Below are 72,089 nucleotides of genomic sequence, written 5' to 3' on the forward strand. Positions count from 1 at the left end.
TCAGCAAATTGATTAATGCTTAGGTTGAAAGGTTTGTCCCCAGCAGCATTGAAAGACTCAATGAACTGCACATTGTTTTTGAATATTTGGAAACGTTTTTCCTTCTCAGCAGCATCCGTGTAAAGCTTACCATACTGTGCCATCCACTTCTCATGTCTCTCGGAAGTGCAGACCTCAGACAACCTGCGAGACATGACGTGGAATGTCCACACAGTGAGAATAAGGAACAAAATTAAATAGTGGTTTTGGCTAAATGATCTCATCTTGTAATCAGAGCTATTTGGTTTAGAGAAGCTTTTTTGATGTGTTTGGTTTAGTTTGCAGCAAAGGAAGTGGCAAATACAAGTAATTTATAGTGGTGCATGAGGGGCTCTCTTCAACAGTTGTTTCTCGTAGTGCATCAAATAGTACTAGTTAGCTGTTAGCACAACTTGAGGCCTTATCTTTCACTTTCTACTCGTTCTCGACCGCACTGAACCACGTGTGCTATGCTAATTTGTTGACTCGCTTATTCAACATATTACTTTCAAAGATAGATCCTTTTCCAGTCCAATTGATTAGAATTAGACCACCACACGCGCATTTCCCTGTACACACAATGTGTCGCAAATCGCAATAATTTTAGGTATAAAAAAAATGTGAGTTCTATCTAATTTTATTATTTATTTTCTTTCTTTTCCATTTTCTTTCAACTCAAACGAACTCATCAGTATAACAAATATCTTACCATAATTCATATGTTAAGAAAACGAGGGTTAATGACAATCTTTGCTTACGCCAGCCTCAATGATGCCAGTTATGTATGGAAATGGGGCGGTAGTAATCATGTTTTATGCCTCTATTGTTTGTGAAATTATTAGGTAGTATGGAATAATTATGATTTATATTATATTATATATATATATATATATATATATATATATATATATATATATATTATAGGCATGGCAACGGGCCCAAACTCGTGGGACCTGTCCTGATTTTGACGGGGAAAATCCGAGTTGATCGAGGTCGAAGTCGGAGTCGAGGTCCAAAGTCGGATTCGGGCTTCGGGGTGAGATTAATAATACCCGCTTCGAACCCACCCTGCTAATACTTAATTTACAAAACGCATTTAAACATGAAATTATTATATTGAATTTTATGTTGTCATGTACAATTTAAAAATATGTTATGGTTGTTATTTAAAATTATATTTTTTATTTTATGAAAAATTATATTTTTTAATAAAATTTTATAAACATGTCGGAGAGGAATGGGGCGGGAAAAACTCGACCCTTCGTGGACGGGGATGGGAAGTACCCCATTGAGTTTCAGGAGCGGGGACGGGGACGGGGAGGGAAATGGGAAGTCGGGGGTGGGGTAAGCAAAACCCACCCCCGATCCGCCCCGTTGAAATGAGGAGGTAATTGATAGAAATTGATTGAAACCATAAATATATATCATAGTCTGTTTTTGCGTGTTAGGGGTAGAATGATATTATCTAGTCAGTTTTTGCATATTTTTTTATAATAATGCAAATTATTTAATATAACTCTTTAGGGATTAGGAGCGATATTAGGTGATTTAGGCTTTTCCACTTGATGGATCATGATTAAAGTGAGTTAGTATATGGGGTAATAATCATATTCATGTTAAAAAGAGAAAAATCTATTACGATTACATTAAGAGTATTTCTGGCAAGTGAAGCTCCCAACACGTTCCATAACTCATCACCAACACCATTCTGGATCTTACCATTTTATTTAGTACTTGGACAAATTAGTACGCTTGCCAAGAAGTCCATACTAAGATAAAATTAAGATGATATTAGGTACAAAATAAATATAATTATATTATAATATGCCTAGTAAACATTATTTTATCTAAAACAAATATTCATCTGTTTTCTTATGTATATAGATAGGTAGATGTATGAAAAATATTTTTTTTAAAAAAATCAAATTGTGACAAAGTTTTCTCTTGTTTGTTATAACTTTGCAGTGCATTCTTTAGAGATGAGTATGTTGGAATTTTCTATTCCAATAACTAATGTGGATTAATATTATAAGATAATTATATTAGTTATTTATTATTAGTGGATTTTATTTTATACGATTAAATTAAGTGAGCATGTTACACAACTAACTCAGAGGATATGGAGTTAAATGAGCATATGTTAGTGTTGATCCATTAGGGGATAATAAAAACCCTATTAGATTAATACGCTATAAAAAGATTATGATCTCCAATATACCGAGTCGACACATATAAAATGTATCAAGTGAGAGTGTTTCTCATTTTAATAATGTATAAACTTTAAATCTAAAAGTCCAAGATTAATAAAGTTATATATATAATGGTTATATAATTACTTAAAAAAGTCATATAATTTTTTTTATAATCTTGATATATCATTTAAATAAGATGTAATAATTTTAATATTTATAGTTGTCCTTTCTAATAATATATAAAAGTGTTTTTATTTTATACACTTAATATATATATATATATATATATATATATATATATATATATATATATATATATAATGATAAATTTTTTTACTAAGAATTTTCATGACATACACCTATAAATTTGGACCATATATACAATTATACACAAGGGTCAAGACTAGAGATTATATGACCACGAGAGGAGGTTATGTGCATTTATTTAATTTTAATCTTGATCATCTATGAATAATCTAAAAGTTTATTTTCATTGTTTTGTTTTTCTAAAATAACTTGCGTTTTAGCTTATACACGAACATGTGCATACACAAACATGAAGAGAGAGATAATGTTGGTGTTGTTCAGATTTGTTCATCCCACACATATAACATTACTCTCACACAAAAAATTAAGAAATTCATTTTTACAAGTAAGAAATTTTAAATATTGAACATGATGTTAGGAGTTTACAACACTCATAATTTATTTAATTAGCTGAGTTAAATTTTTAGTTTTGGCTTTATAATTAGAGATGACTTTCTTTACTTATTACACACGTGCACACACATATATACTATATATATTATTGGGAAAAAATTTATAAACATATTATGTTTTATGAGAAATTTAAATTACTTTATTTGGGACAAGTAATATGAAGAAGAGACACAAAAAGATGAATTATTATTATTATATAAAATGAAAATCATATTATTGAATACTACGTACTAATTAATAAAGATAGCAGATCATCTCTTCCTTTAAAGCACCTAAAAAAATCTTTCCTTGGGAATATATTCTAATATTTGATGCAATTAAAGTGGCCAATGGGCTTAAAGAACACAGCATATATATGTGGATAAGAAACTGGCCATACCTGACAGTATGTGGCCACAATGTTATACTCTGATGTTAAAGGGGTGTTCGATCTACACATGAAAAGATAGCTTTTTCTGCTATTTTCACGTTTGAAATAATTCCGGAAGACTACAGAGATCGAGTGTAATATACCAGTCAATTAATGGTTGTTACGCAAGTGCGTTGTTATTCCAGAACGGATTGATTGTCGTTTCTGGGAGAAACACAAGTGCGTTATTCCAAAATGGAATCTTGCAATTTTTAACTAATGGATAGAGAACAAAAAACCGTGCGTGGTCAAACATGGAAAAGCTGGCTTTTTGAATTAATACATTGAGGTCTTCTGGGTGGTCCTTAATTCTGTATGTGTTCATGGCAGCTTCTAAGATGATCCAGAGAAAAACACAGAGAGAACCAGAAAGAGACATAGAGAAGGAGAAAATATGGTAAAGAGGAAAAGTGAAAGGAAGAGGCCAAGAGGGCAACTGCATGTAGTGTATAACATTCAGCCTAATTAGCGTCGGTTTCAATGTTAAGCGTAAACATTTCTATGTTGTGTATGCCTCATATTTCATGGAAATTAAAGACAATATTGTATATTGGGTCACCTGTTTGTTGGATTAATATACTAATATTGTAATTATCAAACGAGAATAGTTTAAATATTTGATGTTATGTTATCCTATTTGTTCTATTAATAATAATATAATTTATGTTTAGTATATAAATATCAACCTATGTAATTACTGCTCATACTCGTGCCTGCCCCATTGCGTCACTATATATGCTCCAACCTATCATCCTTATTAAAGTCAGTTCATCTACATGTTTGTTTGATGTTAAAAAAATATATATTTCAATTTTATTCTAAATTTTAAATAAGAAATAATAATTTAAACATTTCATGAAAAAGAAAATTTGACAGCATTATTAAATAATTATGATTATAATTCAATAATTATAGAATAAATAAAAATTTCTCACCAAGGCTAAATTTCAAATTGAGGATTTATATATATCAAACTAACATTAGCATAGTAATTTTAGAATATATATATACACTTATTAATATATTTACAAGTTATTTCAAAACATGAATAAAAATCAATGTGACCCATGTAATCCCACTGGTAATTAATTATTAAAAGAGAGACAATAATATTAAACCAGCACAAGGAGTGCCAAAGCTTACAATAACCAAATATACTCCATTATTATTGAATAACATAAAGAGAGCAGAATTATGTCTTACAATTTTAAAGCCCTTAAAATATTTTTTCCTAGGTCGTGTATCTGATATTAACAATGTTGGATATATGAAAACTAATTAAAATGGCGAATGGGCTTAAAGGACACAACATATATGCGGAGAAGAAGCTCGACATATCATACAGTTATATATGTGTGGCAACAATGTTCTACTCTTGATGGTAATGGAGTATTCTACATGGACGAAAATATAGCTTTTTCTACAAATTTCATGTTTCAAATGATTCCATGGGGACCACAGATTCATCCATTTCATTGTAATACCAGTCAACCAATAATTGTTATGCTAACTAGCTTTTATGGGTGAAACGCAATTGCTTTATAATTATTTCACACGGAATCTTGTATTTTTTGACTAATGGATATAAGTGCCTTTGAATACAAGGAAAATTAAGGAAAAGAACAAAATGCGCATGGTCAAACATGGAAAAGCTGTCTTTTTGAATACACTAAATCATATAGTGCCCTACCTTGTTTTTTTCATGATTTTATTATTGTTTTAATCAACTAGATCGATGTTATTTGTCATCTCCTGCTTCTATAAACGTCTTATGTCATTCTATATTTTTCTCAATTTCTGTCTGAAAATATAGAAATTGTAGGAATTGTGTCTAATCACTCTAACAAGAATATATATACATTTTATATCCTGTGTATGTATAGCATTGAATACAATAGAAATGTATCTGAGGCTAAATATCTAATTAACCACTTTTTTTTCTTAACTTTGTATTAGTAGGAAGTATCTATCATAAAAAATAGTGATCGATTATTAATTTTTGGTCCATGAGCGTGAATGCTGATAAAATAAATATTTTTTTGATATGATTTATTTTGTACTCAATGTGAGAATTTAAAATTTGGATAATTTCGTTAAGATGTATAAATTGTTAACACTTATGTCAATTTGTTGGTACACTATATGTAACCACTAACAAAAATAAATGCAGTTTTAGTCTCTAATGTTAACCAAACAATATGACATTTCTCCAACATAGATATCATCTAATTGCAGTATAAAAAAAATAGAGAATAAAACATTTGTAAGTAATTCATGTACATATATATATGATTCTTTTCTAAACCCAAAAGAGCTGAGGCAGTGATATAAAATTTGGTTGAGTTTCCATGAATAGAGATTATTTATTTAACGGGATTACTTATATGTAAAATTTCTGATCCAGGATTAGATGATATTGATGATCTATGACCCAGGAAAAAAAATAATTCTTTCCGAGCCACTTCTATCATTAAAGTGCATTTTAATTTCAGTTTTTTCTTTTCTTTTCTTTGCACTCGTGGGAAAATGTAAGAATTTTCAAAGAGAATGGAAGAGAAAGATAATGGAGATTAAGTTAATAAAAAAAATTACTTAAGAACTTTTTGTATATATTAAATTTCAATTATTTACCTGTTGAATTAATAGTATATATTATGTCAACTACCATACACACAAAATTTTAAATAACACAGACATTTGCAATTAAATAATGTCATAATTGACATTTACTTACATTTTAGAAAAATACTATATATCAATTTAATTTATTTACTAAAATATTAGATAGGTTAATTTAAATTTTAATTTATAAAAAATGCTGATTTGATTTATTCAATAAGAAATTTTTAATTTAGTAGTGAGATTAATATTATTAAGTGAAATAAATCTGCGGAGAGTTATTATATGATTAATTTGATCTCCCATCTTATTAAATTAAAAATTATAATTAAATAGTTCTTATAATTCTAAATAATATAAATTAATCCTTTAATATTTACATTGTTCAATCTTCCTATTAAATATATTTCTAACATATGTGTGTGTTTAAGACTTATAACATAGTTTTTCTAATATTAGAAAAGGGACTCAAATATATTTTTAATCTTTTATGTTATCTTCATTTGGTCCTCTATATTTTAAAGCATTGAATTTAATTTTTATGTTTTTAAAATGAGTCAAAATAGTTATTTTAAAACAATTATCATTTTAATTTTGAAACATGATTTTAAACTCTTTTTTAACTAATTTGATGTGAGAAACATGTCTCGCTAGATTCACTAATTTACATGAAAATTATAAAATATACCTGATGTTTGAATAAAAAAAAATCCATAAACATAAAAGTGAATCTAATGAGCTATTAAAAATTTGAAAATATTAATATTAATTTCTTTTATAGTTGCTTGTGATGTACACTTGTTTTTCATGTAATTTTTATCATGGTTACAGCTGAATTCTATAATTTTTATGTAAGTAAATTTAATGACACATATTTCTTGTATCAAATTAATAAAATAAGAGTTTAAAATCGCATCTCAAAATTAAAAATGATCATTGTTTCAAAATGACCATTTTATTTCATTTTAAAAATTAAAGTGAACCTTTTAAAATATAAAAGCACCAAAAAGATCAAAACCTAAACTAGTAAAAGTATATTTTAGCTTTAAAAAGTGGTTTGTATTTTAGTTTCTTTGGATTGATCCATAAGATTGTTTTTCAGGTAACCCTTATCAACAATATAACCTTTATTTTTCTTAAATTACAACAAAGAAAATCCTTTAAAATTAACATTGTTAAATCTCTCTGTTATATATATTGCTAACAATATATTTTATGTGATAATCTTTAATTCTCCCCCTTTAATTTCTCTAATTTTTTTTTTTACTTTCTTTTAAAAAATATATAGCATTTGCCTCCAATTTTCCAGACTCTAAAATTAAACCTTTTTTTAGCTGCACATCGTGTATCTGTAATGTCACACTCGCAGACACTTTAATTAGTGCATCAAGACAAATAGCATAATCATACCTCACGTGCGCCACGATTGGTAAGTCAACTAGTTAGTATACTATTGTTGTTTCTTATGGCTGATTCGTTTCCCATCTTCTAATTAATATATTAATGCTCCCGCCTTTTTGGACCATCTAGAATGTACGGCAGCCAGACATCTTAGCTAATGTTGTCTTTCAAAAACAAAATTGGGGCTTACTGCATATGGGCAATTATCGCTGACATCAGCCCTAATGACACCTATTGCATGTAGCTATAGGTTAAAATGTGAAGTTTATTTACTCATTACAACATACCAATTTATCTAATTAATTGTCAAACGATCGCTTTATGTTAATCATCAGTATAGAAATGGTGGGAAAAAAATAAAAATTACCAATCAATTTACAATATATATATATATATATATATATATATATATATATATATATATATATATATATTAAAGCTCTTATTTTAAGCTAAAGGAATGTTGAGTCACATATAACCTTAACATATTATGTGTCAAATCCCATGCTAATTCACAATTGTGTGAGATCATGTAGGATTAGAAGATTCTCAATCCTATATGTATGCAATGTCTTGGGTGTTACGAATCTATATATAATTACAGAGTGATATTAGGTCATCCCAGTAACTTTATGATCCTTCCTGGAGTCAAAAGTAGCAATAACAATAATTATCTTAATTGTTGATACGAAAGTTGTTAAACTCATAAGTTAATTAATAAAATCTTGAGCTTATAATTCTTGATAGAAAAATTGAGTTAATTTATTATTTTGGATAAACTCACATAAATTCTTGAGTCAAGAAGCAATGAGTTTAAATCAAATGTTTGTCCTCTATTGACTCCAAAATGTTTTTTTTAGTAGCTTGACCCTGGCAGTGTTATTAATTATTTTACTATGGGTCAAATGATTTGAAGAAAAATCAACTTCTTTTCTAAATTAGATAATTATGTCTTATAATTAAATAATAACAGGAAGTCTTTTTATGAACTTATATTTATGTTGAATTATTATTGTATTAAAATCATATAATGTTATGCATATCTGTCATTAATAGGACAAGGCTCTTGCTTGTTCCCCTTGGATCTATCTCACCCTGCATACCCTGCATATAAGAAGCACTAGAGTCGGTCCAGCAGTGAAAAGTTGATATAAATGCATAAAAACTTAGGTTTGGTTTTTATTGGTTTCAGTGTATATAAAAAAATAGTCGTGCATACATATGTGATACACGTGTCGAATAATGTAGATTAATAATTTTTATCAAGTAACTTCCCAATCATCCCATGTATAGCAGAATGAAAAATATTTACAGAGAGGAGAAAAAAATGAAACTTAAGTTAAAGAAAAATGAAAGAAAAGAATTGTAATTTATGTCTCGATTGAAGAGGCAAGTGCTTAGTTTACAATCCAACCACTAATTTTCATTTTATTTTTTATATTCTAATTGAATTTAGCGTTATTAAAAATGTAATATGAATCCATTTAATTACAATGCCTATCCTGACATACAGCTAGCTATAACGTTCATAATGATGGAGTTTGGCATAGACAACAATTAAGTGGTTATTTTTCAGCAAATGCCAATGTTTTAAATCATTCAACGTGAAACTGGGAGTACAGGATATGTAGGGCAATCATCGAATAGTTAAAGTAGCTTTTCTATGGGAATCAACAGTGCACTATTTGGAAACGGAATTTTATAATTTTTGACTAATGGGTGCTACGTACGTCTTTGAATGTTGAAAGGTTCGTGTAATTGATGGAAATTTTATACACATGCAGAGAAAATGGCATAATTAGTCTCCATCTTGTCGAATCCCACAACTCATACAATCACCTTTTCATTTTCTTTTCACACGAACTCCTAGGTGATAAATATATTATCAGTAATGAGTCAATAATGAGTATAACAATAGTCTCTAACAACACTCTTTTTGAACGCTTCCTTTACTACGGGTTGATATTTATTAAAATTATATTTAATTTAACTTCTAATTTGAGAAAAAAAAAAAACTCATTAAGTGAGAAGTAACACCCCGCCAAAAATTTTATTTCTTAATAAATTCTAATCAATAGAAAATATAAGGTATTACATCTCCTTTTAATAAATATTCCGTCTCGTAAGGAATTACACTCTTGTTTTTGCTTTAAAAAAAACTCCACATTGTTTTTGTATATTGGTAATAAACTTTTTCGTAATGTTATTTTTTAAAATCTATTATATTAAATTATTATAGCATGCCATAGATCGATTGGTAGTAAAAGACCTGTATGCACACTCCTACTTGCTAACTTTTACGAGTAAATATTTTTATTCGACTTAAATTTATAAAATAGACAATTTCCTTTATTAATATAGATTTGCGCTAAATACACGTGGAATTGGCATCTTGAACAATGTTTTTTTTTTTTTTTTACTGAATCTTCAACAATGTAATACGCTTGATGCTAATTGAATTTCAAGGGACAACTTTTCTTCAAATTTCATGTTTCAAATAATTCCATAGGGGACTACTGAGTATTGATTGATCGCATATCATTCAACTAAAATGTTTACCAGATATTTTTCTGGGCTCGATAATGCAACTGCATTATTTGTGTCTGCGGAATATTGTTATTTTGACTAATAGATATGCCTTTGAAAAAAGCAGACCGATCCACAAAATAAAGAACAAAATCCAAGCCATTTCGAGGACGTGTAAACAATTCTCAACTAATAATTTAAGTGTAAAACAGTCTTAACTAATCATCTAATAACAAATTATTATGTGAATTACTTTAAGATAATTATTTTAAAATTTAACAATAAACTTAGTATTTATTATGAATTATGATTAAATGATTATGTTTATAAATATTTTTTTCTAAAATTAATATTAATATATATTTAATGTTCATTTTGAATTTTAAAAAACAAATATTTATGCCTAGACCTATATATTAATGAATCAAAATGATATAAAAAAGCAATTGGGACGACAAACTAGATATTATATTTAAGGTTCCGTTTGGTTGAGTAGAAAGAATGGGAAGGGAAGAGAAGATTTTGAATTTTGAAATAAATAACAGAAAAAATGAAAAAAAAATATTATTTTTTGTTTATGAAAGTAAATTTTCTCTTTTTTATATTTTTATTTTCACTTCAACCAAATAAAATAATTGATTGTTATCCTTAAACTCTGCATGCTTTAGAGAGAAAAACTGAAGTAATTAAACGTTTAGGGCATGCATAACAGCTGTATTAAGTGATTATTTTAATTATAATTAAGGTTAAATAAATTTATAATCCCTATAATTTTCCTAAATGTGTAATTAAGTTTTTGAAGATTTATTTTTTTAAAAAAAATCCTTATAATTTTAAAATTTATAATTAAATATTTAAAAGAATAAAAGTTAATCCAGTTAATTTTTTGTTAACTATCATTTTTCATCTGTTGTCTAGACAACTAATAATAAAATATTTATGTTATCTCACGGTTGTTGTGTCATAAATTATTTGATTATGAAACATATTTAAATAAAGTAACAAATTGATTTTTTATTATCAAGGTTTACCAACAAACTTATTAAAATAAATTAATATATTTATAAGAATCATAATTTTTTTGTCATGGGTACTCATAAATCATAGGTAATCTTAATCCACTAATTAAAGTAAAAACAAATCTCATTTATAATGTGTAATTATAGCTGATCTAAAAATATTTTGCACACGATAATTAAATATGAAATGAATAGTAAATTATTTTAACTCAAAGAAGTTTTATATAATTTCCTTAAAAACTTATCCCTTATACGTAAAAAGTGATGATATGATATTGAAGCTTTGCTACATATAAAACCGATTTGACTGTTGAAATTCATTTTGTTCATAATGGAGCTGGACCAGTTTTAAGTGCTCCCAATATGCTCCTGACGTCCATGATGCTGAAGGAGGACTTGTGTGAAAGTGGACAGAACACACGACCCACATCATTGAATATTAATAATGTAACGTAGTATTATTTTTTTAATGCTGGTACCTCCTGAAATATATCACACTCACACTATGTTTATATTGTATATCAATAATATTGACTAATAAATAAAGAGAAAGTATATATTAAAACTAATGAGAGAGGGTGTGTACTGATATAGGCCAATAACAAGAAAATAGCCCATGGAATGTAATTTACGCACCCAATTTGCAAGACGCAATATGAACAATCCAACATAGTTATTATTAATAGGTACATGTACTATGTTAAACAAAATTAATTAAAAAATTAGTTAAAAACTAAAAGTTAGTCAAAAATTAAACAATTGTCTGATAAACACTTCAACTGAAAAATTAATTTATTAAATCGTGTTTAATGAAACTATAGGTTGAAATAACTAAAAAATATAAAATCAAATAAATACAATATTTATAATATAATTTATATAAGTTTTAATTTTATTTTAATGATAAAAATATATTGAGGTATTATAATTTTTTTTAATTAATTTTAAACTCATGATATTTTTATTTATAGACAAATTATTTTCACTATATTTATATTTTCAATTATTATATTTTTTATGTTATATATTCTACTAATAATTTTTTTAATAACTTAAAATATCTTTAATAAAATAAAATAAAAAAGTAGCCATTGTAATTTTATGTTAATTAACATAATAGTTAACATAAAACATATAATATAAAATTATTCACAAAATAGTAGAAAATTAAAGTCAAATAAAGCTAAAATTTATTATTTTCAATTTCGTAAAGTATAATATTAAAATAATAAATTAAATATTATAAAAAATACAATGGTTAAAATAAATAGTATGATTTCAGTAGGAAAAAAATAATTTATTATGAAAATGTGTAGTAAAAAAGAGTGAGAAAAATTGATATTTTATTTAAAAAGGGTGATAAAGAAATTTAATAAATATTTTAAAGATAAAAATATATAAAAATTTAGAAATTAAAATTTAGCGTTTTAAATTCATGCAGTAAAATGTTAGACAACTGTTTATTAATTGGCAGTTAATTTTTAGCTTATATTGTAGCTGATTAGTTGTTAGATTTGCCATCGCATTTCTATTGTATTCAACGCTGTATAGAATATGAATCATGAATGTATACAATTGTGTAGACTGATTAGACACCCAACTCCTACAATTTCCATAAATTCAAAGGTAAAAATTCAGAAGTAGAATATGGAATAATTTATGTAGCTTATGAAATACATGTATAGCGAAGATGATAAGTAACATTCAGCTGAATAAAAAAATTGCATAAAAAAACAGGATGATATTTTTTTATGCTTGATCAAAATAGGATGACATAGTTGAGTTTAACACTATTTATAGTACGTATATTCTTTATTTGACGTCGATATGTTGTTTTTTTATTTTGATAGACATGTATATACATCAGTAAAAAGTTACAAGATACCGTTCTGAAATAAATAATGCACTTGCATATTTTGGCCAGAAAAGCTAGCGTAACTATTACTAGTTGACTGGATGCCATTAATCTGTAGTCCAGTATTGAATTATTGAAACATGAAAAATTAACAGAACAAGCTATCTTTTCATCTATAGAATGCTCCATTAATCAGGAGTATAACATTGTAGCCACATATTATTGACTGATGCGGCGAGTTTCCATCTTATCCGTATATATGATGTGTCTCCACAAGCCAACTTTAATTGCATTAAACATTAATAGATTACCTGAAGAAACAAATTAATTTTTAGGTGATTTTTTTAAAGGAAAACATAATTCTGCTCTCTTTTTTATTATTATTATTATTATTATTATTATTATTATTTAATTTGCATATCACTTCGTCTATGATAATGGTCTTTACGTTTAGGATCGATTATTCAAACTCTAATTTTTTGTCCTTTCTCTTTTCTACTTTGCTCAAAGAAAATAATTCTTACACCCTGATTAGATTATGTACACATGCGCGCCACGTTTCCATATGCACACATGCATAAATTATATATGATTAATTAATGACTAGCGCCACGTTTCCATACACACACATGCACTAGGCGTCATTCGGGCTTTCGTAAGCAAAAATTGTCATAAACCCTATTGTGTGTTTTTCTTATAAAAATAATTAATCATCGTACACCTCAACATTAATAGACACAAGATATTGGGATAAGATATGAATATAAAGATAAAAAGAAAATAGATGAAAATAAAATGGGAGAGAAAGTAAATACTGTATATGATAATATATAACTTCTTTTTTCAAGATAAGAATGGCGAGGTAAGATTCATTTTTTGTTGGTTTACATTAGTAGCACATTCTGGCTAGAGGGACATTGTGGTCGCCAACGTCTGAATCAAGTGGACTGGAAAAGCATGGAACACGTTTTCAAGTGGTGGTAATTAAGAATCTGATTAGGAAACCAAAGTTAATGTTGTGCTAATAACTATTTCATGCACTATGAAACACCATGTTAATTAAAACACCACTATAAATTAGTTGTAGTTGCCACTTCCTTTGCTGCAAACTAAACCAATTTGCTTTGTCTATGTAACAAACACTTCAACAAAGCTACTCTAAATCCAATTTACAAGATGAATTCCTTTAGCCAAAACCACTATTTAATTTTGTTCCTTGTTCTCGCTGTGTGGACATCCCACGTAATGTCTCGCAGGTTGTCTGAGGCCTGCACATCAGAGAGACATGAGAAGTGGATGGCACAGTATGGTAGGGTTTACAAGGATGCTGCTGAGAAGGAGAAACGTTTCCAAGTATTCAAAAACAATGTGCACTTCATTGAGTCTTTCAATGCTGCTGGGGACAAACCTTTCAACCTTAGCATTAACCAATTTGCGGACCTTAATGATGAAGAATTTAAGGCTTTACTAATTAATGTTCAGAAAAAGGCAAGTTGGGTGGAGACATCAACAGAAACATCGTTTAGGTATGAGAGTGTAACTAAGATTCCTGCTACCATTGACTGGAGGAAAAGAGGTGCTGTCACTCCAATCAAGGACCAAGGCAGATGCGGTATTCCTCTTCTCATTTTATTTATCGCTTATGGAATATTTTTGTTTCAAAATATTTGTCGCTTTAGAATATGAAAAAAATATTTTTTTTCTTCTGATACAATTAGACTTAAATTATTTTTTTTATTCTGATATATGACCAATTCTTGTATGGTTTTCAATAAACTTTTTAAACTTTTTTTTTCCTGCTAAAATTTAATTAGATAACACTTTGGGAAGTAATTTGGGTAGCTCTTGAGGGATTATAAACAAAACAAAACTTTATCCAAGATTAAGGATATAAAACAAAATTGTTGAAACCAAAATTGATCATTTAGAAATACAAAATATATTTAAGTCATGCTTTTCATAAATAAATTCACTAGTATGTTCTGTCAAAAAACATTCACTAGTATGTGTATAATGTAATTAATTATTTAGTTAGATAAGGTTATATTATCACAAAACTTAATATAATTATTTATTTTCTCAAGATGTGTGCATTACTTTAAATAACAAATAAAATGAGAGGGAAATGGAGGGTAAACCAAATATCTCATTATGACAAAAACATTGTGATTCTTCTTTCCATGCTCAATAATATTCCATTGTTTCATTAGAATCTAACTATGCTAAAATATCAACTCTCTTTTTTGTTTGTGAAAACAGGTAGTTGTTGGGCATTTTCAGCCGTGGCTGCGACCGAGGGTATCCACCAAATTACAACGGGTAAGTTGGTGCCTCTCTCTGAGCAAGAACTGGTTGATTGTGTTAAAGGTGAGAGCGAAGGATGCATTGGTGGTTATGTGGATGATGCCTTTGAATTTATTGCCAAGAAAGGAGGAATAGCAAGTGAAACACACTACCCCTACAAAGGAGTTAACAAGACTTGTAAGGTTAAGAAGGAAACTCATGGTGTAGCTGAGATTAAAGGGTATGAGAAAGTTCCTTCCAATAATGAAAAGGCACTTCTAAAAGCTGTGGCAAATCAACCAGTGTCAGTTTACATCGATGCTGGAACACATGCTTTCAAATATTACTCAAGTGGGATTTTTAATGCAAGAAATTGTGGAACTGATCCAAATCATGCTGTTGCGGTAGTTGGTTATGGAAAAGCTCTTGATGGTTCTAAGTATTGGCTTGTAAAGAATTCATGGGGCACCGAATGGGGTGAGAGAGGGTATATAAGGATCAAGCGAGATATACGTGCCAAGGAAGGTTTATGTGGAATAGCTAAGTATCCCTATTATCCAACTGCTTGAGTACTGCTATCAATCAATATATAATAAGATGCTTCTGTTTGATCTTAATTAAGATGCATGTGTAAACGTTTAATTTCTACTAAATATATAATAATGAAAAAAGTTATTATTTCACCTAGCTCATAATATTCTGTTTTCTTTTATTGTTGTTTATTAGTATATTTATAAATGTTATTGTTTTACAAAGTGAATATTATCCTTTAAAAAACATTTTAGGTTTAAATCTTGTATATGAAAAAAGAAATTATCGCTAACTAGTCTCTACCATATTTATTAAGGTAGACATTCTAAAAAATGTTGAAGGACATATGTCGTAGTAGTACTTATGCTAGAGGACGGGGATATAAAGAAAACGTGGTATGCTTTCCATTTTTAAAATGCACTAATTCATCAAAAAGTTGGAAGGGATACAGAGTCTAACGTCTAATGCATGGACTCCGCAAATTCGTGGTCTTTATTGACATGGAATTTAATATTATGATTTTTTATGTAATATTCATTTTTTATGGAGATGATTTTGTTCAGGATGGATATGTAAGACAATTATATATGAACAGTAATTTTTTTTTCTTTCTAATACTTAATACAACTAATGCAAGATTCGAATTTGATACTAGTCGTTATATTTAAACAATTAATCTTTGTATCATGAAAAAATAATCTATATAATAATAAATAATGTAACATGTGAAATCATTCCATTTTAACTTACAGAACGAGTCATAATTAGTAATTTTTATTTTTTTTAAAAGGTAAAAGAGTAGTTGGAAAATCAACGCTCTCCAATGAAAGTATCTCCTAACACTTTCATAATATTACAAAATTTCACTTTCTTTTTCACTTTGTATCATGGTTCCTCTTCAAGACTTGACCATTCAAATAGCAAATGTTACTCATAACAGTTAAATATGAGTTATTTTTTATGATAAAAATATATTGAAAATATCTTTAAAAATATTTATTTAGCAGTTATTTTTTATTTAAATGTTAGGAATTGATATTTTCATTATTTATGACTTAAAGATATGAAAAGAAGGGATTAAAAGAGAAAAAGATCCAAAAAAATATCAAAAATATGAATAAGGATGGTTTTTAGCATGAGGTCTAAGCCCACTCCAACAACTATAAAAAGAGAGTCAAGTCAAGGAGAAAAGACAACACCCCATACCACCCCGGAGACTCGAAACTCTCTAATGAATACATCCTAAGTCTGAGCATCTCAAATAGAAAAAATCCTTCTTTTTATATCTTTTTTCCATCCCTTCTCCTCCATCAATTTGAATACCTCTTTTCAAGTGTAAGACCCTTTGTGGCTATAAGAGACTAAACCCTTATAATTAGGGTCTGACAGACCTAAAAAGCCAAAAAAAATGTATTGTATACTTCATATTTATCAATACAAACAGGTGTTTTCTTTCCTATTATCCTTTCTTATTTTAATTTCATGTATAATTCATTCTTACACCATCTTTAATTTAAGAGTTACGTGCTCGACAGAGGATAATCCTTAATAGAAAAATAAGGAAGGTTTTGCATGCATCAATTTTAGGGATTAGTCACTCAACAAAGGATAATTTCTAATAGAACTAAAAGGAAGAGATATCTTAATAAAATCATTGCTAGACATAGAGTGATTTCATTATGTCCATGCATCAAAGCAAACATCTAGAATTAGAACTTCATGCATTTTATTCATTGAGTCGTTGCAAAGACATATGAGAGATAGATAGGTAAGATAGGTTTGTCATTGTGAGATATCAGGGGTAAGTATTTTAACAGATGTGGGTAGGAAAAATTCACCAAATTGATAGAGAAAAATCTAAAATAATACATCTTAGGCAAATATGGCAGGCTAGGTCCCAACATTATCACATTCTGAATTTATCTGAGTTGGAAGGGATACAGAGTTTAACGTCTAATGCATGGACTCCGCAAATTTGTGGTCTTTATTGACATGGAATTTAATATTATGATTTTTTATGTAATATTAATTTTTTATGGAGATGATTTTGTTGAGGATGGATATGTAAGATAATTATATATGAACAGTAATATTTTTTTTCTCTTTCTAATACTTAATACAACTAATGCAAGATTCGAATTTGATACTAGTCGTTATATTTAAACAATTAATCTTTGTATCTTGAACAAATAATCTATATATAATACTAAATAATGTAAATGTGAAATCGTTCCATTTTAACTTACAGAACCAGTCATAATTGGTAATTTTTATTTTTTTTAAAAGGTAAAAGAGTAGTTAGAAAATCAACACTCTCCAACAAAAATATCTCTCAACATTTCCACAACATTACAAAACTTCATTTTCTTCTTCACTTTGTATCATGATTCCTCTTCAAGACTTAACCATCCAAATAACAAATATTATTGATAACTGTTAAATATGAGCTATTTTTTATAGTAAAAATATATTGAAAATATCTTTAAAAATATTTATTTAACAGTTATTTTTGGTTTAAATGTTAGAAATTAATATTTTCATTATTTATAGCTTACATATATGAAAATGAGGGATTAAAAGAGAAAAGGATCCAGAAAATATCAAAAATATGAATAAGGATGATTTTTAGCATCAAGCTCAAATCCACTCTAATAACTATAAAAAAGAAATCAAGTCAAGGAGAAAAGACATCACCCCGGAGAGAAGTAAGGTTTTTGCATGCATCGGTTTTAGGGATTAGTCGTTCGACAGAGGGTAATCTCTGATAGAACTAAAAGGAAGGGATATTTAATACAATCATTACTTGACATAGAGTGAATGCATTATGCTCATGCATCAAAGCAAACATCTAAAATTAAAACTTCATGTATTTTATCTATTGAGTCTTTGCGAAGACATTTGGAAGATAAATAGGTAAGATATGGTTGTCATCGTGAGATATTGGGGGCAAGTATTTTAATAGATGTGGGTAGGAAAAATTTCACCAAATTGATAGAGAAAAATCTAAAATAATACATCTTAGGCAAATAAGGCAGCCTAGGTCCTAACATGATCACATTCTGAATTTATCTATCTTTATCTTCATCTTAATCTTTTAATTTTCTTATCTTATCTTTCTTTATCTTCTATTTTTTTATCTTTGTCATCTTTTAATTTAAATATTTTATCTTTTCTATCTTCGATTTTTATCTTTAAATCTTTTATCCTTTCTTTTATATATTTACCTTATATTCTATCTTTCTTTATCTGTTATTTTAAATTCTTTATCTCTTGTTTGTAAATTAGGTTTGTATCAATCTAAGTACAAACAAAATCTCTGTGGATTCGACACTCAGATACTTTATTACTTATGACAAATTTGGTGCACGTGCCAACGAGTTAACAATTATCTTTATTTTTTTGTCCTTACAACACCAACTGTCTCCCCTTGTACACTTTGCATTCCCACTTTGAACCAACATATTGGTACCCTTGTGATGCCATCTCCCCCATAGAAATCATATTGACAACAACAGAAGGTACAAACCTCACATTTAAGAAAGTTCAAATAGCATCATCATGGAGTTCATCCTCACACTCTCTATACCTTCAACCTTCATTTTTCCACCATTCCCTAACTTGAAATGGCTGAATTCTCCATCGATTTTTAAAGTATCAAACATCTCTCGATCTCTGCAAATGTGCTTTGAGGCAGCAGAGTCCATCACCCATTTTATTTTAGCAACCTCATCGTTTGTTGCCAAAAACACATCATCTTCAACACTTTTTACTACATTAGCTTGGGAGTTAGCGCCATCTTTGTTCATATCTCTTAATTTCTTCAAGTCCTCCTTCATTTGTTTGCACTTCACTTACACATGACCATTCTCACCATAATAGTAACATTGTATGTTACTCATATCTCATTGCGGACACGATTGCGATTTTGATCTTCCTCTTGGCCCATCATGTCTCCTTGAATGATTTCTTCCCTACTCTGACTCCACCACAACTATTGCATTGTGTTCATTATCAACATTTTCAGTTCTTATCATTATCTCATTTTCTTTAAAAGCGACAGTCACCTCATCCAAATTCAAAGTTGATCTTCCCACAAGCAACGTTTGAACCAAAGCTTTGAAGAACCTTGGTAGTGAGGCCAACAACAACAAGGACTGCTTCTCATCAGAGAGTTTATCATCTGTATTCAACAATTGACTTACTAGCCGATTGAACTTGTTGATGTGGTCATGGAGGTCTCCTCTCATCTCCATTTTGAGTTTATACAACTCCATCTGCAAACAAAGGTGATTGGTTAGCGACTTTGACGCATAGATATTCTCAAGCTTCTCTCACAAGGCCTTTGATGTTGTCTCCTTCAACACGTTGTGTTTTATCTCAAGAGCAATGGCTAACCGAATCGTGCTCACAACCCTCCTTTGGATCTTAGTCCACTCGGTTTCATAGTGTGTCACTCTACAAACTCAAGTATCCCACTCAATGGTTACAAAAATGATAACACTCGCACACAAAGACACTTTTCTCTCAACAAAGTGACTTTGTTTCACAATCTCTCTTCTCACACACTCTCTCTTCATGTGTTGTCTTTCTCCACTAATTCTCTTCTCTATTTGTAGTGAAGATTGTCACCAACTATGATAAATAAGCTCTCTTGGAAGTTCAAACAAAAAAAACTTTCAATGCATCCATTCAACTAAGGTTCATCTAGTAAAATGCAATCTTCCACTTTGCATTTAAGCCACCTAAAATTTAGTGATAAAGATTCAATTTCCAATGTGCATGCACCTTATCTTTTAACTTGAAACTCTGCAGTTGTATATATTGATAAGGAACCTTGACATGACCTAGCACATATCGGTCTTCTAAGGTGTTTAGAAGGAATCTCCTCCTCCATTTCGACAAAAAGCTAATATTTAAGAGATGCAGATTTTTAGAAAGATGAGTCCATATTTACGTCATACACCTTACTTTTAGCATAGGGTTGGACACTTTGTATGTTTGAGATCTAGAGAAAAAGGAGTCAAGGTGTGTGTGATGGCTTTGGATGCTTTGAGACTAATCTTTCATTGTTTCACCATCAAGAGCTTCTCTCCCATGGTAGCAACTAATTTCTCTTTTGTTGAGGTTTAATGTAATTTCTACCTTAGTTTTATTCAATAAAGCATTGTTATTTATCTTCTTCTATCCCTAATGCTTTCTTTTGGTTTGATCACCATTTTACATGATTCTATTCATTTAATTATAATTGAGAAATTCTTTTGAATGGTAAAATGAAGGAAACACCCAATAATTTTGATGCCTAGGGATAGGATAAAAAGTATTGGACATCAATAAATTATTTTTCTTAATGCAAATTGTTTGGTTGTGCTTACTCAAGGGACTTATGTTCTTTCACTTATAAAATTAAGGTGGGATAAAATACCGTTTTAATGATAATACAAGCTTAATAATATAGGAATATATAATCATTGCATGTTAGGAGGACCAATAAAGTTAAGCCCCTGTGATTTCTCTAACTGAAATTACTTTAATTTTCCAAGTATATCAAGTGTTTGATAGAATTCCTCACCTAATTTCTCTTACTCTTCTCATTAAATACTTAGCATTCTGTGAGTTTAGTATCTTTTTTTTTCCTATGTACACGCAATTTTGACGTCGCAAGGCACGGTTAAATTTTTTTTAATGGAAATAAACAATGAAAATAAAACACCAATATGAGTAAGCTTGTCTTTTTAGGGAAACCCATGTGCGTAAGCTAATCACCATATTAATGAAGTTGCAAAATGCCAAAAATACAATACAAGTGCGCATAAATTTTAGAAAGACGGTTGCATCTCACTAGTCATTATTAAGTCTATTAAAAAAAGTCTATGAGTCTTTAGACGTTATTCGTCTCCTAGAATGAATTAAATATAAGTACTCTACAAAATTAGAAATTTTCCTTTTATAATGATGACACTGAACATCAAACCTAAGATTTCATGCACGCATATTATTCAAACTGTTCAGCACTAGGTTGGCTCTAATGAATTCACAAGACTAGAGACTTTTAATTAGTCTTAATATGGGAATTAATGGGACATTATCTCTTGTAATTGTCTTCAAATATAATTCTTAATGGTTTAAGAGCGATATTAGGTGATTTAGGTTCTCACTTGAGAAATCATGATTAGAATATGTTCAAAAGTACAGGTAATAATCATATTCATGTTAAAAAGAGAAAAATCTATTATGATTACATCAAGAGTGGTTCTGGTGTAGAGAACCCCCAACACATTCCTAAACTCATCACAACACGATCTCACAACTTTGAGCATTTTTTTTCTTAACCTTTTAGGTTCCCTGCTTTGTAGTTAATTTATTTTAGTCATATTTGTAGTTAATCAATGAACAAAATTCAATTTGAGTCACAAATTACTTAATATATATATATATATATATATATATATATATATATATATATATAAAAGTAGAATCGAAGTCCCTATGGAATCAATACTCGGTCTTACTATTTTAATACTACTTGTACGACTTGATACGCTTGTCAAAGAGTCAACAATAACAAAACAATGGAGTAAATAGGCAATTTAGTCCCTGACATTGTACCTATTTTTCATATTAGTCCATAACTTAATGTTAAATTCAAAATAGTCTCTATCTTTGCAAAATAGTCATTCCGTTAAATTATAAAGAAACGCTGCTAGTGAGGTCAATTTTAGTGTCACGTGGACCATCTAACGTGGCACTAAAGGATGACGGGGCATGACACGTGGACGTGCCTCTTAAAAGATGTCACGTCATTCGATGATAACAAAATGAGTAAACAGACAATTTAGTCTCTGACTTTGTATCCCTGTTGCATATTAGTCCATAACTTAATGAAAAATTCAAAATAGTCCTATCTTTGCTAAATGCTATATGTATTAAAAGAATTCTCTCTCTCTCTCTCTCTCTCTCTCTCTCTCTCTTGTAAGGATAGAAAAAAATAGACTAGCATACATTAATTAGAAAAAAAAATAATTAATTAGAAAGAGAAAGATGACTAGTCCCAATCATTTTAAGGGTAATTTTGGAAAAATATTATAAATCTATAAAGAATTTAATGTTACTAACTAAATTGACTAACTTTCTTGAAGGATGTGAATTAGGTAAAAAAAAGTCTTATCATTTTAGGGAGGGAGATATATATGGTCAGAAATTAAACCCTTAACAATATTCTTAAGAACTCAACTATATATCAATTATGTTAAATCTTGTCGATTTTAACTTAATGTCTTTCATTATCAATTAATATTGTTGAAGGCTATGTATCATGTGTTGTTCAACTAAGCAGTACGGATCAATTCAGAGTCAGTATCTATGGAACCAAATCAAACCACAATTCCTTAAAGATATGTAAATCCCACCAGCATAAAACATGAAATGTCCATTATTTGCATCAATGGAAACTGACACAGGTTGGTTAGCCACAGCTTTCTGGAGTGCCTCTTCACTATAGGAAGGAACTTTCTCATACCCCTTAATTTGAGCCACTGAGGAAGCTGCTATGGTTGTGTTACAAGTCCCATCAACTCACTTGTAGTGAATCTTATATGTATAACTAAGATATGCTTATTCCATAAATTATGCATGTGTCCCAAGGAAAGATTGAACATATTCTCTCTATTGACACATGTGACTATCAATTTGTGTTCTGTAAAAGGGTAACCAAGTGATTTCCTTGAAATACACTATGAAATTGTGTTTCTGTTGTATAATAAGGAATTCGAAAATTATGCACAACGGAAAACTATAATTCTGTTGTGTGTTTTTTTTTATATAAAAAAAGTTATAAAATGAAATCATGTGTTCCATTGAGTATTTATGTTTTGTTTCCAAAATACAAAACGTAAATGTGATTCAGTTGTGTATCTTAACAAAGATCATAATATTATCGTGTTTTCATTGCGTATTTAACAAAAGGTGAGGAGAAGGACTCAGGTAAGAGGAAGAGAGGAAGGAGGAAGGGTGGAGTGTTTGAACAAATTGGTAAAATGGTTTTTTCAAGAATTTTTAAGTTTTTGTAGGAACTCCGAACAATTATGATAAGGACCAATAGTAACACGGTTGGATAATGATATAGTCTAGACTACTTGTGTCACACCTGAGCCCACTGCCAGATGCACCTTATCTAGTGTGGGAGTAACTGCATCTACCAGATTTTTTTTTATTTCTTAGTGTATATAAAAACAAATTGCCCCTATAAAAAATATAATTTTAACCCATAACTCAAACAAATATAAGGTATTCAATGCAAAAATTACATATCAAGTTCAAACCATTTAGTCTAGCTCTCATTATTGTTATAATAACACACAAAAAAATATATCACATACTATATAGAACACACTATTTCATGTAACATCCCAACAATAATTCAATAATTGATTAGATAAAAATTGTTTAAATATATCTTTTAATAAATGAAAGATACATTATTTTTTTATCATATTAAATTGTTATATTCTTTTTAAAAAAATATTATTATAATAATATATTAGATTAAGTAAAGATAATAAAAATAAAAAATAAAGAAAAATTACTTAAACAAATCACAAATGATACAATTTGTTGCCTCTACCTTGATGCCTCATGCTGTATTCTAATACTATTACTAATGTGTTCCAATATTTGAGCAATCAAACAAATATTTTAACTTGTTAATTCAATTAGATGTCACGTATTGTCTCATTAGACTATTAGTAATGTGCTGAATTTTGAGTCTATTTTTGTCCTTCATTAAAGAGTCTCACATTTCGATTACAAGTACGGGGGAAATGATAAAGAAATATTTTATTATTATCCTATAAGTACATTAGGAATGTCATCCTATAAGGACCACAAGGGTATTTAATTAAAACTGATAAAAAAAGATAAAGAGAGCAAAGAGTGTTAAGTAGGTGTTAATTATTGTGTGAGTAGTAGTAGCAACACATGTACTCTAACTCACTTTTTTACACGTTTACAAACTACAAAGAAAACATGAAACACGATTTGCATAATTGAAGTCTTTAAGCTGTTGGATAAGATGAATCCAATGCAATTCCACATATACCGTGCTTAGCAGCTATACCTCGATGCATCCTTATGTATCCTTTCTCACCCCATTGTGTGCCCCATGAATTCTTCACTATCCAATAGTCAGTTCCATTTTCTGTGCCATAACCAACTGCAGTAACACCATGGTCTAGATCAGTTCCACATTCTCCATTGTAAATTCCACTGGAGTAAAACATGAATGTCGCATTAGTTGCATGGATGGAAACTGACACAGGTTGGTTGGCCACAGCTTTCTGGAGTGCTTCCTCACTATAGGAAGGAACTATCTCATACCCCTTAATCTGAGCCACTGGGGAGGCTGCTATGGTTGTGTTACAAGTTCCATCAACTCCCTTGTAGGGGTAGTTAGTCTCACTAGTGATTCCACCATTTTTAATAATGAATTCAAACCCATGTTCCATGAAACCTCCTTTACATCCATGATCCACACTATCACAATCCACTAACTCTTGCTCTGAAAGGGACACTAGGTTTCCTGTTCTTATTTGGTGGATACCCTCAGTTGCAGCTATAGTTGAAAATGCCCAGCAACTCCCTATAATTTTTCAAACAAAACTAACTGATTAACCCATATATCTTTTCAAATTGAGGCACATGCAAAATAATTACAGTAAAGCTTAAATGTGGTTTTATTCATTGAAAATTTGGATTTTTTTATAAAAAAAATATATAACTATATGATCCTAGTAATAATTTCATATATTTGAAAAGTGAGAATTAATAGTGTGCTTAAATTTGATACATAGTGAGAAATAATTAATTTTGCTTTCTTGGTAAATCTAGTAAATAATGATTTCTATTTTTTCATGACCATGGTTTTTTAGGGTATAATTGATTTTTTTTTGTGTTATCCAAACAAAATGTAAAACGAGATGAAGTAAATAATGAAGAAGATGGAGCATAATTATATGGTGTTCTTTGTCTTACCACATTGACCTTGGTATTTGATTGGAGTAACAGCTCCTTTTGCCCTCCAGTCTATAGCTTCAGGAATATCGGTCACGTTTTCATACTTAAATCCATTTAACTTAAATGTTGTTGTGCTAAACTCGTGGGTCCTCTTCAATCCATTACGAGAATCCTTGAATTCCTCAAGTGTGAGATCAGCAAGGTGATTAACGCCAAGCTTGTAAGGTTTGTTACCAGCAGCATTGAATGATTGAATGAACTCCACATTGTCCTTGAATATCTGGAAACGTTTTTCCTTCTCTGCAGCATCCTTATACATTTTTCCATATTCTGCCATCCAATTTTCATGTCTTTCTCGTAAGGATGTTTGATGCAGCTTGCGGGGCATCACTTGGGAAATCCCAACTGCAAGGAAAAGGAATAGGGCTAACATGTGTTGCTTTTGGCCAGTGAAAGCCATTTCTTAATTATCAGCAATGATCAGTTTTGTAAGAAAAGGCTTAGTTGGTATATTGTGTTAAAGAGAGAAATGTGAATTGGTATGCATTGAAATGAATGAATCTGGAGGTTTATATAGAGATCATAGACCTTATGTTATGGAATCATTAACGTGAATAATTATGCTTGGTTGCTTAATTTCTGATTAATTCCTTGCCTTGTAAAATTTGCATTTGATTTAGACATTTGTTAATTTGCTGTTGTTTTAGAAGCCAGATATTGGTTTGTTCATTGTTATTGTAGCATTATTGCATCTCAGGTTGGATACAAGGCAGTTCTTGAAATCATCCAAGCCAGTGGGCAACTACAAAAAAAAAAAAAAGACTAATAGTAATGTTTTGCATTAATGCATTTTGACTTTTGAGATTACTTTTTTGTCCTTGCCGTACGTTCACACCTTCCCCTGGGTCAAACCGTCTTACTTTTCGATGTTAAATGCACAAGAAAAATTTATTTTAGTGCTAAGAATGCAATATATGATTATAATAAGCATACGACATTACCACCTCTATATGTCATATATATAATGTCTTTGTATATTGATGTCAACAACAATATTTGTACTATTAGACAACTAGTAATGCCTGTATATATGTTCATTGAAATACCATTATTCCAACTCAGGTTGAAATCATCCAAACCTACAACAAACAAAAAAGACTAATAAAAGTGTGTTGCATTTTGACTTTTGATCGGTCAATTTTTATCCTTTCATTGCCGTTCCCACCTTCACCTTGGTCAAAGCGTCTGACTTTTCGATGTTAAATATGCACAAGAAAAAGTTGTGTGAAGAATGAAATATATGGTTATAATTAGCATGCATGCTCCTTTGTCTTTGTATTTTGATGTTAACAACAATATTTGTATGTTCATATGTCAGAGAGAGAGAGGTGTCGTTGCCTCTGCCTTGATGCCTCATTCTGTACTATTGTACCACCTGTCTTCTATTATACTACTACTAATGCGTTGCAATGTTTGAGCAATTAAACAAATATTTTAACTTGTTAATTAAATTAGATGCCACATATTGTATCATTAGACTATTAGTAATGTGCTTTATCTTGAGTCTACTTTTGTCCTTCATTAAAGAGTCTCACTTTTGGATTACATGTACGAGGAAAATGTTAATTCTAAGTATAACAGATCATTCATCTTTACATCTTTATGTTGATTATAATCATTATTAATATTATCCTATCATTCATAATATCATATATATTTTGGAAAAATACAGTTGTTAACGTTGTTATGTTATTAGGATCTTATCTTTTAACTATATGTTTTTTTATCAAGAAAAATTGAATTCATTAACTTACTCAAAAGATCCCAGGTCAGATTTAGTTAGATCAACAAGAAGTTGTTTCATTTTAGAAATAATAATTTATAAGGATAATTCTAAAACTTTTTTTTAAAAAAAACTAAGCAACACTATATTTTTTAAAACACGTTTTTCAACTTTTTTATTAAATACTAAAACTTATAAACATCTCATTCTCTATTTAATAGAGTTTATATGATATTAATCCTAATAACTAAAAATACATTAAAAATTATCTATTTGTTTTTATTTATTGTTAGGTTGAATTTTGTCATTTTTTTATCTCTTGTAATTATAAGATGTTAATTTACGACTAAGGTGTTCAATTCAAGAGTCTTCTTAGTGTAAGAAAATATATGGGATGTATTTTGAGGACAAGTTCTAGGTTATTTTTTAGGTTACCCCAACCTGATCCAATATCATTATATTTCTAATCAATTATAAACTTTTTCATAAATAAATCTTTTAATTAATTCATTTTTTATTTTATATTCCTTTTATATTAAATCATATATGATATTTAAGACTTAAATATTTATTTTTGTCTATAAATATGTCACTTTTCTTTTTTTTTTTCTTTTAGTCCAATTTTTTTTTTCATTTTTTGTTTGTGTGAGTTCTTTTTTTTTAAATTTTGGTCTCTATAAATTTTTTTTTTCACTTTTAGTTTCTGTAAGTTTCTTTTTTTAATTCATGTAAGTTTTTTATTTTTATTTTTAGTCCATATAATGTCACTATAAACATGACACTACTACTGTTTACGATGCATCGATAGAATGGTTTTTTTTTTACAATGATAGGGCATTGATGATGGCATTTTTTGCTCACATGGTGCACAATGATGTCATTGCTAACAAGTTTTGTAACTATGAGCGATGATAGAGACTACAAATAAAAAAACATAAGTTTAAAGGAAATAAGACTTGAAAAATAAAAAAAAAATAAAAAGTTTAACTTATAATGACAAATTTCATATTTAAGCCTTCCAAATTTGACATAATATTCTAACTTAATTTTTTTTGGTGTGCACTAATTAGGTAAAAGAATCTTATAATTTTAAAAACAGTATATGGTTAGAAATTAAACCCATAACTATATTCTTAAAAACTCAATTATCTATCAATTATTTTAGATTTTGTCAATTCTAACTTAATTTCTTCCCTTATCAATCCTTGAAGGCTATGCATCATGTGTTGTTAAACTCAGCACTCAATTCAATTCATAGTTGATATCTATGAAACCAAATCAAATCACAATTATTTAATTTATTTATATTATAATATTTATTAGTTACATATAATGATATATAATATTTATATTATTTATTTAAATATTTTATTTCTTTATTCTGATAATAAATGTTGCAATGATCAAACCAACTAGTAATGTATTTATCAATACATTAAATAACCAAAATTAAATCATACTAGATTGCAAATATTCTTTAAGTAAATATAAACACTTAAAAAAGATACGAGAAGATAACATATCAAAAAGAAAATGATTGATAGGATTGAATTGATTGATAAAGTGATTGGAGAATAAGTAAAATAATAAATAAATAAATAATAGAATGTAGAATGTTAAGTGGATATTGTTATTGTGTAAGGAGTGATAACACACTTTCAAACTATAAAGCAAACATGAAACACAATTTGCATAATTGAACTATTTAAGTCGTTGGATAAGATGAATCCATGGCAATTCCACACAAACCATGCTTGGCAGTTATACCTCGCTGCATCCTTATGAATCCTTTCTCACCCCAACCTGTGCCCCATGAATTCTTCACTATCCAATAGTCAGTTTCATTAGTTGTTCCATAACCAACTGCAGTAACGCCATGGTCTAGGTCAATTCCACATTCTCCCATGTAAATCCCACCAGCATAAAACATGGAATGTCCATTATTTGCATCAATGGAAACTGACACAGGTTGGTGCCACAGCTTTCTGGAGTGCCTCCTCACTATAGGAAGGAACTGTCTCATACCCCTTAATTTGAGCCACTGTGGAAGCTGCTATGGTTGTGTTACAAGTCCCATTAACTCCCTTGTAGGGGTAGTTAGCCTCAGTGGTGATTCCACCATTTTTAATAATGAATTCAAACCCATCTTCCATATAACCCCCTTCACAAATTAACCTTGGTCTTCACCTTTTGTGTCACAAGACACTAGCTCTTGCTCTGAGAGAGAGACCAGGTTTCCTGTAGTTATTTGGTGGATGCCCTCAGTTGCTGCCACGGTTGAAAATGCCCAGCAGCTCCCTAGTTTTTCAAACAAAATGAGCATGAACATGATCCAAATCGTTTCAATATATACAATGACTATGAATTTTAATTGTATTTTTTAATTTTCTACACGTGTCTTCTATATCAGAGATAATCTTGTTCCAAAATACATTAAAAAAAACTTTATGTGAACACCTCTCAGTGAGTATTTGAATATTATTGTGAATAATTAACCTTTTTTTTAGACTCAACTTTCATTTGTAATTTGAATTACTTAAATTATCATCCTTACAAATATATTTTTTAAAATTATTCTTTCTCTAAAGAATATTTGTTTATAGCTTAAAAGTTATAAAGTTAAAGTATTTTTAGTCCCAAAACTATACGAATTAAATAATAAAATCATTTTATCTATTGTTTAAGATAATGCATACATCTTATATAAGGAAATGATTGATTATATATAGAATGAATTAAGTATAAATAATTCTCGATAAACTTTGATAAAATTACCCATAACTTTATATTTTTTTCTACTCTAACCCATTAAGTTTGAAAACATTACATTAATATCTCTTTTAAGTCTTACATTGACATCTTCTATCAAAAAGATAAATGTAATGATTAAGAAAACAAAAAATATTTGTATAATTACACAAATCTCAAGAGGTGTTGATGTAGTTTACTTTTTATTATTCTAATTTTTTATATGAATCTTATATGTATCACTAAGATATGTTTATTTCATAAATGTATTGTGGCAGTAAATACATAATAAAAAGGAGTAATTAATATATTGTAAGTTGATAAATTAATAAATAAAAATATTAAGGTGACAAATTAAATAATTTGAGATTCAGAAATATTTCAAAAGACACACATAATTAATCCGAGGAAAGCCAGTAATGATAATGTGATGGAGCACAAAAAAGTACTTATATGATCTTCTTGATCTTACCACATTGACCTTGGTCTTTGATTGGAGTAACAGCTCCTTTTTCCCTCCAGTCTATAGCTTCAGGAATATCAGTCACGTTTTCATACTTAAATGGTGTTATGCTAAACTCATGGGTCTTCTTGAGTCCAAAACGGAAATCCTTGAATTCTTCAAGTGTAAGGTCAGCAAAGAGATTAACGCCAAGCTTGTAAGGTTTGTTGCCTGCAGCATTGAAAGATTCAATGAACTCCACATTTTCCTTGAATATCTGGAAAAGTTTCCTTCTCTGCTGCATCCTTATACAATTTTCCATATTCTGCCATCCAATTTTCATGTTCTTCTCTCAAGGATGTTGTATGAAGTTTGCGGGACATTACTTGGGAAATCTCAATTAAAAGGAGAAGGAATAGGGCTAAGTTTTGCTGTATTTTGCTGGTGAAAGCCATTTCTTATCAACAAAAGGTTAGTGAGTTTTGGAAGAGAAGGCTTGGTGAGATTGTTTTATATTGAGAAGAGAAATTTAAATTGCATGCATTAATTGTATGGAATGAATCTGGTGATTTATATAGAGATCATAGACTTTATGTGATCCATGGAATTTTTAATCTGAATATTTTTACTTGGTTGCTTTCTGATTGAGTTCCCTGCCTTGGCAAATTACATTTGTTTGTTGTTAGTTGTTACTTTAGATGCCACGTAATGTACTATTAGACTACTTGTAATGCCTGTTTTGGTATAATGGGTATTGGTTAATGTGTTCATTGTAATACCATTAATGCATCTCACAATGCAGTCCTTGAAATCATCCAAACCAACTATAAAAAGAAAGACTATATAAATAATAATAAAATGTTGCATTTTGATTTTTGAGATGCAACTTTTTGTCCTTTCATATGCATTATCTTTCCCACCTTCACCTTCGTCAAAGAATCTCACTTTTCGATGTTAAATAACAAGATAAATGTTATTGCTGATCAGTATGCTATACAATTAAGATTATAATAAGCATGCCACCGGCCTAACACATGTCTTTGTATCTTGATGTCAACAACAATCTTTGTAAATTCATGTCAACAATAACCAGGAGTTATTCAATATACATAGTCAATGTTTAATTGATGAAATATTCTATACACAATAGTCAATATAATGTTAATAATTGCTCGTTTAAATTTCCAAGAATTTTAATTTATTATATAAGGAAGATTCATATTGTCTATATATGCATTTTTAGCTTGTGTGTTACACGGAATATATATTTTTATGCAATTAAATTTTATAATTATAATTATAATTATACATGTTAATATAATTACAATTATATATACCCACTATTCTTCCAACTAGTTAAAAATATTTTTAACACCTATTTGGTCGATGTATAGCTGTAAAATGTTTTTTTACTGTAGTATTTTTTTCTCAACCAATTAATTATATATGCAATTGCTTATCCAAAACAAAACAAAAAATATTCATTAAAGTCTCCAATTATCGGTGGTAATTAAACGCTGTTACCTCTGGTCGTATTTTATTTTATTTTTTTGCACGTGATAGTCTATTTTACTACGGCAGTTGTGATGTATAAATAGATATTTACTTAGTTCATTATTTCTAACGTTCTGAATAATTAATCAGGTAACTTTTTATATTTGTAATATTACTCCATATTTTGGATTTGTATGTTATTTTAAGTGATATTTTTTTTACTTAATTGTAAATTTTATTATCAAATTTTTATTATTTTATAAATTTTACCACTTAAATTTTACTTTTGTGAATTTTATCATTAACTTTTATAATTTTATAAATTTTATCACTAAATTTTCTTTTTCACGAATTTTATTATCCAACTTTGAACATTTTATAAATTTTACCATCCCATTTTTTTTACTTTTGAGCATGTTATATCATCACCTTGGTAACAAAACGATGTGAAAATGACTTTTGTGCATTTTACTATCATCCGTCAAGAGAGACGAAAGTCGACCTTAGTTGATGAGAATCATGAAACTGGCCAAATACAGGCTAAAGGCCCAAGTGAAGAAGGACGAAGGCCTAAGTGGAGAAGGACAAAACCCCCGAGTGGAGAAGGATGAAGGCCCAAGTGGAGAAGGATGAAGGCCTAAGTGGAGAAGGATGAAGGCCTAAGTGGAGAAGGATGAAGGCCCACAGGCAGAGACACTATCAAGACAATTATTTGTTGCTGAAGGCCCAAACTAATTTGAAGGCCCAAGTTAAATATGTTTTTTAGTTATAATTTTTATTTATTGTAATTTTGGCCCAACCTGTTTAGAAGGCCCATGTCTATTTTTATCTTTTTGTTCAGATACACTATAAGTATTGGTTTTTGTTTTGAATAAAAAAAACTTTTGGCATTTTCAGAAAATTTGGTGAGAGTTTCTCTCTGGGTTCCTTGTTGAACCAATTATCAGACTTATCAAGGTAATCCTTGTGGCGTCTACCCAGACTTATCTTCCTTCATTGGAAGTGGCGTCTACCCAGACTTATCTTCCTTAACCGGAAGTGGCGTCTACCCAGACTTATCTTCCTTCACTGGAAGTGGCGTCTACCATGACTTATCTTCCTTCACTGGAAGTGGCGTCATCCAAACCTTCGTAGCCTGTATCAAACGATCCGCCCCGTAAGGTTCACATCATCTGGTATCAGAGCTTCGGCTCTTGATACAAGTTCTATCCTATCGTATTATTTTTCTTTGTAATTTGTCCAGGTTCGTGTTTTGTCCTTGTTCTGTTATTTGAGTTTTTGTTTACATCTTGTTTCGTTCTTGTTTGCGTCTTGTGTTCTGTTATTTGCATTCTTGTTCTTGTTCTTGTCACGTTCTTGTTCTTGTTTCTTGTGTGTTTCACACTTTGTGTAAAAAAAAAAAGTTGCAAAATTTTGAAAAAAAAAGTGGGTGTTTGATCTTTGAACACGAAATTGAAGCATTTAGAGGTGTTTTTTGGAAAGAAAATCGTGGAACAAATTCCCTTATCTAGATTCTCCTCTGAATTCTGAGCATTTTGATATATAGTGGGCCTCAAACAGACAATCGTAGCAAAAGTTATGAGCATTTGAAGTTTACTTGTCATATCTGTTATCTTATCTGCTATCCTATCTATTATCTTATTTGTTATCATATCTGTTATCCAAATTAAATCTAATTTGTTATCCAAATCTGATCTGTTATCCAAATCAAATCAAAATTTGTTATCCAAATCAAATCAAGTCTAATCTGTTATCCAAATCAAATCCAATCTGCTATCCAAATCAAATCTAAATCCAAATCAAGTCTAATCTGTAAACCAAAGTCAAATCTGATTTGTTATCCAAATTAAATCTGCTACACAGTCTGTGATAATTAAACTGTCTTTCCTGTTATATACCTTGTGTGTCTAATTTGATTCATCCAGGAACTTAAGAGGGAGTGAGTGGTAAAAGGCAAGAGTGAAAACATCACACAAAAGCCTATATTGAGAGCATCAAACACGAGTGAACTACCATTAAAGAGAGAAACACGTGAGTAGAGTGTGGTGAGGTCCTGAATTTTTTTTAATTTACTGCAAAATTCTTTGTTCCTTAATCATGGCAAGAGCTGGTGACAATGGTGGTGTATATCATCAACTAGACGAATCTCAACGCTTATTTCTGGATGCGTGGACTACACAAATGCAACGTTTGTTGAACCGTAACAAAGAAGAGCCCTACAGACGAATAACCAAATCTTCCTCGTTTACTCTTAAACCTCTATCCCCTAGAGAAGTGTGTGATGACCAAATCAGAATGAGAGAAAAGAGAGAACAAGAGAAAGAAAATAGTGAGGCACCACAAAGGAATATGAAAAAGAAGAGTAATACACCCGAGGAAAATAGTGATACACATAAGAGAGAGAGTGATACACATGAGAGAAAATTTAATTATTTTACAGAGACGAGTGAAGTGAGGAAAGTGTTACCTGCTCATGAACCACTCAATCTACAGTATTGCAAAGACAGTAAAATTTCTACTGATAATTCTAATGAGTTTACTATTTCTATTTCTCCTAGTGTTCAACCCTTATTGCAGGAATTTAAAAATGTCTTTCCTAAGGAGATTCCTCATGGACTGCCACCTTCAAGAGGCATAGAACATCAAGTTGATCTCCTCCCCGGAGCTTCATTGCTTAACAGGCCAACTTACAAAAGCAATCCCCAAGAGACTCAACGTAAGGATGCACATGCCAAAGTTCAGTATGTGAAAAGATTGTATGACCAAGTGAAGGTGCAAATTGCAAAGAAGAATGAAAGCTATGCCAAGCAAGTCAACAAGAAAAGGAAGGAAGTGGTACTTGAACCCGGTGATCATCCTAGACATTTGAGGACAAATGTTTTCCAAGAAGGAGGGAATGATGAGAATCATGAAACTGGCCAAATACAGGCTAAAGGCCCAAGTGAAGAAGGACGAAGGCCTAAGTGGAGAAGGACAAAACCCCCGAGTGGAGAAGGATGAAGGCCCAAGTGGAGAAGGATGAAGGCCTAAGTGGAGAAGGATGAAGGCCCACAGGCAGAGACACTATCAAGACAATTATTTGTTGCTGAAGGCCCAAACTAATTTGAAGGCTCAAGTTAAATATGTTTTTTAGTTATAATTTTTATTTATTGTAATTTTGGCCCAACCTGTTTAGAAGGCCCATGTCTATTTTTATCTTTTTGTTCAGATACACTATAAGTATTGGTTTTTGTTTTGAATAAAAAAAACTTTTGGCATTTTCAGAAAATTTGGTGAGAGTTTCTCTCTGGGTTCCTTGTTGAACCAATTATCAAACTTATCAAGGTAATCCTTGTGGCGTCTACCCTGACTTATCTTCCTTCACCGGAAGTGGTGTCGATCCTGACTTATCTTCCTTCACCGGAAGTGGCGTCTACCCTGACTTATCTTCCTTCACCGGAAGTGGCGTCTACCCTGACTTATCTTCCTTCACTGGAAGTGGCGTCTACCCAAACTTATCTTCCTTCACCGGAAGTGGCGTCTACCCTGACTTATTTTCCTTCACCGGAAGTGGCGTCATCAAAACCTTCGTAGCCTGTATCAAACAATCCGCTCCTACTCAGGTTCACATCATTAGTGATCCGACGATGCTAAGTGGAAGGATTGTCGCTCAACGAGTAAAAGTTACTCTAGGGATAATAGGCTGATCTTCCCTAAAGCTCACATTGACGAGAAGGTTTGACACTTCGATGTCAGCTCTTCGCCACCTTGGACTGTAGTATGTTCCAAGGGTTTAGAACGTTGTGAGACAAATGGGTCCATATCTGGTGTGGGCATTAGAGCATTAAGAGGACATTTTCCTAGTACGAGAAAATTGGGAAGGACTCACCTTCGGTGTGCTAGTTATCGTGCCCACGGTAAACGTTGGGTTGCCAAGTGTGGAGTAGATAATCGCTGAAAGCATCTAAGTAGTAACCTAAGATGAGTGCTCTCCTATATTGACTTCCCCAAAGCCTTCGGTAGCACAGTTGAGATAATGATGGGTTCTCTGCCTCAATAGGAATGGAAAAAATTTGAGAATTCAAGAGAAGGTCACAATGAGATGAGTTGTTTCTAATTAATGATAGGTGTCAAATAGAAATGCAATTATGTATGTAGCTGAGACATCATAATAAACCGGTAGACTTGAACCTTGTTCCTACATGATTCGATCAATTCGATCTATCTATATTGATTGTGGTTATAACTGATGTTAAAAATTACTTTCTACATTGGTGATAATAATTACAACTGATATCAAAAGTCAAAATCATCCATCTTTCACCAATGGTGATAAAATACAAAAAAAAAAAAAAAAAAAAATTTGGATGGTACAATTTTCAAAAATAAAATTTGGGTGGTAAAGTTTACAAAACAATAAAAGTTAGTGGTCAAATTTACAATTAAACCATTTTTTTTACATGGTGAACCTTATTAAGCACTTGAGTCATGCCATGTTATGATTCATAAGCTTATTTGTTTTCCTATTTTCATATTAGATTTAATTTTTTTTTTACTCCAATGATGTTTCAAGCAATCTCTTTTCTATGCCTTCGGAATTCCAAAGATTGTATACATATACATAGTTAGGAAGTTAAATAACATTTAGTATATATCCTCTAAGGTATAACAAATTATATATATTGATATGGTAATAGTTTACATTTAAATACAGCCATAAGTTCAAACTAAGCATGAAGCACAATTTACATAATTGAACTATTTAAGAAGTTGGATAAGATGAATCCAAGGCAATTCCACATAAACCATGCTTGGCAGCTATACCTCGTTGCATCCTTACGTATCCTTTCTCACCCCATTGCGTGCCCCATGAATTCTTCACAATCCAATAGTCTGTTCCATTAGCTGTGCCATAACCAACTGCAGTAACACCATGGTCTAGCTCAGTCCCACATTCTCCGTTGTAAATTCCACTAGAGTAAAACATGAAACCTGCACCGTCTGCATCAATAGAAACTGACACTGGTTGGTTAGCCACGGCTTTTTGAAGTGTCGTCTCGCTATTGGGAGGAACCTTCTCATATCCCTTAATTTGTGCCACTGGAGAGGTTGCTTTGTTACATTTTCCATCAACTGCCTTGTAGGGGTAGTTAGTCTCACTGGTGATTCCACCATTTTTTATAATGAATTCAAACCCATCTTCCATGTAACCACCTTCACATCCTTGGTCTACACCTTTTGTGTCACAATCCACTAGCTCTTGCTCTGAGAGTGAAACTAGTTTTCCTGTAGTTATTTGATGGATACCCTCGGTTGCAGCTATAGTTGAAAATGCCCAGCAGCTCCCTATAATTTTTCAAACAAAATTATGGTAAAACATTAATCAATTCGCCTTTCCATACATTAATGAAATTATGGCTCTCTAAGAATATAACTAAAATTTAAATATATTTGTAGTCCTTCAAATATATTTTTAATCTTTAAAAATTCTCTAAATTCAACTTGTTTATCCCTTAAAAATTATACAAGTCACATGACATAATAATAATACTTTCAATTATCTATCTTATATGTTGTCTAATCACTAATGTAATGCTCACATCTTAAAAACAAAACAATATTTGACTAAAATAATATTATTTCCAAAAATGTATTGCAGTAGTAGAACCAGAAGGACTAATCAATGCAGTAGTAAGGATATTATTGGAAAAAAAAGTAATTAGTATTTTTTTTATATTTTAAAGTGATAAAAAAAATTGAAGCAGAAATATTTTAAATGTGTCACATAAAATGAGATGAAGGAAATAATTAAAATGAGATGAAGGAAATAATGATGGTTATGGAACATAATGAAGTACTTATTATATGATGTTCTTTATCTTACCACATTGACCTTGGTCTTTGATTGGAGTAACAGCTCCTTTTGTCCTCCAGTCTATGGCTGCAGGAATAGCAGTCACATTTTCATACTTAAATGTTGTTGTGCTAAACTCATGGGGCCTCTTGAATCCATTACGGGAAGCCTTGAATTCCTCAACTGTAAGGTCAGCAAGGTGATTAACACCAAGCTTGTAAGGTTTGTTGCCATCAGCATTGAATGATTCTATGAACTCCACATTGTCCTTGAATATCTGAAAACGTTTGTCCTTCTCTGCAGCATCCTTATACACTTTTCCATATTCGGTCATCCATTGTTCGTGTCTTTCTCGCATCGATGTCTCGTGCAGCTTGCGACACATCACCTGTGAAATCGCAACTGCAAGGAGGAGGAATAGAGCTAGCATGTGCTGCTTTTGGCATGTGAAAGCCATTTCTTATCAGCAAAAAGTTTAATGAGTTTTGGAAGAGAGGGTTTGGTAAGATTCTGTTGTAGAGAGAAATGTTAATTTGGTATGCATTGATGAGAAAGACTCTGGTGGTTTATATAGAGATCATAAACTTTATGTTATGGAATTATTAATCTGAATATATATGCATGTTGCTTTCTGATTGATTTCCCTGCTCGGGCAAGTTACCTTCAATTTACTCATTTAGACTGGTAATTCATGTTGTTGTTATTTTATTAATTATTATTATTATTTGATGAAGAGTAGCTTCTGTTCGGACTAAGATGCTTTGCTACATAATCCAAATTCATTAGGCTAATGACTATAGTTTCGTCTGCTATGTTAAAAAACAAAGTAACGACCAACCGACACATAATACACATCAGGGCATGGTCACAGATTACAGAAGATCCTTTGTATTGGTTTTTATTCAGGTTCGTACATTCTTTGCGTTGAATAAAATCTGCTCGTTGTAGCATTAGCGCCTGAGTTCGTTTGACATGTGCAATTTGACATACACAGGTACCCTTTGAATCATGGTGCTGTAGCACGCATTTTCTCCCCTTACCTCATGTGCCTTAATAATTATTTGTGCAAATGCATTTCTTGTTTGAATGAAATTTAGATGAGTTGGCCAAAAATACTTTAGAAGAGTCAATTAATTGAGGATATTAAACTTTGATCAATGTACATTATGAAAATGAAATAATCCCTTTTTTTAAAAAAAGAAATCTCAAAATTATCATTAATAAATTATTTTTGCAAAATAAATTATAGTATATTAAATCAATTAGCCATCCAGCAAACAAAAAATTCAATTGGCCACGCCCTACATGTCATTGATCCGTCAGTTTCTAGAGGAAAAAACATGATTGACATTTGAGAAGAAAAATTCTACTAATCACTCAAATTTCTTGACAAAGTCTTATAAATATTTTACACCAACAATAAGAAAATATATAAAAAAAATCAATTAATCAGGTAGGTGACCAAACTCCGAAGCATATGTACTATCATAGAATCACATCAGACATTGTTTTAATTCATCTTTTTCCCTCATTTTTCCTTATTAAAAAATTTCGTCCTCATTTTTCCTTATTGAATAGAGTTTCGAATAAAAAATATTTTCAACAAAAAAAAATCTTATTCTTAAAACATAATTAATATGCAGTCCAACAACATATTGCCCCAATGTAGCAGAATTACTATTGATTATTGAATGTCAATACCATGAATTTGCAATGGTTTGGTATTTAGGGGAAGAGTGCGAGGATACCACACTACTTCAAAAGCACACTCTAATAGGTTGGAACTTATTAAAAACAATAAAATCATGAGAAAAATCATTAAATATGATATAAGACCCACAAAATTTGATCATTTTCAATAAATAATCAATAAAGAGAATGCATTTAAAAGTGTCTCACATGTTCTTGTTGCAATAAAAGTGTCGTTTAAAAGGGCTATTGTTAATACATGTGCTTCATCACAAAACTGAAATGAGAAACATTGATTCATAACCTGCCTCAAAATTAAGATACTATCCCAGAAAGATAGTTGACAAAACTGATAAAAACACTCCCCTGAAATGAACTCAGTCTAACTAAACAATCGCCTGAGACTTGTTAAGGATCACTCCCTCATATTTCACCTGGAACCACTTCATAGCATCCTCCTTTGTGACACGGTGCTGGATTCCAACACGGGACTTGCACCTTCGGCGACGTCCCACACGATAGCCAGGACGCTCCAGAACAACAAAGAAGTCCATTCCATAAATACCAGTTGAAGGATCATACCTGAAGCAGAGTCAACAGTCAAGGACCAATATGTGTAAATTGAAATCTTCATAATCAAAGAAATTGAAAACATCATCAAACATGAGGGGAAATTAACCAAAAGTTAGTTGACATAACAAGGGAATGAATCCAAGAGGAATGAATCCAAGAGTGAGACTCGACAATGTCATTTAAAGATGGCATGTAATTTGCAAAGCCAGTCAATCAATTAGACATACCATCACGCCTATGACTAATTAACAAATCAACCTAACTAATGCAAGTCCTGCTTTCTCAAAATCATCAAAAACATATTTCATATAAGCGCCAAAGTCCAAAACAACAAAAGAAAATTTTGAAACAACCATATTTATAAACTAGTTAGCATTTGGTTCAAGTCAAAAGTGGAATGCAGCATAATGGGGAAGAGATATGTTATGTCATACCCAAAATTTTGAATATGCATTGTGCACACGACAACCTATATCAAATCATCAACTTCCCTTCAGTCATAAAATGCTTACCGCAGGCAAAAGTAAAAACAACAGCATAAAAACCCAAGAGTTCTTCAACTTACTTGATTCCCAAATCGATATGCTCCTGAATGCCAAAGCCAAAGCAACCAGTATCACTGAAGTTCCTTCTGAGAAGTTCATATTCCTTCACCTTCAAACCACTCTCCAAAAGTTGCATTGCCTTGTCACCTCTGACAGTGACATAGCATGCAATCTTCTCATTTCTTCTAATCCCAAAGGAACGAACCGTGTACCTTGCTGTCAAAACCAAGAGAAGCAAAAAGATCTCTTACCATTCAACAGTGAAAAACAGCCACACGTATACAGTATACAAAACCTTTATCAAACACTAACAGTAAAACAAACTATTTAAAATATTTCACAGAGCAATAGACTATTTTTTCTATCTTTTGGACTCAGAAACATGGTTTAAATTAAATTAAGCAGATAAAAGACATACACTCAAGGATATCAGAGTCCTCATTTTCACTTTTTCCGCAGATTTATGAATCAAGTTCCTGAAGGAAACTTAAAAATGCATTCAATAAACCCACAACTATTCTGATTTTTCCCACAGAATAGGTTCACACTTAATATTGCGATTAATGAAAATTACGAAACTCAAACTACCATTACTTCCCTGCTATCAGCCCTGTGAGTCTTGACATTGTAATTAAAGAAAAAAATGAAGCTTCAATTAAAAAACCTAAAATAGACTACCCTAAATCTGGGGGGAGAATTCTACAAAACCACTTCACCAGCAATCTATATCTTTTATAAAAAAAATGATAGAATGAGAAAAAATGATCAAATTAATTTTAAAACATAAACTTCCAATGAACACAGATTTGAGATCTATGTCCATTACTGAACTACCCATTTACAAACTTATTGAGAACTAACCTTTGGAAAACACAGGGGTTTGGCCACTAAGCTGTTCCAACACCTACAAGAAGAAAAATAGAAATTAAAAATTTTAATATATATATATATATATATATATATATATATATATATATTCCAAAAAAAAAAAAAAACATTTGTGGAAGCTGCGAGGTGTGAAGGGGTTTCAACCTTAGCGGCTCTGGTGAGACGATCTCCACTCTCGCCAACGGAGATATTGAGGACGAGCTTCTGCACCTTTATCTCCCTCATTGGGTTCGAAAGTTTCTTCTCTGAAGCCTGAAATCAAGTTCATTCCAATTCCAATTAACTATAAAACTATAAATTAAAAAACAAAATGTAAAGAAAAATCGAGTTTATGAAAAGAGTTAATTTGATTTCTAAAGAAGAAGAAAGGAAAGGGAGAAAGTGGTCTACCATTGGATTTGGGGCTGTTGTGGCGGCAGAGTTATGAGAAGAAAGAGTTAATCAGAAAACCCCAAACAAAAAGGTTGGATGTTTGTCAATTGCACGTATAATAAAGCGGAACCGAAACCACAACGTTGCGGGTTGCTCTTTTTTTTTTTTATCAACACACTCAATTTGTTGGGCAATTACTTAATACAACCTATTGTTTTCTTGGTGCGCCTCATTGGAAATAATAAAGCATTTGAATGGACATTTTCACCCTTTATTAATTCTAGTCTAAGGATGGGTGCTAGGATTACTATGGAGGATGTGAGTGCCCACCTACTTTGACGGTGAAGAGCCGCCGTACGTCTGCACAAACTTCCTCCTTGAAACCACCATGATAAGCAGTTGTTTTGTTAGCTTGCAACCTTTGTTATTTATGATGTTATAGGTTAAGCAATTCTTAATGCAAATACATTATGAATTGGTCAATCCATAATGCATTTTTTTGAATTACGAATTAACCGATTAGTAATACCAAAAAATATATATTATTGATTGACCAATCCGTAACTATATTGGAAAGGTAACAAGGTGAAGTTGTGTGTAGATATGGTCTGCAAGGGCCTTGTGCACACGATGGAGGGAGGTGGTAACGTAACATGCAGATCTAGGTGATAAGAAAGTGATTACAGTGCACAATTAATGATGTCGTGGTTGGGTGGTGTGTGCAAATCTAGTGGAAGGTAACAGAGCAACAAGGTGGCAAGAGGGGGAGAGTGGTTTTGGCCCACGCGTTGTAGGTTCATGGAGGAGGTAGTGAGAGACAGGAAGCTAGGCTTTTGCTTGGAAGAATAAGAAGGATAAAAAGGTGATATTAGATAATATGGGGTGCACCAAGTAAAAGAGGTTGCATTAAGTAATTTCCATTTTGACCCTATTACACCTTGTTCTTAGTTGAATTAAAATTAAAATGAAGATGAGTTTTTCAAACAAGGGCCTCTCCCTATATTAAGTTATTTGGGTTATATATAATCATTTTGACCCTATTACACCTTTTCTACATAGCTAATTTTTCAATAAAAAAAATAAAGTTACATAAATACTCCTATGCTGTTAGGTGACAGTGAAAGAGAAACAAAAAATATAATAGGTGATATAATTTAATAAAAAGAAAATAAATATGTTAAATAAGTGTATATTATATATTGGTATCTATATAATATTACTAAAAAAAAATGATAAATGTACATAATCTATATTTATAAGCCGAAAGCGCGTCGCTAGCATGATGATTTGATTAGACTTGTATTTCTAATCAATATGCGCTATGGTTCAAGTAGTGAAAAACAGACCAGGGGTGAATAGATAAATGCATGCAGAACTTTAAAGTATACTCTGAAGAATATTGGATAACAAGTTGGTTTCCAATCTTATCTCATTAATTTTATATCACTAACAAGTTCTACCTATAAAATTTCATAGTATACGTTGTGTAAAAAAAGAAAAACATTCATTGTATATGTAGGAATAAGCTACAAATAAATCATCCTCCCAACTCTAGCAAATTCATGTGTGTACATTAGTAAGTCATACTTCCCAATTGAAAAGCTTCTTCCATGGCCCTCAAAATTGACAAAAGCTCTCCATTAATCAAGTTGCTAGGTTCCAAATTTGCTATGTCATTGTTATTGAAGGATGAATGATTCCCCCTTCCAATCTCACAAATCACAAACCTACAAACTGGGCACTGGCCCTTACTTGTTAGCCATGGTACTATACAATCCTCATGAAACATGTGGTTGCATGGAGTGAGCATCACCTCTTCACTGGGATCAAAATCTTCTAAACAAATAGCACAGCTCTTGCTATCTTCATCATTTTCTCTCTGCTTCTCTTTCAAAGGCTTTGCAGCATTGTTTCTGTAGTATAAGCTCACCCTCCTAGCATACCTCTTTGGGGGAGGGTCATAGACTACTTTCTTAAGCTTGCTCAAAGCTGTTGATTTGGTAATTTCTACCACTGGGAGAGCTTGTGTGCTTGTTTGGAATGTGGATCTTTGAGGGGGGTGAAGGAAAATCTCTCTTAGCCTTCCCATATCCTCATTGTGAGCATGAATTTGTTGTCTTCTAGGTGGTGGTGCTGGAAAACTGCAAATTGATAAAAAAAAATTGGTAAATTAGCTAGACTTTTGTTCCACTCTTAAGCCTAAAAATTACAAGTTCATGCAACTAAGTAGCATAAGCATATCATGGTGGGGAGGGGAGAGGTTGATATTTGATATGGAATTCAAATCATAGTGTTCATTTTCTGTCCTGCTAGAGAAAGAATTTCATTACCACCAAAAATTAGGCTCTTGGTGTCTTCCTTCTGGATTCCTCGTGAATAGTATTTGATTGTTAATTCATTTACCAATTGAGAACAATTTGTGAAATCCTGAATTTGTAAGAAATATTTTTAACTAGATTTCTCCTCAATGGTCATACTCGCATCAAACCTAATTGTTACTATCTAATTCAGTGAAATTTATAGAAATTCAAACATGCATTCATATGTCAATCATCAAATCATTTGATTATTCATTGAAGACAACTTCTTACACTGATTACCATTCTTGGGAAGTCTAAACACATAAGCAAATTAGTATGCAACTTGGCCTTACTTTGGTATACTGTGGAATCCTAAAGGATTTCTGAAGTCCGAAAATCGTTGTCGAGCTAATACACCCGAACTTCTGCCATCCTGCTAATATTATGAACCGAGATTATATACAAACTATCATCCTCAAACAATGATAGTTCCATTCTCTGCTTCCATAAACATAAATTTAGTTTGCCTTTCTTTTCCGTGTCATCATGTCCTAAAAATAATGTCACAAACAATAATAGAATAAACTTACGGTGGCATGAGTAGAGTGAGATCCGTAAAACACAGGCACCTCATTGGATTCACGATGATTGAAAGTGTGGTCATCAAAGGATCTAAAACCTCTTTGCCATGACCCTGGCAAAGGTGTGAAATTGTTGATGTTGCGGCTCATGGTGATTTCACCTTCCTCTTCAATTGATGATGTAAAATACTTTTCTTTTTCGGGGTGCAAATATTGCTTCATACGTCAACTTCGTGAATTCATTTGTTCTGTTCATTTGGGTGTAAGCAAGAATATATCCTTACAGTAATTGTTAGAAGATATGATAATATATTCTGATTTTATAAAATCAGAATATATTATCATATCTTCTAACAGTAATAATGGTGTCACTTCTACTCATACTTTTTGATGAGTTCCTTCATTTTCCATGCTGATTCAAAGCCTGATTCTCACTCCATGTTGAAGATGCTCTAGTAGCTGCTGCTCAGAAATTAAGCAAAATAAATCAAGGAAGAATCTTATTCTCATATGTTCATGGATGCTTTATTAATATGATGCGTATTGGAAGTTCTGAGAAGATGGAAACGGCTCCTAAAAAAGAAATAAAATGAGAGGTGAAAATTTTCGAAGGGAATATATTTAGTTACATCACTAGTTTGAAATTTGTATACTAGATGATAAGGGATGTATCTATATTATGAATGAGAAAAATAGACATTGACCGTAACATCTTATTTACGAGTGGTTAACATTACATGATTTTTTTAAAGAAAACATGCAAACTTTAAAGGATTTAATGATTAAATACTATGAATGTAAATTTTTTATATTATTAATTAATTAGAAATCAGCATTATGACTTGTAAAGTTATTATTATAAAGTCAATAAAGTTATCAAAGATATTTTGTAATTAGATGACAATGTAAAATCATATTACACTATATGTTTATAGGCTATTTTTCTCAACTTTAAATATTGACTATCTATGTGTGATTACATGACTTAGATTTATTATTTCATCCTCACATAAAATTAAAGTCACTCTAAAAAATGTATGTACTTTTCTTTTTGATAAAAAAAGCTAAGGTGAGTTAGGGCTCGAGACTCACTAAGATTAGAATAGGCCTTAAAGTTCAAAGAACTCTTACAAAGGTACTCATATTCTCCACTAATGAGATTCTCACATCGACAATGAAAATCGAACCCACATTCTTTTGGAATGAGTCCTCAAACATGTATATTCTCTTAGATTATACAAATAAAAAATAGTAAATATATCATAATAATTAAATTATAATGACCTTTATATAACTAATAATAGTGACCCTCACTTATTAAACTTAAAATTGTTAAGGGTTTTAGATAAACACACCCCATCTTTAATTAGTACACCTCCTATCTCTTATTATTTTTCAATAAGTGGAAGGGGGTGTAAAAGTATAAATGGAAGGTGTATTTAGCATAAGTCATTGTTAAACTATGGAATGTGGGCCCAATAGGAGAGTAGATGGACTATTTAGTGTTGGGTGTTGCTAGGTGCACCCAACAATATTAAAATATCCCCATTTTGCCCCTCTAATTATTTTCTTTAAAAGGAAGGTTGTGGTCCTTCCTCGCTTACGGTTTTGGCTTTGTTTTTTCGCATTTTTTTTCCTGTGGTCCCTACTAGCTTATTGTTTAAGTGTCATTTTTCCGGTGTGGTCCTATTGCTGTGTTAAAGTGTGGTTTTTTGAAGCTGTTAGAGGGTTAGTGTTGCTGTGTAGTTGGAATGTGTTATTTTCATTTCGACTCAACCGAGGTATGGGGTGTTTCATATATTTTTTTGTCGCCGATGAAGTGTTCTTCATTTAGCTTGTCACGGAAGAAGCTTTTCTTAAGAAATTTGAACATACGGAAGAAGTTCTTCCGTAGGATTCATATGGAAGAACTTCTTTCATAATGCAAAATGTATACATACGGAAGAACTTATTCCGTATGTATAATTTTTTCATTATGGAAGAAGTTCTTCCGTACGAATCCTATGGATGAACTTCTTCCGTGGAGTCCATACGGAAGAAGTTCTTCCGTAGTTGTATATCTACACTTACGGAAGAAGTTCTTCCGTCTGGGCTTCACGAAAGAAGTTCTTTCGTGGTTGTTTATCTACAAGTATGGAAGAAGTTCTTTCGTGGGGCCCTTATGGAAGAAGTTCTTCCGTAGTTGTAGATAAACAACTATGGAAGAACTTCTTCCGTGGAGCCCATACGGAAGAACTTCTTCCGTAGTTTCAAAAATTACTTCATACGGAAGAAGTTCTTCCGTATGAAGTATTCTTTTTTTGTTTTTCTTTTTTTAAAGATTAAATGTTAATATTTTAAATTTGGTAACATTTTAAAATTATTTATGCAATATTTCATCAATTTGTGGATAGTTGGTGAATTATTCATGTATTAATTTGACAATTTATTTAGGTAGTTATGATGTTCAAATTAGGTAGTTAAATGTTGAATTAGTTGATAAAATTAGGTAGTAAAATGAATTAGTTGATAGATATATTTAGAAGTATTTTTTGTGAGTTTATTTGTGTAGTAATAATTATGAAAATAGGTAACAAAATGTTTATTTAGTTGGTATTTTTTTGTATGATGTATATATTTGACAATTTATTTAGGTAGGTAGTTACGATGTTCAAATTTGGTAGTAAAATGTTGAATTAATTAATAAAAATTAGGTCATAAAATGTTTAAATAGGGGATTATTAAAATGTTAAATGAGTTGATAGTTATAGTTTGAATGAAGTTGTGGATGATGCATATATTTTTTTTTGAGTTTTCGTTAAGATGGACGAAGATCAATGGACGTATGATAGTTCGATGTACGAAGAATTTGATATGGATTTTGATGATGAACAAAAATGTGGCATGAATGAAGGCCATGTTGAATCTTGAGACGCTTGTAATACTTCTCAAGTAATGATGTTCATTAGTTTCAGTCGTTTGGTGAATGTGTGTTTTGTATAAAAATTAATATGTGAGGGTTATGGTGTAGGTCTTTGGTACCCGAGATGATGTTTTGTTGTGGGCTAGATCGGTTGCCCATGAAAACGAGTTTGTTGCAATTATTATTAGGTCTGACACAGATACTTGTCGTAGAGGAAGAAGTTCGTTTGTGTTAATTGGCTGTGAAATGAGCGATCAGTACAAGTGTAGGAATAAAATTTTGTTAGAAGAGACACTGGGACTAGGAAATGTGGTTGTCCCTTTAGGCTGCGTGGGAAACCAGTGCGTGGAGGTGAAGGTTGGATGATGAAGCTGATATATGGGATGCACAACCATGAATTGACCAAGACCTTAGTTGGACATCCATATGCTGGACGATTAACGAAGGATGAGAAGAATATTATTGAAGATATGACAAAGTCGATGGTGAAACCAAGAAACATAGTCCTAACGTTGAAGGAACACAATGCCAACAGTTGCACCACGATCAAGCAAATTTACAATGCAAGAAGTGCATATCGTTCTTCAATAAGAGGAGCTGATACTGAAATGCAACATCTGATGTAGCTTCTCAAACATGATCAATATATCCATTGGCACAGATTGAAGGATGAAGTTGTGGTGCGGGATTTGTTTTGGTGTCACCCAAATGCAGTGAAATTATGCAATGCATGTCATCTGGTGTTTTTGATAAATAGTACCTATAAAACAAATAGGTACAGACTCCCACTGCTTGACATTGTTGGGGTGACACTAACGAGGATGACTTTCTCTACTACTTTTGAGTATCTAGAGGGTGAGCGTGTGAATAATGTTGTATGGGCTTTGGAACGGTTCCGAGGTCTATTTTTACGAAAAGATCACCTCCCTGGTGTTATTATCACCGACAGAGACCTAGCACTGATGAAAGCAGTGAATACTATCTTTCTTGAGTGTATCAACTTGTTGTGCAGGTTTCACATCGACAAGAATGTAAAGGCCAAATGCAAATTAATCTTTAATAGGCCAAAAAAATGCCTGGGATTATGTGATGGATAGTTGGGGTACTCTGGTAAATTGTCCTTTGGAACAACAGTTCCCTGAGTGCCTTCAGAAGTTTGAAATGACTTGTTCACCATGGCCGATGTTCGTCGACTATGTCTGTGAAACGTGGATTATGCCACACAAGGAAAAATTTGTTACAGCATGGACGAACAAGGTGATGCACCTAGGCAACACAACAACAAATAGGTATTAGAATGTTCATTGGTTGTAGTATGTGTTAGTAGTAAATGCATGTATTTTTTTAACCGTTTGTTGTCTATTTTAAATGTAGGGTTGAATCTGCTCATTGCTCTCTGAAACGAATATTACAGAATAGCCTTGGAGACTTGTGTAGTGTTTGGGATGCCATGAACAACATGATGATGCTGCAGCACACTCAAATTAAAGCATCCTTCGAAACAAGCACACATTTCGTTGGACATGTATATAAAAAAACCTTATTCAAGAGGCTTCTTGGAATGGTTTCAAGGTACACTTTAAATGAGATTGCTGCTGAGTTGGACCGCATACAGTATTGTGGCAATGATCCCTCTTCTTGTGGTTGTTCTATGAGATCGACGCACGGTTTTCCTTGTGCATGTAAGCTGTCTAGCTATGTTGTTGCCAGCATCCCTCTGGAATCGGTCCATATGTTTTGGCGAAGACTTCATTTTTCCAACCAAGGGTTATGTGAGGCAGAAGTCAGCATCAACGATGAGATAGAAACCATACATAAAAGATTTAAGGACGTTGATGTTGGCGGCAAAGTTACTCTGAAGAGTAAACTTCGAGAAATTGCATACCCTGAGGAAACTCTATGTTTGCTCCTCCATTGAAGGTGAAGACTAAAGGTGCACCGAAGAAACCTCTGAAAAGAAGCGAAAGATCCACAAAGCGTGATCCATCCTATTGGGAGTACGTTGATGCATTTAATTCTTCTCAAAGCTGCAACACCTCAGTGAAATGTAGTGCATCATGTTATGAACCACCGAAACCAACAAGGATCATCCCGATGTTGGATCAGTTTGCGCCTTTTATTTAGGGTTTCATTGAGGACGTTGTGGACGTCAAAGCGGACGATAACTGTGGATATCGTTCCATTGTCATTTTGTTAGGTATGGGTGAAGAATCTTGGCCGATGGTCCGCAACGAATTGATCAAAGAACTTGGCAAATGGTCGCATGACTACATCAACCTCTTCAGTGGCACAGAGAGATTAGAACAATTAAGGATGTCGCTACATGTTGATGGGTTCTCCCAAGTATGTTGTATTTGCTATTTTTTTAAGAAAAACAAAATTTTAAAATAATTACATGTGTATGTTTCTTTGATTCAAGTTAGTGTGGAAAAGTGGATGGATTAATGGACATGGGATATGTCATTGTATCTAGGTATAATGTAATCGTTGTATCGTTATCCCGACAACAAAGCATGACATTTTTTCCTCTGAGAAGTCAACCACCACCGAATTCTTCGGTGCACCGCATGATATGTGTCAGCCACGTGTTTGGAAATCATTTTGTTCAGGTACATTGAAGACAATTATTGTCATTTTTACAATTATGCAATGACTTAGCTCGTTCATTTGAGTTGATAATGTTTGTTCACGTACAACAAGTTTATCCAAAAGATCATTGTCCTTTACCGCCTGTAGCGTTGTTGTGGTCAAGCAATTGACTTCCTCAGGCAAAGCAGTTGCCAACTGCATATATTGGTAGAATACAACAATACATGAGCCTAATGAAAATTAGAAGAGAATATGTGGACCTAAATAAAGACTGAACATTCAGTATTATGGCTGCTTGATTGTGAAATGTAATTTGTTGTATAATAATGAATCGTGAGACATTAATTAATTGTTGCATTATGGAATAAATTTGTTCGTGCATCTAAAATGATCTACGCATGTATGATACGTTGTTATCATAATTGACAACACATAATTTAAAGTTTGAGCGTGACATGGAAAATGACTTGACAACACGTTGTGATGCACGATAAAGCTTGCAGCAACATTGGTTTACTTGGGAACATAAACACGAAACATGTTCACGCGTCTGTATTTTTTTTTAAAACATAGTGAAACAATCTGTCAGTGAAAATCATCTATATATATGAGACACGACAACTCGCTAACAGAATCACAAATCTACCTGCTTTCACATTTTCTCCCTATTGTTACAACAAAGTATGACATTCTTAGGAGAAACAAGCAGTCAGACGATTGTGAACTCAAGGTTGGGTTTCACTTTTCCAAATGGATCAATTATTTACAGTGATAGTGGGATTTACTTCCAAAGTTCCACTCCAGTGCCCATTCGAGTACCAAATAGTTGTGACCTTGCAACGCTGAAAACCAGAATACACATCACCCTAAATCTAACCCACGAACAATTTTTGAAAGAAATTCACTACCGGAAGCTAGTCGCAGAGACAGGTAACTATTTTCGCTTTCAATGTATGCAATTGAAAAATGATGATGATGTCAACACCATGTTAATGTGTAATGACCAATTTTTGTGTGTTGGTCCGATTGAGTTGTTGTGCACTATTAGTAGAACAACAGATGAAATATTAAACTTACTTCAACGCACTATGACCGCTACTCATGACACGCTCCTGTATTACAACGGGAGGTGGAACATGCCACGCCAGAACAACTTTGTAGGTTGCGCATTCACAGGAAAAATCCAAAGAAATTTGAAATTCCTTCAGGATGTATCATCGATGAACTGATGGATTTGATAAATCAAGTTGCACCTAAAGGGATTTCCCCTCATGGAATTCACGAATCAAAGACGGTAAGGCGATTGTTTTTTCGGCAACTAGGTCGTTTTGAGTATTCAGATAAAGTTATAAAATATGAAATCATTGAGCTGAAAACCAATGATGAAGTATTGAAGGTGTTAGTACAGTCTAACTACTGGAAAAAATATGGGCCATAGAAATTTTAGTTGTTTTTACTAAACATGTTATGGAAATGGAAGACGACGTGCTTGCCATGTCGCTAAACGACTGAATGCAAGGTTTATTTTTTTGTTTTTCATGTAACTTTTATCTATCTACAGTGTGTTTGAATTCCATAATAAAATTGAATGTATTGTTTGAATGCAAGTTTCATTTTCCAGTATTTTGAAACAACACGTTGGTGTCCATATGTCTGATCATGTATTTTTTTTTTAATTCTTTGACTTTTAGACCTTAGGCATATTAGAATGGTCACAATTCATTTTTTTTATTTTGTGTTTGTTTTTTAAGGGCCTATTCGATGGAACTGGTTCATGATATTATTTTTTTTTGAGTTCTTTGATGTCCAGACATGAGAAATAGCACCCCTTGAATGCCGTTAGCGACTGTGAAATAATTTTTTAAAAATGCCGAACATGGGTACTTAGGCATACTTTGAAGGGTCAAAATCCAATTTTTTTTTATTTTGTGGTTGTTTTTTGAGGTGTTATTCGATGGAACCGGTTCACAATAATATTTTTTTGTGCTCTTTGGCATCCAAACATGAGAAATAGCGCTCCTCGAATGCCATTAGCGACTGTGAAATAATTTTTTAAAAATGCTGAACATGGGTACTTAGGCATACTTTTAAGGGTCCAAATCCTATTTTTTTTTTATTTTTGTGCTTTTTTTTAGGTCCGATTCGATGGAACTGGTTCACGATAATATTTTGTTTCTGTTCTTTGATATCCAAACAATAGAAATAGTGCCTCTCGAATGTCATTAGCGACTATGAAATAATTTTTTAAAAATGTTGAACATGGGTACTTAGGCATACTTTTAACGGTCCAAATCCAATTTTTTTGATTTTGTGGTTTTTTTTAGGTGTTATTCGATGGAACCGGTTCATGATAATATTTTTTTTGTGTTCTTTGACGTCTAAACAATAGAAATAGCACCCCTTGAATGCCGTTAGCGACTGTAAAATAATTTTTTAAAAATGCCGAACATGGGTACTTAGGCATACTTTCGGTCGGTCCAAATCCTATTTTTTTTTATTTTGTGGTTGTTTTATGAGGTGTTATTCGATGGAGCCAGTTCACGATATTATTTTTTTTGAGTTCTTTGACGTGCAAAAAATAGAAATAGTGTCCCTCGAATGACTTAGGCGACTCGAACATAATTTTAAAAAAAACGCCAAACATGGGTACCTAGTCATACTTTTAATGGTCCAAATCCTATTTTTTTTTTGGATTTTTGTGCTTTTTTTTAGGTCCGATTCGATGGAACCAGTTCACGATATTATTTCTTTTAGTTCTTTGACGTGAAAAGAATAGAAATAGAGTCCCTCGAATGTCTTAGGCAACTCGCACATAATTTTAAAAAAATGTGAACATGGGTACTTAGCCATACTTTTAATGGTCCAAATCCTATTTTTTTGGATTTTTGTGCTTTTTTTAGGTCCGATTCGATGGAACCAGTTCACGATATTATTTTTTTTGAGTTCTTTGACGTGCAAACAATAGAAATAGCGCCCCTCGAATGTCTTAGGGGAGTCACATATAATTTTAAAAAAACGCGAACGTGGGTACTTTAGCCATACTTTTAATAGTCCAAATCCTATTTTTTTTTTTCGTGTTTTTTTTGGTCCAATTTGATGGAATCGGTTCACGAAAAATTAAATAATGAAACAAATAATTTACAAAAATTGTATTACCAAAATAATTTAACAATTACAATAATGTTATCAAACACAAAAATAATACACATCATAACAAAAACTAATCTATGTGTTGTCTACATCGCGCCCTAAGACTTCCATTAGAGGCCTCTCCCTTAGCGATCCGCATGCAATCTTCCATGATGTCATGTAACTTTGTTCCTACAGTCACCATCCTAAGGTTGAGCACACGCTTCAACCTTTCTGCAATCGCTTCGCAACCTTCACAAACAACCTGTGACAGTCATAAAAACACAGTTATTACAAAATATTAAATAAAAAACAAATTACAAAGCATTAAACCAAATTAAAATGCCACTGAATGTCTGGGGCAGCTGTGACTGGAACCTCCGGCACATGTGGCTCGACGTATGCATCCACATCTGGGGCAGTTGGCTGTCTGGGCTCATCACCTTGCTGGGTCGGCGTGACAAACAGGTGAGATATCCGGAAAAACCAATCCATGTAGTTTGCTGATACCTGCCCAGGAACAACACAAATCACACCCGCGGGTGCTAAATGGTCCCCGAAATGCATCCACCACTCGTCTATCTCGTCATACAACAACGAAGCTGGAATCAGCGGTGAAGGGATGGTCTGGACGTGCCCGCACTATCGTACAACCCGCTCTGGTCGGACATAGACCACAACATGACCCTATCTGAGCTGCCCCTGATAGCATGAAATAAGGTCGAAGCTCCTAACTGCCCGGTGCTCACTGTAGGGAAACCAGGAAACGTCCGTGATCATTAGGGCATCTAAATGTGCCCTGTATGGCGCTCCCTTGATCCCCTTCATGTGCACCTTCGACGTAAGCCACCTCGAGGCACGTGGGGTAGTCTCAACGTACGCATAATTAATGACGCACTGATGAACATTGGGAAAATACTCTCATATATCTAGCACTACATAAATAAAGTGAACATAACATAAAAAACCTTTAAAATTCAATTTCCAACTTAAACCTGTTTACGAACTTTAAAATTTACCTATAATAGCGTCAAGTACCCACCCGTCTGTCGTGTGGGGGTCTGGGAAGCTTCATTGGTCATACATGTGAACTAGGGCAGCAACTCCCCAAGCATAGCCTCCAGACTGACCCAGGTCTCGAAAAGCCTCCAGATGCACCATATGAGCATGGGTTGAACTCTTATTAGCCAAAAGAGTACAATCCACCAGGTAGAGGAGGTAAGCACGAGCCTCTACAATCCAACGTCGGGCCAAGCATCTACTCTCATAGACGTCACAGAGCCATGACAGTTGCACGTAAGCCCCATGAGCACGTACGGTCTCATCTTGAGCCTCCTCACCAGATACCTCTAAAAGCTCCGTCAATAACGAGACCTCATCCACGTGCAGAGGCTCAAACCTGTGTAATACCCCTGTGATAGGAAGATGGAGAAGACACGCCACATCGTCCAATGTGATTGTCAACTCCCCCACTGGAAGGTGGAAGGTTCTGGTCTCCCTATGCCACCTCTCCGCAAATGCGGATATTAGTCCAGGATCGCCGGTGACTACAGAACACCCGATCAATGGACTTAATCTGGTGCCGGCAACAAGGCCTTCAATCTCAGGCCCTGGACTCCCAAATTTATCAACTTTCCTATCATGGGAGACCAGCTTCAACTCAGGTCGTTCCTGAGTTGAATAATAGAACATAAAAGTTAATTAGACATTCATTATCACAAACAACACAACAAAAAATAAAAAATAAAATTACCTCGCCACTCCAGATACTGTATGCCACATGGTCAGCAAACGATGTCAGCACCGATGTGTCATGTGGCCTACCAGGGAATCCCTCGTCATGATCAGCAGGTGACCCCTCAGCACCATCAGCAGCATCTATGTCTGCAGTCGGAATGTCCTCGTCCACATGAGGAACATCCTCTGTCACATCAAAAATATCCTCAGTCACCTGAGGAGGAACATCCTTAGTCACCTGAGGAGGAACATCCTCAGTCACCTGAGGAACTTCCTCAGCGACATTAACCTGAACCCGTTGCCTACGAGCAGAAGCGGTAGGCCTACGACGCCGGGGAACATCAACATCATGCTCATCTTAACCCATGCCTCTGCCTGTACCACTATCTAAGGCACGTGCTACACCTCTTGTTCTAACCATGATCTAAAAATCATGAAGAAAAATGTAGTTTTTTGGTCAAATTAACTATTCATATAATTGGTAAATAAGGTTTCTCAATACTCATTTGGTTGAAAATTTTCTACCTAATGCAACACAAATAGGTATGTCATGCCATTTTGTGTATGAAGGTTTTAGGAGAAATTATTCTTAATTTTGCTTTTGAAAATTAAGAGACAAACAACTAAACTACTATTCTTAATTTTGGTCTAAATTATTTCTTTATATATTTCAGGGAAGTAGCACTTGACTATTTGAAATTATCACACAAGATGGTTAGAGGCATTGTCAAAATCTTGATAAGTAAGCTTGGGGTGTTGCCAGATGACTCAAAAATTAATCCTAGGTGTGTAGTTAACATGAACTACTGCCCATACTATATTCCATTTCATTTGTATTTTCTAAATAATTCATGTTAATCATGTGACTATTCAAAAATAGGAAGCACCAGAGGTAGAAATTAGTTTTTAGGATTGTGTCTATTGTCGTTATATAATAGGTTTCTTTTTCTACATTTCAACATTAATTAACAAATAAGGATCTAACTCCTTCAAATTAAGAGTAAGTAATCATAGTCGTTGATGAAAAATCAATAATCAATATTATGCACGTATACATAACAAATCATGAACGTGGTGGAATATCAATGATTGATTTTTTTTAACGATGTATTTTTATTTTTACTCACTTTAAAAGACTTCTTACAAGTAATGTCCTTGTTATATTAAAATTTATTCATGATAATTTTCAACTTAATGTTTGATTTAAGGTGTTTTACTGTGCTTCTACAGTTAAAGAAGGAATCCCAACAAGCTGTTAATTAATAATGGTGTACATATTTTTTATATTATATTTGTATTTTTTTAATAGAGATATCTCCGTTCATGTTTATTATAATATTTTTTTACACTATTATTATTATTGTCCAACCATATATAAACAGTGGACAAGGTTGGGAGTCACCAAACACAAGTCGACAAGTTGGTGGCCAATATAACTTCCTTGGATGTAGGAAGAATTTCTTCGGAGAAGGTGAATGAAAGGAAAGACGTGCTCAAGGAGTTTTGGAAGAATGCAAAAATCCAACAATCAATTATTTTGCATGAGTAGATTGGATAAGGCTTTTGTATCACTAGAGTGGTTACAAGCTTGGCCAAATGCAACACAATTTGTTCCCAATAAATCCATATCCAATTATGATCAATCATAAGAGCATTGGTTAGGGACCTCATCCAATGAAAGTATTCAACTTTTGGATTGATGAAACGAGCTTTCTTGACTTTGTAAGGAAGGCATACAAATCCTACAATGTTCAAGGATGAGGTGCTTATGTGGTCAAAGAGAAACTCAAGCTCCTAAAAAAAATCATCAATAAGTGGAGTGTGGACAAGGTTGGGAGTCATCAAACACAAGTCGACAAGTTGGTGGCCAATATAACTTCTTTGGATGTTGGAAGAATTTCATAGGAGAAGGTGTGTGAAAGGGAAGACATGCTTAAGGAGTTTTGGAAGAATGCAAGAATCCAAGAATTAATTAATCTGCAAAAGTTTAGGCTTAAGTGGCCAATATAACTTCCTTGGATGTAGGAAGAATTTCTTCTACAATGTAGTTAATTGGTGAAGAAGAACCAATTGCAGTAAAGGGTTAGAGGTGGATGAAAAATTGTGTGAAGAGCTATTGAGGGTCAAAAAGAAATTAAAGAGTACTTCTAATCAAAATTATTTGAAGAAGGTGAAATGAAGGTGTTGTTGGAAGGGGTCAATTTTAAATCTATTTTGGAGGAAGATAATTCTTGTCTTGTGGCACCATTCACTCTAGAGAAAATTAGAGAGGCCATGTGGGATTGTGATGAAAACAAGAGCCTTGGACTACATGACTTTAATCTTCATTAAAACTTGTTAGGAGGTCATCAAAGATGACATTGTTAGAGCCATACAAGAGTTCCATGCTATGCAAAGTGGTGGATAATAACAATCAGCATTTATGGTGAAAGGAATATCTTTGATGGGGTCATGACAGCCAATGAGGTGGTGCATCAAGCCAAGGCTAAGAAGAAATCGAACTTCATTTTTAAAGATCACTTTGACAAAGCCTATTTCCTAGCCTATATATCATATAGGTTAGAAATATGACATTGATTGCTAGGATTTGGATCTTTTACTTAGAAATATGACATTGTTATTTTCAAGGATATAGATATTTTTTGTCTATAATGATTATATACAAGGAGAGTGGGTTATTCTAATTATTGGACTTAACATGTGAGAATGTATTTGATACATTCAAACATAGCATGTGAAAAATATATTTGATACAAGACATGTACAATCATAGCATGTGAAAAATCAGATTCCAAACAACAATAAATTAAAAAATCAGATTTTAAAGCACATACGGAAGAACCTTCTTCCGTATCAAGGAAATCCTTCATACGGAAGAAGGTTCTTCCGTAGCATGGAAATCCTTAATATGGAAGAAGATTCTTTTGTATGTTCTCATGGAAGAAGGTTCTTCTGTATGAACTCACGGAAGAACCTTCTTCCATACAAACGATTTGTTGCCTACAAAAGAAGGTTCTTCCGTATGAACATACGGAAGAACCTTCTTCTGTATAAGCGTACAAAAGAACCTTCTTTCGTAGGCAGCAAATCATTCATATAGAAGAAGATTCTTCTGTGAGTTCATATGGAAGAACCTTCTTCCTTATGAACAATTTTCACACAAAAATGCATACGGAAGAACGTTCTTCCGTGTTCGAAAAAACTCTTCATCTCCTACCTCTCTCTCCCATGGTTTCTCAGACCAAAAAGCGAAAAGTCTCCTACCCTAAAACCACCCTAAACTACATTATACTAGCAGATAAAGGGGGAGGGGAGATACAAACTACTAACCTCGACGACAGACGCAACAAACGCACCAAAAAACTTGAGCAACGAGCAACAATGGCGGAAGAGAAGGTTGCTCGGTGCGTGGAAGAGAATGATTTTTGAAATGCAAAGGGGATCCTGTTCACGCTTTTTTTAAATATTTATTATAAGGGCAATATGGCCCATTCATATAATTGTTGGGTGCACCTAGCAACACCCTTTAGTGTTTAAGTTTGGGGTAAGACTTTGTGCATTCCACTGCACTTCCCATTGCATTAGAAAAACCTATTTTAAAATGGGTTTTGCATTTCAGAATGATTTTTTTCATAAAAATTCTTTGGGAGGCATCATACTTTCTAAAAAATTTAAACTACCTAGACTCAAGCGAGCACTCCAAACTTGTATAAATTTTAGTATATCTATCTTGCCAAATCTTATACTTGTATATTCTTTTATCAGCACTCCTATTCAGGTCCCACTGGGTTGGTTTTTGTGTCAGTCCAGTTGTGTTTTTTAGTTTGGTTGATCCTATGTTTCAACATTCCTACTTGTATATTGGTCTATAAATCATTTTTTTAGTTTGCTTGATCCTGTGTTTCATGAATTTTAGAATCCCAATTCTTTATTTTTGTTGGATCAATAGGGCTATTAGGCCATTGGGTTTGACTTATTTTTCCGGAAAAAATCAGTTGATTTTGCTTGCATAAACCTGTATCACCCAATACATTGAACTATTGTTTAATACCTTAAAAATAATTTTAAGCTAGCTTTTGCTTCAATTAAGGTAAAACTAAGTTCTTCCAGTGATCTTGAGGAATAAGATCGACATTAAAGTTACCAATAATATAATGCACATTTCTGATTATATAAATTGATTCACTTCACAAATTTCTTGCTTAGTTGAAGCTAATTCATTCAACCACTTCAAATTTTACAGTAAGGTGAGGTGAACATCTGCATATAGATGATTCTTTCATCAAACAAAGAAAGAGTTCAAAAAGACTAAAGAAAAGAAGATTCACTGGAAATTAATGGCATAATTTTGCCGGGCCTATGTGTAGCAATTGGTTGCTGATCTCCATTTGCTTCTTCAAATTAGATGATAAATTTTCAAAACAGAATATCTTGATCTCCCTTAAAACTCTTGCATTTTTTAGCAAAAAGCTTCAACAACTGTATATCAGTTGCACCTCCAACATCTTTTGAAAATTAAAATGATAAATAATTTGAGACAAAGCTTGAAACAAAAAGGCACTGAATTATATATCCAATCTTCATCATCCAAGGTAACATATGGATCGAATCCCTAAATAAGAATCAATAAACAAGTCATTGGGCAGATGTAGAATGGATATAAGATGTACCAGAGGAATGTCATGAACTTTCAGTTTAGGAGTTTAGGAGAAGGTCCATCAATACACTTCACTAGTGAAATCCTCATAAATTCCCAAATCCTCATCAAGACGCGTCAAATCGGTGAACAAAGGAAGGCTTTATGGTTAGGCTGATGCTTTGAGGAAAACAAGATATTTGTAAGACCCAAAGAGTGTGGGTTGTTAATGATCTTCAATACTCAGCTTAATATCCAGAAAACCTATAAAGTTCTCGAAAAAAAAGAGTCTAGGATTCATCATATTCTATATTTTTCTTAAATGAAATAACTTACAGTGTCCACTTGAGGAGTGCCTTCTATCCATCTAAATTTGATCCCTTCTTTCGCCTACTCTGATAGTTGCTTTATATTTGCTTTTTTCTTATTGAAATATAATATAATCTAACTAAGAGGCTCTGCCATCTTACCTAAATTATATTATAATTCATTTTTATTTCGTTTTAACATTTATTATTTTGTTCTCTTTCTTTTTACTTTTATTTTATATTTATCTTAACTTTTATCGACTCGATACCTCTTTGGTATCAAAGCCTTGTTTAGCTCTTGATAGACATAGAGATCTTGCCAATACTAACAATTTTCTTGGTAAATATACAATAAAAACTCTCGAAAACCTTTTTGAACATTTAGAAAGCCTAATAAAAACACAAAATTTGCTTTTTAATAAAGTGCAAATTTTAGAAAACAAGTTCACCGATATTTTGGAACTTGTTAGATCCAAAGACCAACAAATTCATTTTTCTACGAATGATCTCGACAAAATAACAACACAACTATCTAAATTATCTTTAGGAAAATAGTACTGATCAATCCTCAAATAAATTTATGTTGGCAAAACCAAGGAAATGAGAACTATACCCTTTACAGGAACTTCACAAATAGTTTTAGGACATAACCCTGTAACCAAATCTATAAACCAACATCCTGGAATCATAGATAGATTCTTTAGGAGAACAAACTCTTGAACCAGACAACTAGAACAAATAGTAGACATAGAATCCAATATTGATATTGGGTCAAATTCTAGGATAGATTCGATGAATCCTAGGCAATTATACAACCTAAACTGGCTAAGTTCTGATAGAACCAATTTATATAGATATAGAAGAATGAATGACTTTTATCTTTCTGATGGGAGAGACGAGATTATCAGATTAATCTCAGAATAAATCGGACCACAACTCCTTAGTACAAATAGAAGATATGTACACCTAGGGTTAATTGCCATAGGCGTTAGGTCTCTAACAAGATCTTTTGTAGGAGCTAAAGCTTTTGTAGTGCTCTTCGATCAAAGGTTCAGAGATAATAATTCTCAGGCCATCATAGGGAAAATAGAAATAGATTTAAACCAAATAGTTTCGCTGATGTACATTGCTCCTAACTATACAATGAATCTTAGTGATTTCATACAAAACATAAACTTAGAAGTCCAGACAATAGGTTTTGGAAGAAACTATGTAGGACATAACTTACACTTAGACATTACTTTTATAGGTAGAAAAAGTGAACAAATATCCCCTAGATACAGGATAAAAACCAATCCATTGGTGACGACATTGCCATCTGATGAAATCCAATTTTTGCCACCTGAAATCTTTGATTCCTCCAAGAATCAAAATAACCAATGACAAACACATATTGATGCTGGATCATCCAGGAGTTCCATAACCACCCCTGGATCAGCTATAATAACAAATAGAAGAAATAGTCTCTTAGTAAGGTTTACTAATTACGAAGACATACAAAATCCTCCAGAAGAGGAGATAGAACCCTCTAGAATGTTTATGATGAATTTATGGAACTATTCATATTTTGAATCATATATCCCCCATGAAGAACCCAAACAAACTGAGAATTCTTTTTCAGGAAAAACTTTTCTTTCTGAAAAACTTCTTAAAGTAGTTGAAAAGTTGGAAGAAAACAAGAAGTGTCAAGGACAAAGTTTGATAAATAATGAAACAAATTTTGAAGACACAAACAAAGATAATGACTACATTTTTATACAAAAATTATTTTCAACGATAAATAAGGAAAATTCGGATACAAATAATACTGAAGATTTACTTAAAAAGATTGATTTACAAGAATTTTACGAAAAGGAAATCAACTTCAAAAACACATTAGAGATTAATTCCAAGATTGATGAAACAAAATCATTGGTTTCTTTTCCTAAATCTTACAAAGGTCTCATGGCTGATGCTTTTGGTACTAGTTCAAATTTTACCCCACAATTTGACTATAGTATGGAAGATTACCAAATGGGGTTCCCTCCTCGTGAAAAAATTATCACTCCTGTAGACTTATCTTTAGGAGATAACATAAAATCCAAAGGGAAAAGGTTTCCCATTGAACCAATATTTAATATGCCTTCTCTCCTATTAAACATAGGAAGTATTGTGATGTAGCTCCATGTGGAGCTCGAAGGCCTTGGATCTTCTTCATCAATGGAGTCCTTTGCTTCTTGAAGTTTGATGGCAGCAGAATGGAGAAGGAGAAATATGATTGGAGACGCCACTTCAAGAAGAAGATGAGTCTAGAAGAAGTTCACCACCATAGGAAGCCATGGATAAGAGCTTGAAGGTAGGAGAAGATGAATGAAGGGAGAGGGAGAGAAGGAGCACGAAATTTTGTGCCTCAAAAGAGGTCTGAACTTTGAAGTTTGATTCTCAAATGATCAAAGTTGAAAAAAATGCACACACGTGACCTCTATTTATAGCCTAAGTGTCACACAAAAATGGAGGGAAATTTGAATTTCTATTCAAATTTCACTTGAATTTGAAGTTGAATTTGTGGAGCCAAATTTTGGAGCCAAAATTTCACTAATTATGATTAGTGAATTTTAGCTATGGTTCAGCCCACTAATCCAAGATCAAGTCCAAGATTCTCCACTAAGTGTTCTTAGATGTCATGAGGCATATAAAGCATGAAGGACATGCACAAAGTGTGACTATATAATGTGGCAATGGGGTGTAGCAAGCAAATGCTCACCCCCCTCTAAAATTTAATTGGATTGGGCTTCTCCCAATTCAATTAAATTTATTTCGAAGCACACACATCAAATATTCACTTAATGCATGTGAAATTACAAAACTACCCCTAATACAAAAACTAGTCTTGGTGCCCTAAAATACAAGGGCTGAAAAATCCTACATTTCTAGGGTACCCTACCTACATTATGGAGCCCTAAATACAAGGCCCAACAATAATGAAACCCTAATCTAATATGTACAAAGATAAGTTGGCTCATACTTAGCCCATGGGCCTAAAATCTACCCTAAGGCTCATGAGAATCTTAGGGCCTTCTCTTGCATCTCTAGTCCAATCTTCTTGGAGTCTTCTATCCAATGCCCTTGGGGGGGGGGGGGTAGGATTGCATCATATTGACCCCCAACTACTTCCAAATTACATAGAATAGTGGAATTCTACTATTATAAGAGATTATAGGGTAAACCATGAAAATCATGTATCTACTAGCCAAGACATGATAGCAAAAACTGAAACATATTTGGGAGATATAGCTAGAGCATGTTGGGAATCCTTTAAACAAGTTTTCCAATGACAAATCAAAACAAATATAGTGGATCTTGGTCCAAACATCTACAATTTTTGTAGTTTGATACAAAGAATCTTTACAGCCCAATCTGTAAATGATCCAAATACCATCAAACAAAAGATTTACTTAGGGAAAGACTCTTTATAAGTTACTTTGGTAAAATAAAGGAATTTACCCAAGACTACATAATGTATGCCTCTATAGCAAGAGGATTTACTGATAAATCTTTGAGAGAAAAATTATTCCTAAAACTCCCTAGTAAATTAGGACAAAAAATCAGAGACAGTTGGAATGACGACCAAATTGACCTAGTCATGAACAATCTGACTGTTAGAATCCAACACATAATGAAAGTAATTGAAGATACATGTAATAACAGCCATTAACAAATAGATAAAAATGATTGATTCAGAGATCTGTAAATAGATTTACACTCCACAACAATACCACAAAGAAATTAGAAGGAAAAGGCCTTAGTACATACCACCTAGTAGACAACCCCTAAGAAAGAAGAACCCAACTCGTAGGTATTCAATTAGAGCCTCTAATTCTAGAAAACCTATTCTCAACAAAGAAAGACATGTTAGAAAGCTCAAAGATAATAAAACATATACAAAACAACTAAAATGTTATGCTTTCCACCAACCAGGACATTATTCCAGAGTTTGTCCAAACAAAACCAATATGTTTACAAGAGAAGCAGAACTGATAAAAAGTTGTAGGATGAACTTCATCCCCATAGATGAAACAGTCTCTACTGACTTAGAAATATATCCAATAGTTAGTTGGTCTGTTTGTACTTCTGAGGAAGAAGAAGTTAATAAAGATTATAAAATCCTCAACGAATTCACTAGAAATGAGTATAGTAATCTCTACCCAGGGAATGATAAGTATAACCACTATGGAGAAATCCTTGATGATTTGTGATACAACCTTATGTTCAACACTGAATTAAATGACTATGAACATGAAGTACAATTCTACATAAGACCCGATCATAAAGAATGTTATTTTTGCAAAAGATATCCTTACAAAACATTAAGAGCTCATTTTAGTTTATGCTATAAGAATTTTAGCAAAAATTGCATACAAACAATTTTGAAAATCGATTTTCCTGATTTCAAAAAGGAAAATGATTCAGGAAATAAAATTATAAATAACAGGATTTCTACTTTGGAAACCAAATTAAACCAAATTGAAAAAACGGTAGACTTTCTCTATGAAAAGTTTGAGAAAAACAGAACCCCAATTTTATTTTGGTTAAAATAAATTTTCCTAAAATAAATAATTTTGACCAAACTGAAGTAGTCGTGAAAGCCTTAGTAGATACTGATTGTTCCTTTACTTCCATTTGCAAAAGTGTTGTACCTCAACATAGTTGTTTTAGAGCTAATATAATAACCTAAACTATAACTATGTTAGGAGACATAACAACCAATGATACAAAAACCATAAATTTAACAATTCAATTATCTACAAATGGTGACATTTTTGGCAACAAGATTTTTATAAATAAAGCAGATGTAGTAGGTTTGCAACCACCTAAAGAAAAAATGATTTTAGGACTTGATTTTATTATACATGATAATAGATCAATTACTATTACAAAAGATTATTTATTAATCTCTACAAAATCACAAATGTCACTAATAATAGACAAACTAACATCAGAGTTACGAACAAAACGTGGTGATGCCCCCACCAACACCAAAAACCAATGTCCTTGTGACATACCTGGTAGTTGTAAAATAAAAGAATCACAAAAGTATGATAAAATAAGCACTTTAGATACACCCCAAGATTCTTATCAAGAAAATATCTTAAATAACATAAAAACATATATTGAGTTACAATATGATTTATCTGTAGTAAAATCTAATTACAATTTTGTTAAGATCAACAAAACCATAACCTTTGATAATATACAACAGATTATAGACGGGTTAAATAAAACAAGTACAATAGGAGAAGACCCAGTAAATATTGGGAAAAAGACCTTGTTATATGTAAATTAGACATCATAAACCCAGATCTGATAATCAAAATAAAAGACATTCAGTATAGGAATTTTGAACAAGAAGTATGTAAAAATCATATAAAAGCCCTTTTAGACCTAAAAGTTATAGAACCCAACATTAGTCCACATAGGACTCCTGCCTTTATTGTTAATAAACACTCAGAACAAAAAAAAGGGAAAACTAGGATGGTTTATAGTTATAAAAGGCTTAATGATAACACTCACATAGATGTTTATACTATTCCTTCTAAAGATGTGTTAATAAATAGGATACAAAAGGCTAAATGGTTTTTGAAATTTGATTTAAAATCAGGATTCCATCAATAGGAAATTCTTTTTCATCTAGAATAGAAGCCTCAAGATCCAAATACGAATCAGCAAGAAGGTCTTTTTCGATAAGAACCCGATCAATCCCAATAGGACTAACTAGATCTACGTCACAAAACCACTTTACTAGTATAAACCTCCAAGGATTAGATACAACTTCTAGTATACCTAGAACAACATACAATCAAGAACAAGAGGACGACCAAAAGTTGATCCAATCCCCAACATACTCCTCTATGCATGAACCTTATGATGTTATCTGACAAATTTAGCATTGATAAGGATACCCTTAGAAAAGACTTTTATTCTCCAGAGAATGAACCTCAAAGGAGATGGGTTTTTCAGCATTTTAAGGGTTCAAACAAAAAATAAATCCAGGACAAATTTTATGAGTTTGTCGAAAGAGTCAAAGTTAATCTCTTTTTCTTTGATTGGTTTCATGCTTATACAATCAAAAAGAACCTAGATTGCCCATGGAAATAAGATATCATAGGTGATCCAACAACCAACGTTATCACAAATTAGCAAATCAAAGACGGTGAATTAATCCAATCAGAATTACCTCCAACAACACAATACCAACTGCCAATGGTCAAAGACAATAATGATAAACCTGTCATGGCCACACCGTTTAAAAAAAAAGATGTCAATGAAGAAATCTCCTTAAAATACATCAAAGGCCTAATGGAACACGCTAATTACACCAACAAATATCTTCAGGTCTTAGGAGAATCTATTAAAGAAAAGATATCTCCCAAATAAAGAACATATGAAGAATCCACTTAGGGTTAGTGAAAAGGCAAAACAAAAAAATTAAGGAATTAAGGAGAAACAAATCCCTTACAGAAGGCGCAGGTGACAATAATAGCAAATTATTAAACAAGATTGATAGTTTACTTAAAGTCATCCCTGAAGCACCTCAACCTTCAGAGGAATCATCCAAGATGAGAATAAGAAGTACCTCTAGAATAATTAATGTTATTAATGAAGATAGTGACCAAAATTTAGAACAAACAATTGAAATAGGTTTAGTATCTGAAAAGATTATTAATCAGATAAATTCCAAACATTGGAAAACACCCTCCAAACTATATTACCAACGACCAACCGCCCCAGATCTCCTGTTAGAAGAGAGAGGCGAGAGTAATTTTAAAAGCTTTAGTGGAAATAACATCTGTGAGTGGAATATAGATGCCCAAATGGAGTACAATATTATGAATACACTCCAACACATGACCATGGTAGCCACAACCTACCACATCCCATGAGTGTCCAGAAGAAACAATCATCGATATCCTAGTGGCAAGATTTTCCGGCCAATTAAAGGGATGGTGGGATAATTATCTCACTAATGATGAAAAATAAAACATTTACGACACAGTCAAAACGGATCCCAGTGGAAAAGTCATTATAAATGACGATAATACGAAGATTCCTGACGCTGTTAATACCCTTATTTTTATAATAGCTCAACACTTTATCGGTGACCCATCACTTTGGAAAGATAGGTCAGCAGAATTATTATCCAATATTAAGTGTAGAAATTTAGCAGATTTTAGGTGGTATAGAGACACCTTCCTAACTAGAGTTTACACAAGAGAGGATAGCCAACAACCTTTCTGGAAAGAAAAGTTTCTAGCCAGTCTTCCAAGATCATTAGGAGATAAGGTTAGAGACAAAATTCGTAGCCAATCTGTCAATGGAGACATTCCATATGAGAGTTTAAGTTATGGTCAATTAATTTCATATGTCTAGAAAGTAGCTTTGAAAATCTGTCAAGATGACAAAATCCAAAGACAATTAGCCAAAGAAAAGGCCCAAACTAGGAAAGATTTAGGATCTTTCAGTGAACAATTTGGATTACCTGCTTCTCCAAAACAAAAGAAGAAACAAAATCTTAACAAAGAATCCCACAGAAATAAAGCCTTCAACGAAAGGAGATTCCTAAAAAGGAAATACTTGCATAAACCTTCAACTAGCAAAGAAGCTAAAACTTCAAAGCCAAAAATAAAACCCAAAATAACATGCTACAATTGTGGAAAACAAGGCCACATTAGGAAATTCTATAGGTTAAAGAAAAAATTAAGAAACCTTAACCTAGATCCAACCATTGAAGAGCAAATTAATAATCTACTTATCAAAACCTCAGAGGAAGAATCAGAAAATACATCCTCTGAAGAGAATCTAAACCTAATTCAACAAGATGACCAACCATCGTCTACAGACGATGAAGATATACAAGAAATCAATACTCTAACAAGAGAACAAGATCTCTTGTTCGAAGTAATCAATTTCATACTAGACCCCCTAGAAAAGAAGGTTTTCCTGGAAAAACTGAGAAAGTCTCTGGAAACCAAACCTATGCCAAAAGACTTTATTACAAATAATAAATTTGATGTTAGCAATATATTCAAAAGATTAGAAAACACTTCAACAAAACCAACCACAATCCAAGATCTTCAAACAAAGATTAATAATTTGAAAAAGGAAGTTAAGGAACTTCGTCAACAACAAGAAATTGATCAGATCATCCTATCTAAACTAGAAGAAAGCAGTGATTCTGAGAAGGATGTAGAAAATGAAAATCTAGAAGATGAAATGTTTATGGGATTAATCAACAAGATTAAGATCCAAAAATTTTATATAAACATTATAATCATTATTAATGATTTTGTTTTGGAAACAATGGCCCTATTTGACACCGGGGCTGATTCAAACTGTATTTTGGAAGGATTAGTTCCTACAAAATTCTTTGAGAAAACCTCAAAAAAACCAAGTACGGCCAATGGCTCAAAATTAAAGATTATTTACAAATTATCAAGCGCAATCATAGAAAACCAGGGTCTTAGGATTAACACAAACTTTCTTCTAATAAAAATCCTAAACAATGAGATTATCTTCGGAACACCCTTCATTAGAGCCTTATTCCCTCTTCAAATATCTAGGGAATGAACAACTACCACTCATTTGGGAAGAAAAATTATATTTAATTTTTCTACTAAACCAATCACAAGAAATATAAATTTCATAGAAAAGAAAATTAGTCAAATCATTTTCTTAAAAGAAGAAATCTCTTTCAATAACATTCAGTCACAATTGGAAAAACCACAACAATTAAAAGAGAAAACCCAAACCCTATTACAACATATCCAATTAACCATTTGTTCCAACTTGCCACATGCATTTTGGAACCGTAAGAAACATATTGCCGATCTCCCCTATGAGAAAGATTTTAGGGAAAAACAAATTCCTACAAAAGCTACACCAATCCAAATGAATGAAGAACTTCTCCAATATTGCCAAAAAGAAATTAAATATTTGTTTGATTAGAAAGAGTAAAAGCCCATGGTCTTGCGCTGCTTTCTACATCAATAAACAATCAGAGCTTGAATGGGGTACACCTCGTTTAGTCATAAATTATAAACCTTTGAACCAAGCTTTACAATGGATTAGGTATCCCATTCCAAACAAAAAAGATTTACTTAACAGATTAAATTCTGCAAAAATATTTTCCAAGTTTGACATGAAATCCGGATTTTTGCAAATCCAAATACAAGAATCGGATAGGTACAAATTGCTTTTACAATACCTTTTGGGCAATATGAGTGGAATGTTATGCCATTCAGTCTGAAGAACGCCCCTTCAACTTTTCAGAAAATCATGAATGATATATTCAATCCTTATTATAATTTATCATTGTCTACATGTGGAAGCAATGCCTTCCAAGATTATTTTGATGATGCCAAAGAATCAAGAGTCAAACAAGTTTCAAGAATCAAGATCAAGATTCAAGATTCAAGATTCAAGAATAATCAAGATCAAGATTCAAGATTCAAATAAAGAATCAAAACTCAAGATTCAAGAATCAAGAGAAGACTTAATCAAGATAAGTATTAAAAGAATTTTTCAAAACATTGAATAGCACAAGAATTTTTCAAAAAGAAAAATCTTTTACCAAAGAGTTTTACTCTCTGGTAATCGATTACCAGAAGGCAGTAATCGATTACCAGTAGCCAACATTCTTTTCAAAACTGATTTACAAAGTTGTAATCGCTTACCATAATCATGTAATCGATTACCAATGTTTTAAAACATTAGATTTCAAATTTCAAGAGTCACAACTTGTGAAAACTTTTTCAAATCATTTCAAACATGTGTAATCAATTACACAATACTTGTAATCGATTACCAGTGCTTCTAAACGTTTTGATTTTCAAATTTAAACATGAAGAGTCACATCTGCTAATGTGTAATCGATTACACTATGATGGTAATCGATTACCAGTGACTGATTTCGAAAAATAAATTACCAAAAGTCATAATTCTTAAAGTGACTTGTTTCTAAAGAGTTTTTCAAAAGTCACAATCTTTAAGTGACTAGTTTTCAAAAGAGTCACAACTTTTAAAGTGACTAGTTTTCAAAAGAGTCACAACTTTTAAAAAGTGACTAGTTTTAAAGAAATTGCCAAGAGTCACAAACTTTAACTTGAGTCATCAAATGATTATAAATATGTGACCATAGCACGAATTTAAAAGACAGATTTCCTTTTATGCATAACAGATTTCCTTCATCTTTCTAAAAGTTTTTGTTCAATACTTTCTCTTTCAAGAAAAGTTTATTGATAAAAAAACTTGTGCTATTCTTTTTCTTCATTCCTTCTCTCTTGTCAAAAGATTCAAAGGACTAATCGCCTGAGAATTCTTTTGTTTCTTCCCTTCTCCTTCTTGACAAAAGATTTCAAAGGACTAACCGCCTGAGATATCTTTTGTTTCCCATTACAAAGATTCAAGGGACTAACCGCTTAAGAATTCTTTGTCTTAACATATTGGAGCGTACATCCTTTGTGGTACAAGTAGAGCGTACATCTACTTGGATTGTTATACTGAGAACAAGAGAGGGTACATCTCTTGTGGATTAGTTCAAGTGGAGCGTACATCCACTTGGTTGTTCAAAGAGAACAAGGAAGGGTACATTCCTTGTGGATCTTTGCTTGTAAAGGATTTTACAAGGTTATTGGAAATCTCAAGAATCGGTGGTTGCTTGGGGACTGGATGTAGGCACAGGTTGCTGCCGAACTAGTATAAATCTTGTGTTTGTCTTCTTCTTCCCTACACTTTTTAATTTCCACTGTGTACTTTTATTTCCACTTTACTTTTGTCTAAGTTATTGTTTTTGTTCTTTACTTTCGCATAACTTAGTAGTAAAGCCTAATTGAATCTAGTAACATTAAGAAGGATAAATTTTAATTAGTCAAGACATATTCATAATTAATTCAACCCCCCCTTCTTAATTATTCTGAGGCCACTTGATCCAACACTACATAGATGATGTTTTAATCTTCTCCCAAGGCATAGACCAAAATTTTAAACATTTGCAAACTTTTATTCACATCGACCCTAGGTTTACCCACCCCTAGGTTTCAAGTCCATCCAGAATTCCTGAAGGCTGCTGATCCAGAGACCTCATTATTTCTCAATCAAAAGTCTCAATTATTTGTTTTCCTTGCCAGTTCCAGGACAAAGGAGAGTCTGGCAAATAATCTTCAAGAAGTCCTATAGCTTCTCCAACAAGAAGAAGATGAAGGCTCTTTCTCAAAGAAGGAAGAAAATAATTCTTCAGAAGAAGATGACCCCTTCTACCAAAATGAAGATGATTGTTTTGGTATTTCTCTAAATGATGACTAATTACATGTACTGTTTAAATAGATGGCTCAGGTTTGATGGTGACTATTTGGGTCGATGACCATTCAGCTTTGGATTTCTAGGTGGATGACCCAGCCTGGGTTGGTGACCCAGAAGATGTTGATGAACTTTTCTTGATTGTTGACTCTGTTAGAGCCAACTTGAAGCTCTTTCCTGAACTTCTGCTTGCCCTCAGGGAGGTCCCTACTGCCTTAGGCGACATAACCGTTTTTCTGTAAGAATTCACGGGTGAGATAGTCAGGTAGAGAATTTGAGGTGCCCTTGATGTATTTTATATTGAAATAAAAAACACTCAAGCAAATTTGTTTAGAGGCAATATTTTTAACATCCTTTTGTAAAATATCTTTTGCTGATTTACAATCAACTCGTATAAAAAAAATTTGATTTAGTATGTTAGATTGGAATTTGGAAATGCACAAAACAATTGCTAAAACTTCTTTTTTAACAATTGAATATTTTAATTATGCAGGATTCCAATGTTTTGAAGTGTATGCAATGACATGCTCTTGGTTATGGACTCTTTGTTTAAGTATACCACCATAACCTATATCAGATGCATCTATTTTAATAATTTTAAATGCCTGTGGAATTGGGAGATACATAC

General features: G+C 32.3%; 6 protein-coding genes and 1 pseudogene across 7 annotated transcripts in view; 1 reads left to right on the top strand and 6 right to left on the bottom strand.

Moving 5' to 3' along the window:
- The window catches only part of LOC114417079 (senescence-specific cysteine protease SAG39-like), a 1,738-nt gene extending 1,422 nt beyond the window's left edge, over nt 1-316 (bottom strand). The window contains exon 1 of the mRNA XM_028382180.1: nt 1-316. This exon is cut by the window's left edge and continues 173 nt beyond it. Coding sequence (XP_028237981.1) covers nt 1-263 — 263 coding nt within the window. The 5' untranslated portion in view covers nt 264-316.
- Nucleotides 317-13,882: 13,566 nt separating this feature from the next.
- LOC114414225 (senescence-specific cysteine protease SAG39-like) lies at nt 13,883-15,685 on the top strand. The gene is made up of 2 exons (XM_028378529.1): nt 13,883-14,371; nt 15,019-15,685. The coding sequence occupies exons 1-2, from the start codon at nt 13,936-13,938 to the stop codon at nt 15,609-15,611; spliced, it is 1,029 nt and encodes a 342-aa protein (XP_028234330.1). The 5' UTR covers nt 13,883-13,935; the 3' UTR covers nt 15,612-15,685.
- An 8,768-nt stretch (nt 15,686-24,453) lies between these two features.
- On the bottom strand, nt 24,454-26,109 carry LOC114414226 (zingipain-2-like). Its single transcript, XM_028378531.1, has 2 exons — nt 25,600-26,109; nt 24,454-25,207 (listed from the first exon to the last, which is right to left on the bottom strand). The coding sequence occupies exons 1-2, from the start codon at nt 26,039-26,041 to the stop codon at nt 24,624-24,626; spliced, it is 1,026 nt and encodes a 341-aa protein (XP_028234332.1). The 5' UTR covers nt 26,042-26,109; the 3' UTR covers nt 24,454-24,623.
- A 2,902-nt stretch (nt 26,110-29,011) lies between these two features.
- Nucleotides 29,012-31,009, bottom strand: LOC114414227 (annotated as a pseudogene).
- A 5,652-nt stretch (nt 31,010-36,661) lies between these two features.
- Nucleotides 36,662-38,402, bottom strand: LOC114414228 (ervatamin-B-like). Its single transcript, XM_028378532.1, has 2 exons — nt 37,912-38,402; nt 36,662-37,373 (listed from the first exon to the last, which is right to left on the bottom strand). The coding sequence occupies exons 1-2, from the start codon at nt 38,336-38,338 to the stop codon at nt 36,790-36,792; spliced, it is 1,011 nt and encodes a 336-aa protein (XP_028234333.1). The 5' UTR covers nt 38,339-38,402; the 3' UTR covers nt 36,662-36,789.
- Nucleotides 38,403-39,711: 1,309 nt separating this feature from the next.
- On the bottom strand, nt 39,712-42,071 carry LOC114417080 (60S ribosomal protein L11). The gene is made up of 5 exons (XM_028382181.1): nt 41,967-42,071; nt 41,721-41,828; nt 41,550-41,592; nt 40,709-40,904; nt 39,712-40,152 (listed from the first exon to the last, which is right to left on the bottom strand). The coding sequence occupies exons 1-5, from the start codon at nt 41,967-41,969 to the stop codon at nt 39,957-39,959; spliced, it is 546 nt and encodes a 181-aa protein (XP_028237982.1). The 5' UTR covers nt 41,970-42,071; the 3' UTR covers nt 39,712-39,956.
- A 1,288-nt stretch (nt 42,072-43,359) lies between these two features.
- Nucleotides 43,360-45,058, bottom strand: LOC114417082. 2 transcript variants are annotated; one of them, XM_028382182.1, is made up of 3 exons: nt 44,839-45,058; nt 44,602-44,684; nt 43,360-44,089 (listed from the first exon to the last, which is right to left on the bottom strand). In XM_028382182.1, the coding sequence occupies exons 1-3, from the start codon at nt 45,049-45,051 to the stop codon at nt 43,522-43,524; spliced, it is 864 nt and encodes a 287-aa protein (XP_028237983.1). In that variant the 5' UTR covers nt 45,052-45,058; the 3' UTR covers nt 43,360-43,521. The 2 variants fall into 2 exon arrangements, with proteins under 2 accessions (XP_028237983.1, XP_028237984.1); XM_028382183.1 differs by having other exon boundaries at nt 44,602-44,681; nt 44,839-45,057.
- Nucleotides 45,059-72,089: the final 27,031 nt, after the last annotated feature.

The sequence above is a fragment of the Glycine soja genome, chromosome 6 (genome assembly GCF_004193775.1).
Source record: "Glycine soja cultivar W05 chromosome 6, ASM419377v2, whole genome shotgun sequence".
NCBI lineage: Eukaryota > Viridiplantae > Streptophyta > Magnoliopsida > Fabales > Fabaceae > Glycine > Glycine soja.

Coding starts and splice junctions, on each gene's coding strand:
- LOC114414225 (XM_028378529.1), top strand. CDS start 13,936: ATGAATTCCTTTAGCCAAAACCACTATTTAATTTTGTTCCTTGTTCTC. Junction 14,372..15,018: donor CAAGGACCAAGGCAGATGCG/GTATTCCTCTTC, acceptor TTGTGAAAACAG/GTAGTTGTTGGGCATTTTCA.
- LOC114414226 (XM_028378531.1), bottom strand. CDS start 26,041: ATGGCTTTCACTGGCCAAAAGCAACACATGTTAGCCCTATTCCTTTTC. Junction 25,208..25,599: donor CAAATACCAAGGTCAATGTG/GTAAGACAAAGA, acceptor GAAAAATTATAG/GGAGTTGCTGGGCATTTTCA.
- LOC114414228 (XM_028378532.1), bottom strand. CDS start 38,338: ATGGCTTTCACATGCCAAAAGCAGCACATGCTAGCTCTATTCCTCCTC. Junction 37,374..37,911: donor CAAAGACCAAGGTCAATGTG/GTAAGATAAAGA, acceptor GAAAAATTATAG/GGAGCTGCTGGGCATTTTCA.
- LOC114417080 (XM_028382181.1), bottom strand. Junction 41,593..41,720: donor GTCTCACCAGAGCCGCTAAG/GTTGAAACCCCT, acceptor TTCTTCTTGTAG/GTGTTGGAACAGCTTAGTGG. Junction 40,153..40,708: donor CATATCGATTTGGGAATCAA/GTAAGTTGAAGA, acceptor ACTCTGCTTCAG/GTATGATCCTTCAACTGGTA.
- LOC114417082 (XM_028382182.1), bottom strand. CDS start 45,051: ATGAAGCAATATTTGCACCCCGAAAAAGAAAAGTATTTTACATCATCA. Junction 44,685..44,838: donor CTCACTCTACTCATGCCACC/GTAAGTTTATTC, acceptor TCATAATATTAG/CAGGATGGCAGAAGTTCGGG. Junction 44,090..44,601: donor GGATTCCACAGTATACCAAA/GTAAGGCCAAGT, acceptor ATCAATTTGCAG/TTTTCCAGCACCACCACCTA.